The sequence below is a fragment of the Porites lutea genome, chromosome 7 (assembly GCF_958299795.1).
Source record: "Porites lutea chromosome 7, jaPorLute2.1, whole genome shotgun sequence".
Lineage (NCBI taxonomy): Eukaryota > Metazoa > Cnidaria > Anthozoa > Scleractinia > Poritidae > Porites > Porites lutea.
In genome coordinates this window covers 10,804,625-10,876,713 of record NC_133207.1, presented here as the reverse complement: position 1 = coordinate 10,876,713, position 72,089 = coordinate 10,804,625, and the positions used below count along the sequence as shown (strand labels likewise).

The 72,089-nt window shown below is 38.9% G+C and overlaps 2 protein-coding genes across 2 annotated transcripts in view; one reads left to right on the top strand and one right to left on the bottom strand.

The window, feature by feature from the left end:
• Positions 1-26,255, bottom strand: part of LOC140943012 (alpha-actinin-1-like) — a 28,358-nt gene extending 2,103 nt beyond the window's left edge. The window contains exons 1-26 of the mRNA XM_073392042.1: positions 26,058-26,255; positions 25,657-25,891; positions 25,465-25,551; positions 25,287-25,374; positions 25,081-25,159; positions 23,581-23,662; positions 19,783-19,868; positions 18,623-18,715; positions 18,034-18,108; positions 17,692-17,847; positions 16,547-16,623; positions 14,750-14,879; positions 14,340-14,431; positions 13,657-13,702; positions 12,003-12,065; positions 11,863-11,925; positions 11,013-11,090; positions 10,078-10,215; positions 8,777-8,861; positions 8,176-8,291; positions 7,766-7,849; positions 4,964-5,017; positions 4,807-4,875; positions 3,998-4,075; positions 3,169-3,249; positions 251-409 (exon numbers count right to left, since the gene is read on the bottom strand). Of these exons, the coding sequence (XP_073248143.1) occupies positions 251-409; positions 3,169-3,249; positions 3,998-4,075; positions 4,807-4,875; positions 4,964-5,017; positions 7,766-7,849; positions 8,176-8,291; positions 8,777-8,861; positions 10,078-10,215; positions 11,013-11,090; positions 11,863-11,925; positions 12,003-12,065; positions 13,657-13,702; positions 14,340-14,431; positions 14,750-14,879; positions 16,547-16,623; positions 17,692-17,847; positions 18,034-18,108; positions 18,623-18,715; positions 19,783-19,868; positions 23,581-23,662; positions 25,081-25,159; positions 25,287-25,374; positions 25,465-25,551; positions 25,657-25,891; positions 26,058-26,153 (2,490 nt within the window). The 5' untranslated portion in view covers positions 26,154-26,255. The remainder of the gene's footprint in view (positions 1-250; positions 410-3,168; positions 3,250-3,997; positions 4,076-4,806; positions 4,876-4,963; positions 5,018-7,765; positions 7,850-8,175; positions 8,292-8,776; positions 8,862-10,077; positions 10,216-11,012; positions 11,091-11,862; positions 11,926-12,002; positions 12,066-13,656; positions 13,703-14,339; positions 14,432-14,749; positions 14,880-16,546; positions 16,624-17,691; positions 17,848-18,033; positions 18,109-18,622; positions 18,716-19,782; positions 19,869-23,580; positions 23,663-25,080; positions 25,160-25,286; positions 25,375-25,464; positions 25,552-25,656; positions 25,892-26,057) is intronic.
• Positions 26,256-30,506: 4,251 nt separating this feature from the next.
• Positions 30,507-70,987, top strand: LOC140942873 (DNA polymerase alpha subunit B-like). The gene is made up of 18 exons (XM_073391888.1): positions 30,507-30,632; positions 30,892-31,022; positions 31,432-31,526; positions 34,510-34,564; positions 36,259-36,374; positions 36,995-37,197; positions 40,619-40,707; positions 40,868-41,023; positions 41,149-41,211; positions 42,002-42,068; positions 51,554-51,672; positions 51,885-51,923; positions 52,569-52,642; positions 64,253-64,367; positions 66,017-66,123; positions 66,736-66,795; positions 69,470-69,596; positions 70,665-70,987. The coding sequence occupies exons 1-18, from the start codon at positions 30,515-30,517 to the stop codon at positions 70,821-70,823; spliced, it is 1,893 nt and encodes a 630-aa protein (XP_073247989.1). The 5' UTR covers positions 30,507-30,514; the 3' UTR covers positions 70,824-70,987.
• Positions 70,988-72,089: the final 1,102 nt, after the last annotated feature.

Genomic DNA, 72,089 nt, shown 5'->3' with positions numbered 1-72,089 from the left:
TTATGGAAATTTTGAACTTCACACTGACTCCTGTCCGCGCAAGTACTAAAATTGCTCATAACTACATATAATTATGAGAATCTTTCGACAATCTTCAGCCAATCAAAATTACGGCCCGGTTTTGAGGTAATGACGTCACTGGAAGGCATTGACGCCTAGGGCTTTCAGACGTCTCACAAGAGAGCAAGCGACTCGGGAGTCACACAGCTGAAATTCAAGCTAGTTCGCATTTTCGAGTCAGTGGTATTACCTTGTCCCCAGCAAGGATCTTGAAGGACTCCATCACTTGATCAGCGGTATCAGTGTCGGCAGTTTCTCGGGTCATAAAATCAACAAATGCTTGAAAAGTCACAGTTCCTGTATTGTTTGGATCCACAATAGTCATAAGACGCTGAAACTCTTCCTCTCCCTACGATGGAAAGACAAATTTTTAAATGCCTGACATATTTCTTTTTTAGATCTTTGTACCACTTCCTGATTACGAACAAAATTAGCAACTCAAAACGTAAGTATCAAAAAGCAAGAGTTTTTTTTGTGATTATCTTTTCCCCTTCGATTCATTGTCGAAGTATTTTAATGTTAACTTTGTACTTACTATCTGTAATGGTCACGTAATTTTTCATTAAAATAAGATAAAAATACGTAAATAAAAATAATAAAAAAGAAATTTTTACAGAAAAAGAAAGAAAATTAAATAAAGAAACAAACACTAAAACACACATGTGCCGCGCACAATCAGCTAAAGCGCAGCAGAGTAAAATTATACAAAATTTATTCAATTTTTGTTTTCAACCGCTCTTGACGTTAATAATTCATGTCTTTCAAACGCAAAAGAGAGTAATGAAAGAGCACTAGATGTCCACACTTGTTGCGAAAATGTGATAGGCACGTAGGTTAAGCGACTCCAAAATATGGATGACTCATTGCAAGTCGCATCGACAAGAGAGTCAGTGACTAACTTCATTTTCCTCAAGAGGGCATTTACCAGTATCTTATTCTGTTATCGATCTTGTTTCGTTTAGCATTCCAGATCGAGTATCCAGTCAAGCGAGTGACAAAATAATAAGACCCGTTGATATGGACCTCTTTTTTGAATCAAGGATTTGACAATTACTGTAATTTTCGTCCATGAGAATACTTTGATTATTACAAATAACCTGACTCTTTGCATGGAGCTCTCTTTTCTCTAGAAGGGTGCGGTAGAATTCAGGGCGGTTTTCCCAACAAATAAATAATAATAATAATGAACTTTATTAAAGTCTCATGTCTTATAGCTCAGGCACAGTGCCTTACTAATTGGGGAGACTAAAACGACTTCTACTAAAAGAAAAAAAAATCACCGAACTAGAACATGACAACATCAAGGTCCCGTCCACACAAATCTGGATATTTTTGAAACCGCATACCTTTTTTTTAATACGAATCGACATTCAGTCCACACGAGGCCAGTGAATCCTCTCGCAGAACCGCATCTTTTTAAAACCTCTCCCCAGAGTGGATTTTCTTGGATCCGACGGGTTTGGCGAATTCGTGTAGACGACTGAAACCGGATATTTTTTAAAACCTACGTCATAAACTCAGGTCCAGGCTTAAATGGGAACTTGCAAATTTTAAACAGCGAATCAATACCTTCCGTTTACTTGGCTACTGCTCTTTGAACAGTTCCAGTTTATCGGAATATTTGCATTGAAGCGATTGCCAGTCGAGGACGTTTTCCATTGGCTACGATGTCTTGTAGTCGCTGGTTTTAGCTTTTTAGTAAGGGTTCCGCTTTATCGCCGCTCCAGACGAATGAATTGGCCTTTGCCTAGTTATTTCCCCTTCACTTTCTTGCTTGAGACGTGTGAAATGTTGGCTAAAAGCCGGCTAGAACGAGGAACGATATAAGGCCAGTGAGATCACATCGCAAACCGATTTGCGCATGCCTGATGGGTAGTAGTTATTAAATGTAAAGCGCAGTACCGTATTCGTGTGGATGCTTTGATACACAACACTGAGTTCGTGTTGACGCAAATATCAAATATGCGGTTTCAGCCTACCCTGATACGTGTGGATGCGGCCTAAATTAATGCTAGGGTAACTGACTGTCGTTTAAAACAAGCTTTTCCATATTAACTTCACAGTATTGTTCAAGGAAAAATAAACAAGCTTAAATTCTGAAGGAAATCAAAGGCTGTCTATGGCTAAGTTGTCGGTTAATAATTAATTATTTTTAAAATTAATAAATTAAGCTTATAATTAACTTGCAATTTAAGTCTGCCAAAAAATGAAAACATGTATTTAAAAAAGCGAAACAAAACAAAACAAAACGACAAAAAAAGAAAGGATTTCGTCCGGTAGGGGTCGACCCCAGACCTTAGGCGTGTAAAGACGACGCGATATCTATTGCGCCACAACAGCTAACTATACACCTTTACGTTAAATTAATCATATCTAACATTTTTTGCCCATGAAATTCTGCCGGTGGACGCTGTTTGAAGCTAGCAGGGCTTAATTTATGAAGAATTGAAAGATATATTCGACGAAAACAAGCATGGTTTTGACGGTGAAAGCCGTACTTTAACTCATTTCATCGCATTTGAAGAACATATGGCTGACAAATGCCATGCAATTCTCGGCGTTTACATGAGGAGAATCAATTATGATTTAGCAACAGTAAACATTGCCGTTTTTATTGAACAACACTAAAAACCATGCGATTGGGAGTCTTGTCGTGAGGAAAGTTAAACAATTGTGACACTTAAGGAAGAATCATGAGCTTAGACCAGCTTGGGAGTCGAAGAGCAATTGCTGATCTATTCGTCATGTTTATCGCCGGAGTCAAAAAGCTTCAAAAGTTCGTAAACGTCTTAGTCTATTCTGTCTCAAAGTTGGCTATAGTGCTAATTTGAAACATTCAAAGTCCACATGAAGACAACTTATCGCCCCATGGAAGGGTACAAAATCATAACATCAAAAGCTCTGGGCATAATGCACGCTCAGCACTTCTTGATCGCGGAACAGGAACGATCGATCTAAGACAATTGTCGTTTCGATATCGGGCGCTTTCGTGCGGAGCCGACTAATTACGAACGGTGTCTACACTTGAGTGACGCATTTGCATATCGCAGTGCCCACAATAACTTGTTCCTTACCACAAGTTAAAAATAATAATAAACATTGCCAAACCTTGTCTCCTTCCTTTAGATTGTATCCTAAACTGACCAAGCACTGTTTAAACTCGCCAGGCTCCAGACGCGAATTTTCATCCTGAAAAAAATACATTTATACATTTTTGTTGTTTGTTGCTGTTGTTGTTATTGTTTCTTACAGTTTGTGTATCACACATACACACAAAAAAAAACAATCAATTTAGCAGTGTCCGCACTGGCAAAACCTGGGGTCCAGCATCGCACCACAGAATCCTCACCCGTTTAAATATTTCATGTGTGTGGTATTTTCGTTTTCTTTCGATTTAATTGCCGAGCGCGAAGTCCCATCCCCACCCCTCTACGCTAATACATAACGAACCCATCTCGGAAACATGCCTGCGTTCTACCAATCCCAGAGTTCTCGGCAATCCGAGGGCCGATTATGATCCTTTGCGGTTTTCTGCCAAAATTTGGCAGCGTGGTGTGAAATCTCGCAGTTTGAAGGGATTGCCTGCAGGAAGCGCTTTTTACCCCTCCCTCCTCTCCTGGTGGCGGTGACCACATCATTTAGCCTCGCTGCACATCTTTCCCAAGGCCGTCGCGGATTGCTCCCATAACTTAGATTGCCTTGATGCGACCAAGGTAATCGAGTGAGACTAAATTACTAGCGGTCAATAAATTCCCGCAGTTGTTACCGCCATACACGCCCTCGATGATCTCTCAAGTGAAGACAGGTCTGTGAGCAGGCCATATAAAGACTAACCTGAGTTGCAGAAGCTTAAGAGAGAGAGAGAACGGGGCAGGCCGGCGACCATTACTTTCAAGCCTCTGCTACGCAGGCTATACAAAAATCCGTACTTACATACCTTGTCAAAAAAGTTAAAGGAGGTTCGAAATTCCTTCATTTGTTCTTCAGAGATGCCTTTTGAATCTCTTGTTAGGATCTGTAAAATAATCAAACGGTTTATAGGTGCATAACCGTAAACTGTAAAGAGGAGCTCTCCTCGAATAAGCATTCCACGTCTCTGCAAATTTACTTTCTGGGTTCAACAAATTTTAAGCCAATTGTTCTCAACGAAGCAAACTTTCTGAGGAACTGTCTGCTTTTCGCAGATATCCAGGTATCTTTTACTTTACCTTCTTCGACCAAGGTTTACCACTACAAAATGGGCAGGCACGCAAACAATTTTGCGACTTCTGAGCAACCTTTCATTTCAACCGAATTGTTACATACGCCCCTCTCTTCATTAACCTTTTATTTAAAAACACCAAGTGTCTCTCGTCCATAAAAACAAAAACAGAGGTGACATACGTGACTATCTGGCCGCAATTAAGGAAAACTCTTCTTACATAAATACACATATTACGGTAACTGTGTGTCTTAAAACTGTCGGCAGATATCAAAATTGTAGACTCAATACAGTACAAAACTTTCCAAAAACGTGGAGGTAGCAAAGTGTGGAGCCTTGTTTATGTTCCTGATCCCGTGGCCGCCATTTTGCTGGATTTAATCACTGAAGAGGAATAGTGAGGGTAGAAAATGGTACCCTTGGGGTGGGCGTAGGGGCATCAACTTCTCGAAGCCTCACAGAATTCAACATGGAGGTTATCAAAACGCCTGCAATGCAGCCGGGCTGACAAACATATCAAATCCTTATAGTTTTTTTTTTTTTACCTGATTTTCGATTTCATTGATGTTTCTAGCGATAGCAGTTAGTAGTTGCTCCCACTTCACCCGAAGAGCCTGAAAGATAAATCAAGTAAAATCAGTTTTCAGGTCCCAAAATTCTATTTAACTCTCCAAAGACAAAACAAATAATAGTTTTACTCACTTCCATTGTGTATTCTGTGTGGCGATTTTCGAAGATTAAAGCTTCTTGAACATCCTGAAAATAAAACGCGCCGTAAATAGTTAGCTTAACAATTCATTCATTCAATGATTACTGTGTTCACTTCAGTGACATGTCTGCTTTTTCACTACAGTAGCAGAGGTCGAAATTAACAGTTGTCCGGTTGTCCTAGACAACCAAAACAAATTATCTATGGGGCAATCAATTTGTGCTGAGATGCCCCTAGGACAACGCAATGTGCTAAGCCAGCACTGGTCCCTATAGTAGAATAAATATCGCAGCAGCTTTTTGCCTTGGAAGAGTTCATGATACCTACACGTATAATTTAGTTAAAAGTAAAACTAACGCGGAAAAAAAGAGGTTTTCTCCTGGCTTCCCGAACTTAACGTTTAGCCTGAAAGAAGCTGTTGTGCATTAAACAGCAGCTGATGTATGCAAACGTAGTCCATAACGTACTGTAGTGAAGTATGCTTTGTGTTTCCACCATGTGTGTTTTTTGTGTAGCTGTCAAATATGAGCCAACTTCATCTGTTACTTCAATTTGGAATCCACAAAGAGAGATTATACTTCTACAGACTTTATTTAGAGGTGCAAGAATTAGAAAGCTCAAAAAAATGCTCGTTATTTGATGTTTTAAGAGTCGTGGAGCACTTCCCGACCCTGGCTACAATTAAACGCGAAAGAAAATGCTATGTTTTGAAGTTACTGCAGACGGTTTTTTCGAAAGATAAATCTACATTTGGGAGCAAAACAGGTAACGATAATTTTCGCCTTGACGGGATCAAAAAACACGAAACAAGTGAGGCGCATTAAGACAGCCAAATTGACTCATTAGCTCCGTCGGTATTCCGTTTTCTTGTAACAAAAAAAAACTAAATCAAATTGTTGATAATTTGAGCTACCTCAGTATATTACCTGTTTGGATTTACTGCGCTAAGAACTTGAATTGGACAACTGAAATATTTCATGGGCAACCAAACCAAGTCTTGTGGAGACACAAAAGTTAATTTCAAACCTAACAGGGGCAACCAACGGCAATTTTCGGAAAATATCTGTTCGGAAGACGATTTGAGATCTAGAATTCTCGGAACATTTGGTGTAAAATTTCTTGCTTGCCTGCCTCTCCTAGGATTTCCGAACATTTAAAAAATGGTATAATTGCCCATTTTTAACGGATTTTTACCCTTAAAAGGTCACCTAGAATTTTCGGGAGCCTTTTTTCTGGCTGAAATTTTCGAAAAGGTAAGTTTGAACTGGTTTTGATACAAACCTCCCTGTTTTCTTACTGAAAAATTGCAGTTAGCATAAGAAGAACATGATTTACATAAGAAAAGTCAACTTCACTAAGATGGGCTACCTGTATTTTGGTTACTTTTTTTTTTCGGCGTTCAAATTAAAGCTATGCGTATGATCTTTCATCTGAAAAATAATTGCTGAGAAGTAGTGAATGATGACATTTTTTTACAATTTAACCGCAAGTTAAGGTTTTAAGATGTTTTCTCGAAAGGCAGTTTTCGGCCTTCAATTTGAAAAGGGGTTAGTTCAGTCAACATCTGAGACACAAAAACGTGTCACCGATTCTTTTTTATCGCTTCTGTCAAGAGTTTGCTCTGCAGAACACGTTAGTTTTTTAGTCCTACAGTTGACTTACGATAATTCGAACCCTCGCTAACTAACCTCGTGCTAATTCGAACCAAAATCGATTTCTCCTGGATTTTCGTCATACATTTACTGTAACTTTACCCTCGGTAACTCGAATCTCCCGCTAACTCGAAGTAATTTTTGTTTTCCCTCAGATCATTTCTATATAATTTTACCCTCGATAACTCGAACCATGTTATGAGCCCTTAAAAAGTCGGGAAAAAAAACACTCTATGACGTCCGAAACATTGAATTTTGAATCTCCCATTGACGTGTTGTAGGCATATAGTTTACTAGTATACGCTGATGTTGTTTGTCACAAATCTAACGTGAAACAGCTTTACTTCTCAAAACAGTAAAACGCATGCTCTATTTAGGCTATGTTTTATTACGTTATGTTCTGATTTATAATCTAGAAGTATCTTTCAATTTTCACTTAACATTTCTACAATTAAATGTGATTAAAATGTTCACTGTGCAGTAAAAACTGTTTTTTTCCTTACTTCCGGCTATTTTCTTCGAGCTCCCGATAACTCGAACATGGTTCGAGTTATGGGGAGTCGACTGTAGCTGCAAAATATTCTGTAAGTTTCCAGTTGAAATCTAATAATTAAGAACCTCGAAGCATTTTTCAGTAACGCTCTGAGTCCAGAAACACGAGAAAAAGTCAAATTGGAGAAAAAATATTATTAATATTGTAATAATAATATTATTAATAAATAACCGCTTTCAATTTTAGCGGTTAAGGGCGTACTTAGGTGTAAAGAAAATGTTGATACAGGATACTCGAACGTGAGACAACCCCGAAGGTATCCGCTAACCTTAACACACTCAGCCGCGGAAACTTTGGCGCAAAACGCTACTTGAAGCTGATGGAGCTGTTTTCCATTCAGCATTTGACGAAAATGAAGCAAAACTACCCAAAACGTTACTACAAGTTGCCAATTGTCTAAGTTTCGCTGCCAGGTGATGAACTATTACGTGTTTAATAAAGAAAAGAACTAAATCGAACAAACTGCCTCAATTAATTCTGCTGGTTCGTGGGAGTTTGATAATCACATCCACTCAAAAGTTCCTGCTCGAATAAATTGACGAAGCGAGCCACACGCGTAATTATATTGGGGAAGAAAAGAGACAACGTACCTGATGAACTAACTCCAGCTCATCTATTTGAGGTTTGTATTGTGCAACGTTTTGTTCAAGTTCTTGTACAGCATTCAGTTGACTCTATAAACAAAAGACAAAGATACGTCTGCAACGTATATACACTTACAACGGAATACAACTCACATGAAGATGACTACCGCACAGGTTGTCGAAACAACAGTCACTGTCAACGACAACAGTTCTATTCAAGACTACTTTCACCCAGACGATGATACAATCTACTTATAAGCCGACTAATTGTTGTCAAGGGTTGGCGCCACAATATTGTTACTGCATCAGAGCTCCACAAGACTTACAATAATGCCACTTGGTCACCCCAAGAGAGTTGGATCAGAGGAAGAGGTTCATTTTTACAATAGGCAGTGAGTATTGAAGAAACTATTTACCTCCAGAGGTCCTTGCATGTTCAGAGCGATAGAGCGTAATCTTTCTTCGTTAGCTGAAATCCATGGTCCCACTTCATTAGCCTTCTTAGCAAACTCCACTCTCAGTCTTTCATTTCCTTATGTTAGTTATGGTAAAAACTGATTCATTTTGTCGAATATTTGGCGTCGTATCACAAACGTAGAGAAAGGAGAAATGATCCCAGCCCACTGCAAACAACAAGTCACGATCGGGTGCTTCACCCAAACAAAGCAAGGCCGCATAAATAGGTTCAAGTACGACTAGTAACACAATGATGACAGCATCTTGTGTTATGCTAAATGGTGATATTTGGCAAATTAAACTGCTTCATAAACAAAACAGAATCGTTGCCATAACTTGATTATTTTCAAACGTACAGATTTACAATCAAATACGGTTTACTTGCGACCATTACCAAACTTTAAGTTATTGTAGCCTAAGTAAGAGGCTTTTTTAAAGGACAGGAAAGGGAACGCCTTCAAAAGGGTATGCCTCAGGTTAGAGTTGCTAAGGAGAAATTATCGTTAACGAATGAGAACTCAGAAGAACTGTGTTTTTGTCCCCAGAAGTTGGAAAGGATACGTTCCTGTCGGTCCTTTTCATTCGCGAGAAGTTCGTCTCTCTTTGGAACCAACTCTAAAACTTCACTCCAAGCTAGGGAGATTTCCTGTGAATAAAACAGAAAACACGTTGGTTCCTTTGTCCTAAGTCCCCACACGTATCCGGATTCACTCTAGTACCCAGGACTCCTCTGGGAATATTGGAAACAGAGCATGCGTTGAGGTTGCCATCTTGAACACAGTATTGACAGTAAAGAGCTATAGGTTCGATCTTGTTACGTCACCAGATAAAAAATATCCGGATTTAGCAGCCACACTATTCCGGATTCATAGCGTATTCCAAAATTTCCACTCTGGAGAGCGGATTCAAAAAGTTGCGGATTCGTCTGCTGCCGGATTAACCGGATACGTGTCAACGGAAGCCTTATCCGGATACGTGTCGACGGGGCCTTGTAAAGCAGTTTATCACCTCAAATACGATAGCAACAGTGCCTGATGCGTTAAGACTGCAAAATTTTATTATGGCAACAATATTTCTCTTTAAGAATTATAAATTTGTAAGAAAAACACGTTACAGTTTATATTACGTCGTAAGCCCCAGAGAAAAATACCCTTGCTAGCCATATAGCCTTGAACTCATAGATTTTCTTTCTTGGAGGGTGGTTCACGTTGGTTAATTCTCACGTTGGTTAATTCTCATTGATCTGATTCTGTCATTCATTGATCTTTACATTATCAAGAATTACTAAATGTATACAAATTCCCGCCACAAAATTTCCAAAATGCAAAATCCAAATACTTCATTAGCTGCACAATGAAACTTACAAAGGCATGTGAGAACATTGATTTGGTTCAATGAATCTTAGAAGAATGAAGCCAATTTAGTTACATTGCAAGCAATTTGGCTGTACAGTTGACAGTGCAATGTCAAATCCTTTACGCAAGATTGTGTTTCGCATTATGTTCTGTAGATGCTGGAATACACTTTAGCAGTTGTGAATAAAAATTGAAGCGTTGTTAGTTGCGGTCTGCCAACCAGTGTGTCAAGGGACTTTCCAGACAGCGATAAGTTGGCAGCAACCTCTGCAGTGGCAGGGTTTTGAGAATACGTGATGCCTTTTCTGGGACCAATTTATTGGCTTCTGTTTGTTACAAAAAAAGTCATTTGAGGGTTACCAAGACTAGGAAACTTGCTGATTTTAATTTCAGTTTGCAGGATGCAACAAACTGCTAATTGGCATCACATATTCATAAAGATAACAAATTTTAAAGAATAATTAGGAAATATCTAAATAATGTTTAATGAATGTTTAAACAACAAACCTCTATAGTCACACTGGTGTAAGGGTTTTCTTGATCAGATATCTGCTTCGTTTGGTTTCTTAAGTCAACGATCGACCGAAACTCTGATTCGGCAGCTGGCATATTTGCCTTGAACTGCTGGTGAGCATCTTGTAATTCCTTTATAAATACAATCAAATATTATTACTGTATCTAAGAGACATAGGTTACAACTATCCACCACCAACAATACAAAGCAAAGCAGAAGGAATATCACTTCAAACAAGAAACGACAAATCTGATCTTCAAAGAAAGCTACAATATTTTCGAGTTTGGTGAAAGGGGAAACACCCCTTTATGAGAAAAAAAATATATAAAATTATATACGTATAGCTTTACATAAGGTCGATCTGATTAGCGCCCAGATAAATTTATACGACCTAAACAATTAAATCTACAGATGTAACGTAGATTGGATATTGATTCGCTATGTTCGTGTTTATTCACTGTGTGTTTTTGTTGATAACATGTATTTTCTAATTTTCGGTTACGTTGAATTAATCGCATAATAAAAAAAATGCACTTTATAATATTAGCATGGCTATGTATTTAGCACGAAAGTACTAACAGGGGATACTACTTTTACATCTCCTACTGGAGACGGGACCGCCATTTTACATGGTCATCTGAGCCACGCGAAGGTCTAGCCACTTGCAGTGCAAAGGGAGTACCTTCATTTCTCAGTTATTTTAAGACCCTGAGTATTGGACGGCCCCCGGGAAATGAACCCGTGACCTCCCGCTCTGCAGTCACATGTTCTACTGACTGAGCCATCACTAGTGCGGTTTTCAACATTTGTAATTTAGTTTTCAAGGCTCTAGGTAGATGTTACCATAAATAAATAAAAACAAATTAAGAAAGTATGACATTTCAAAAAGTAATAAAAATGACAAAGAGATAACTGTGCCACTTCATACCACTATCTCCTCCACAGTGTGTACACTGAACATGTCCATCAAATCCTCACGAGCGCCTTCGAGCCAGTTGTTAAATGGCTTCAAAGGGAACAAAAAAACATACGAGACTGGTCAGTACAGCATTGGACTCACAATTTGAGTCTGGCACTGAATGCTGTTTCGATTTGCTGAAGTCTCAAGTCCTGAGGTTCAACTACTCAGTTATGCTAAACCATGCAAATTTCTGACAAAATGTCCAGCCCTTCAGTTAAGATTTCTAATCTTGTTATTGCACAGTTCAAAATTTACTTTGACTGCAACTGCCGCACTAGGCAACTTCAATTCCACTTTTGATTCTCATCCCAAAACATTCATTGCCATATGGTAGATAGCAATTGGCCATCAAAATACATGAAAAGCACTTAGTGGAAGAGTATTAATAGCATGTGCTCATTGGTTTGTGGAACCCTTGTGAAAGGAACATTGTCTGTCAGCATGTTCATTTCCTTCCGTCAAAGCACGCGTTTGGTGCGAAACGGTATAAAAACATTGATAATAACACTCATTTTTATCCAGGAGACTCTCTCACCAGGGTGATTTTCAGAGAGGTCCTGAAAAAAATATATATAAAGACAAAAAACAAGTGTGAAACGATAAAAAGCCACAAAAAATTTCCTCTACTAAAAACCTAAATGATCACGGGGAACTATTCAAAAGATTAAAAAAATTAGCTTTTTTAAAAAGTCACAGTGCCATTTGGTTTTCTTAAAAAGATGTAAAACTGTTCATCAACCTTTCCACAACTTGATATTACCCAATGCAATGCAATGCAAGCAAATCAAATGAGACAAAAAATGTCAAAATGTCATACCGCTGCTTTTTTGGCAAACTCTAGGTACAGATTGTCCAATGCTTCAAGTAACTTCTGACGTTCCTGCAGTTAACAAAGAAAGTCAAGTGTTGGACAACAACACACACTCAGCCAACATTTAAATTAATATTCTCGCAAACCTCAATCTTTTGTTGACGCTCTTCTGTAAGGGTTCCAAGATCTTTCCACTCATCACATATTGTCTAAAAAAACACAGGTACTTTAAAAACTGAGCTTAAGTGCAACTAACCAAAATTGAAAATAAGTTGTTTAATGAAAGTCACTTCAGGAACAAACACACAGGGCCGGGTTGTTCAAAGCTGGGTTAAGATAATCCAGGGTTAGTACAAAATTTGAATTCAGAAGTGAGACCTTACAAAGCAAATTCTGCTTAACTACCGTTGTCCAAACTTTGATGGACAAAGGTTAGTGCTAGTCGACCTTGAAACAACTGGACCCAGGGCTCAAAATGAAAGCTGGCCAGTCATTTTGACCGGTCAAGTGCATGGCTTTAAAATTAATAACGGCCAAACTAAATTTATTCACATTAATTCTGTAAATTACAAAAACAGTTAAATCATACAAAAATAGGGGAGGGGTAGGTGGGCAGTTTCCCAGAACCGTAATGATCCCAGTCATAAATTGAGATGTTCATGTTCACAGCTTTGTGAATGCCAATAAGCTGGTTACTAAAATAAAATGGAAAACAATACAATATCGCATCAATTATCGTCTGCTATCAACAAGCAATTATTACAGCATCAATTGTGGAGTGGCCTGGACAGGAGTAACAACACACGAGCAATAGTTTATAAAACAGAAAAAAAGAAGAAAGAAAGAAAGTTCTGTGTTTGTTGCATGTTTTATCATCTGCAATAAAATGCATTTTTTTAATGCTTTGAATATCAGGTGAATAACGTACCCTGTATTTTTGAATTTTCCTTATTTTGCAATGCAACAAGTATTTTGAGCATATGAAGCAATATTTTTGTCTTTAAAATTGGTTATTACTTTCAAATAAATATTTTCAAAGCTTTTCAATATTTTGACCTGTCAGAACCAGGCTAGCATGACCGACCTAAAATTTGCTTGGCCGCACAACATGACCGGCCACTGTCCAAAAATCGTTTTAGCCCTGAAATGATAATTTTTGTAACAAAATTTTATAAAAACTTCAAATACGCCATGTTTCTTTCAACTCGCATCTTATTCCTGGGCATATCTACACATAATTTAAAGAAAGACAAAGGGTCAACTTCCCCTGGGACCTCTATTAGAAAAACAAAACATACAATTCACAAACTGAAGCACCTGTTAAGAGCTCAAAAAATGCCAGAAAGATGTGCTCCACCAAGACACAACAACATTGATGACAATAGGAAAGGGGTAAGAATGCATAAAATAATGCTATCCATACTAGAGGTAATCATTGATCACGGATCCACGTTCGTCACTTACAGAAAATTAGGATTAGGATTAGGATGCATTCTCACAAACTCGATAGGCCTATCAATTTCTGAAAGGACCCTGTACTAAAGGACAAACCAAAAAAATTCAATACATTAAAATTCAGACTTGGCACTGAGGCCAAAAGAAGTGTATTACTCATTGCTGAGCCTCAAGATGACTCATTTCCCTCAGGGCTCAGTGCCAAGTCTGAATTTTAATACATCAAAATTGGTCTTTTAATACTGATTATTTTGTTTACCGCAATACTTTCCAAAGTTACCAGATTATCAAAGGGACTTTCTCACACCAAGCGCTTCATTTATTTATGACTCAAGAGATTCTTACCTGACATCTTGAATTTACAGAGGCAACATCGCTGTAACCCAGTGCACTAAAAACAAAAATATAATGATTACATGTAATGGCCTCGATGAGGGTACCAAATCATTCCAATTGCTTTCAAATACCTTTACATACATGTAAATACACTGTTTACAGGTAGCCATTACAACACCTGAAGGAGCATCATGAGGCTAACCCTATGTTAAGATCTCTCCTCACAGATATTGTCCACCAGCCCAGGAAAGGTTAGCCACACTACCGGGATCTACGCCCCCTACTCTTTCCGAACAGTGGTGTGGGTTCTGTTACATCCCATAAGAACCAGAAAAATGAAAGTGCTGTGGGCTAGGACCTATGTTTTTTTGTTCTTATCCACGAAGACTAGAAGGTCTGTTTGGAGGATGTCATTACAAAGGCAGCACTTTCTTCTCAGTTAATTAAAGACCCTGATCATTGGCATGTAAGTATTTATTCTGTTTGACATATAAACACAATCCTAATACAGACCAAAATGAGATTGTATGGGACTACCAATAGTGTTCAGGAGCCGAACACATATCACAGGAAACACACCAAAAAAAGTGCCATAACATTATTATTTTCAATCCCAGCTGTGTAGGGGTGAAGGTATGAGCTTTCTTGAAGGTTAACAACTAGAAGTGCTTTATCATGATGGTAATGCTTACTTAAGCTCTTGAGCAATTGCAACAATTTGCTCAACCCTGTCCTGATGAGCTGCTAGATCACTTTCAAATGCCTCATGTTTCTTCTTCAAGGCCTAAAACATAACATGAACACAAGCCTTAGCATTTTAATTAAACTCTCCCTTAATTAGTAAATTAATTTTGTCTATTAAATCAGTAGTTCCTTGCTTGCAATGCATTAACACCCCTTCAACTGCAAATTGTAGAATCTGTGGACATGGCAGATGTGGGTAGAAGTTCTTACTGCAGTAACTATTACAAACAGTGCCTACTGAAATGTGTTAGCTGAAAAACATAGACATAGATATGGATATAGCCTTCTCTAAATATTATTAATTTACTGTTGCTTCTTTTTGAAGTCACATTACTTAGTGCTAAGACTGATTATCTACCAGCACTTCAGCCAAAGTAGCCTTCTCCTGATCATCTGTTTTTAAAGTATCAACTTTTCCAGAGGTCCATGCTTCATGAATATTACATTTGTGTTTGAACTTCTCTGCTAAATGATCCAGTCGTTCCATGCTGTTGAAAAGGGAAAAACCAAAGAACTCAGGGCACATAACTGAGAATTGCTCCAGTGTTATGAAGTCATTGATCACATGAGGTTTGGTCAAAATCATAAATTAAGGCCACCATCCCAAAAAGACAAAATCAATTTCAAAAGAAAATAACACATACACACTTCTCCCCTTACGTTTATTCCAAAAGGGGCCATGGAGGTTGTTGGTTGTTTGCTTACCAATAAGAAGTATAGCATACAATCAATAACATGTCTCATAACAGTGTTCTTCCTTAATTAACGCAGCAGGTATGGGACCATTCACAGCCAGTAAGGCAAAAAAATCTGCGTCAGAGGTGCACCTTTTTTTTCGAGGGGGGTGGGGATAGGGGATAATGAAAAGAGGTTAGTTAGTCATATGCTCCATGGAAATTGAGAAACAGATTGCCTTTGATAATAATAACTTAGCCTCCTTTAGGAAGGAATGGGCTACTTTCAAACAATGTCCCACAGAAAATAATTTGATTTACACAGTTTATTAAAGTGCAAGTGACAAACGGGTAGATGGGAAATGGAGGAACATAAGGCAGGCAGTCTTCTCTTAACTGTTAATATATAAACTATAGTATTTTTGTGGACTTTGTCTTTCTTTTTATTTTTATTTCACTTTTTGCCCTTCTCTAAACAATAACCGTTACCTGTTTCAAGCTAAGGTAAAATCTAGTAAACGATAATTAGAATTTATTGTAATGTATTGTAAATGTAATGTATTGTAATATTATTGTTTGTGTGTCTGGAATAAAAAAATGAAAAATAAACAAATGAAAAAAAAGAGGGACACAGCCCCACCCCCACTGAGAAATTTAGGAGCTGAGTTCTTTGAAATGTCATTCTCTCATTTTACGACCTATTTTATGCAAATCGGCCATTGTTATCTTAAGACAACTATTAAATTATTTCACCCCGTCTCCAATGTTCTCTTTCCAAAATGCATGACCCATAAAAAGAAAAGCTGTGTATACTTCAGTACTTTTCCAGACATATTTATTCATTTTCCTTCTGAGAATCCGCTCAGATCACAACTACCTTTTTTTTAAATTCTACTTTATTTAATGTTAGTAAACCTTCAAGCGTTTGCAAGAGGAAAGAAGTGTTGCTTCAGGTGGTAAATTTTACCAGTTACCACCTGATAAGGAGAACAAGTTGCTCATAAACAAATCATACATTGTTGCCTCTGGATGAGTTCAAGACACTGCAAAAACACACCCAAAAATGATAAAAAAAGGCTTGCTTCTTACAAAAAAGGGCAACACTGTCCACATTTCAAAAAATTATATTATAAGTTTTAGTAAAAAAAGTTGTCCCTATATCTGCCCCCCCCCCCCCCCCCCCATGCCATTTGATGAAAATAAAGATGTTTACAGAAATAATTCTGCTATTTTTAAGGGTATTTTCTGATGTAGCTTGGAGGTTACAATAAAAAATGTAATAATTATTACCTGACACAACTAAGCACACCTTATGTGTTCAAATTGAGATTCAAAATTCCTTCATTGTAACAACATATTTTATTCTTTACTTTTTCATAAATTCTGCAAATATATACATGTTTGGCCGCAAACTCTGGGAGGACAATGAAAGCGCAACTCTCTCAACAGTTTTGTTAAAGATTATAATGTTATGGTCTTACCGTCTCATTTCTGTTAACAACCAGTCTTCATAATCTTTTTCTGCTGATTCCAAATTCCCCCAAGCTCTGTTTATGTCCTAGATTAGAAGGTAACCAAAGACAAAGCAAGCAATGGTTTATAATGATGAATTCTTAGTGGGGTAGTCTGGTGCACTTTCTTAGACAGTACAGCAGGGTCTTAGCAAAATCTGTCCACGTTACTGGGAAGCGTCCTTGGTGCTGAGATGAAGGTTCATCTAAAACCCCTGTGGTAATCACCTGAATGTAAATTTCTGAGGTATTTGGAACAATGTTTGTTTGATACTTTGATTCATTAACACATCCACATGTAATTTTCTGTAACAGAAGCGGACTTTTCAATTCAACTTGCCCACCATGAATCTATTACCAAGTGAAACAAAAGCTGTATAGCCTGATCTCAGCTTAGTGGCGGACGAGCCGCCGGTAAATACAAGTAATTGCATAGTCTATAAACCCATGCCATGTCGGTTTAGTTAAACCAGGTTTTAAAATTGTTTGCTTTCTATCTCTCATATTTTTGAGTAATTATTTTTAGCACTAAAGTGATTTTAATATAATATGTTTCCAAGCATGCTACATCACTTGCCATCTGAAGCTTCAATAAACTTTAAAGTAAGCTTTTTCAAGATTCACCTTTGAGTCTCAATGACCTTGGATTATTGAACATGGATTGAATGACAGACTGAATGACCATAATTTAAGACTTTATGCAGTTGCCACATTTAGCATTGTTGGGTATTACTGTTTTCATTGGGAGCTTATCTAAGCAATCTTCCTTCTAAATATAATAGTGGAATTCAATCTGAGTCTTGTTGACTGTGTTGTTCAATTTAATTTCCACATTCATAATTCCATTGCGATTTCTTCTGTTTATACTGGAACTAAAAGGGCTATCTTAGTCATACACACATTTTATTATCCACTTATTGTAAAGGGAGTTCTTAGCATCAACTGCATCTTTAAGCGAAACTCCAATGTTTGCCCACATTTCTTACCAACAGTACTGGTATTCCTGAACACACCAACAACAAACCTCAGGTACATGAAAAAATTTCTGCCAACATTACATGTAATTGAACTTGCCTTAGGTGGTCTAGTTACCAATGGAAAAGAACACAACTAACACTTATCATTTTCCCTTCTGTAGGGAGGTATGCAGGTCGGTTTCCTAACCGCAACTTGGTCTGCAAGGTGTTGAAGTTGGTCTCCAGCATTCCCTTCTCTTCTACACGAGGAGGCTTTTCACTTCTCCGGTATACTCGAAGATCATCTAACTTTTTCTAAACAACAAAAGCCATCTTTAATAATTCAAAATTAAAATACACTTTGTCATGCGCATGTCCATTGTACAGCACGAAAAAGACATGCTGTAATCAACAGATTTATGTTTTGGAATCAACATAAATCCTTCAAGAAGCCAGACCTGAAGTGTGATGAGATGTTATACACATCTGAATGAACTGTACCTGCATGTCATTTAATGTACCATCACTGTTTCTGTTCTGTAGCCATGGCATAGTCTTGTTGATCCAATCAAGAAGCTACAAAAAATAATTTCACAGAAGCACTATGAGTCAATCTCACAACTGAGAAAAAACTGTAGTTGCCCCATGGAGCTCATCAATGTGGGTAAGATAATTGCTGGAAAAAATTAAAATCACACTGGCTACAAGGCAAAATATGTCACAACTTTGCTGGGGTTGTGGTGCAAATTTCTCCAGGAAGTTAGTACAAGACTCTAGGTTGTACATATTCTTACTTATTTTGTTCAAAACAAGGGCAATTGATATGCATTATATTTAACTCATGACACGGTGAAGCATGTGCAGGAAGCCTTTGCTGTGAAAAACACAGATCTGTCATGTTCTTGATGTAAAGCTCCCTACTGTGGCACCTGACTCAATCTGTTATTTCACTCTCCTGATCACTATAATGCTACATGTATGGGCTGCTACAGTTTCAATGTATATTATCTGTATATGGGTAATTCTTAGTAAGACACTGGCTGAGGACTTGTGTATTAAAGGGAATCAAGTGCTTAATAAGTGTACATACATCACTGGCCATATTTTCGTAGTCCTCCATCATCTTTTCATTGCCTCTATTGATATTAAGCACTTTCCCAATTCGTTTGGCTGCTGTGTCAGCCTATTAAAAAACACAGAGTTGTTATAACAGTCGTCACAAGATAATGATATTGAACAGACACAGACACAGACACTTTATTTTACGTGGTGAATATATTGTATGTTTAGCCATATGGCTGGCTAACAGATATCCCACAGGGAAATTAAGGCAGAAACTAAAACAAAAAATTATGTTAAAAGTTTGAATTACTAATTGCTAAGATTATGAATTAACTATGATAAAATTTAAACACCTTAACCTGAAGTTATGATTTAATGACAAAAGTTACAAAAATTCTGAAATCTAAAACTTCAAAATAATATTCAAACTAAAAGCTGCAAGGGGTTTCTATTAGGGTGTCATCCTTGAAAAGAAATTCCAACAAGCCTTCAAAATGAGTTTTGGAAAATGATAAAATAAGATAACTGAGTTCTAACTAAGCTCAAGTTACGAAGAACACTGAAAAAAAGACCTTTTAGAGGATTCTTTCTCTCACCTTGGCTGTTATAATTCAATTTTCAGTATGTGCACATTTAAGTGGTTGTAAAAAATTTTCCAATGTGTTTTTTGCTCTGATAGTTAATTTGTGTTAATATGTAGTTTACACATTTTGATGGATACATTGTATTTTTTCTAGAAAACTCACTTGTGTACACTTGATACAGATGGAAAATATGAGTTATAGACACTTCATTAGTGAGATTAACTCCAGCATCTTCTCAAAGATTACATGAATATTATTATAGAAGTACAAACAAGCTACAAGCATTTTAATGAAATAATATTGTCAGTTTTGAATAAAACTGCAGTTGTGTTTGTTCAAAAAAAAGATATCAGGTATTTTCTTAGGGTGTGCAAAAACTGTAGTAAGCCAACCTAAAGAAATGTTTTTGAATGAAAATAAATTTCCACACACAATTGAGCATCTTGCAGTTACCCAGACATTTGCTCACTATGTATTAATGGTTCCCAGAAGTTCTACCCTGTAAAATAGCCTTTCAACAATGAACTAGAGTGCTATAGAAAACATGGCATAAAAGACACTCAGATAAGTGATCATCAAGTTTGTTGTATTATTTGGTAATTACCTTTTGTGAGCTTGTAAATGCATGGTAGTAAGAAGAGACATATGTCATAACAGCTCTTTCATCAGGTTTTTCTTGATTAACCATATCTAAAACAGTTTGTCAATAACTTTCATATTATTTCCATTCACTGCTGCAACTGCCATATCTATAAAAACTGAAAACCTTATTGATGCAGTAAGTTCTATTTGTTTAGGTTTTCAGTGTACGTAGGTCTGTACAGACTCTGGACGCGGGAAAGGGATAATCTGTAAGGGAGTCTGCAGTGTGCACACAATATAAATATGTTTTGACAAAAATTAGCTGGTTTAGACTGGAGGTAACCAGTTTTCTAGATGGACACTACCATGTTCAAATGTCTCAGTATTTGCTAGCCGTACAATAAACTTGTTCTGGCTAAACTTCCTTAAATGCCTTGTATGTTTCATAACAAAATCTGGGAAAGCCAGGCTACCATCATCGTGAATTGCTTTGTGGAATATGGTTAACCCGCAAGATTGCTCTTCATTCCTTCAGTGGTATCCAGGTCAATCATATATTTTTTTTAAATGTGGGTCCCAAACTGGGTGGCCGTATTCCACACGAGGCCGAACAAGGACTTTGTAAATGTAGGTTACTTCTTTTACTCTCTTGGCACAACTGCTCAGGTTTGCCAGAGAAATCTGAGTATCAGTTCCATTCGCTTAACTTGCTATTTATATGATGGCTCCAGTCAAGGCTTTTAGACAGTTCTAGATGGGCTAGTGGGTGACCAAATCGAACAGTTTTCCATTTGGGATGTAGTTAAACTCGGATATTGCTTCCACAACACTCTTAGGATGTGACACTTACTGGACTTAAATTTTATATGCCATTTCTGGGCCCATTCTTGAAGTGCTCTTAGATCTGACTGCAGGTTGTTGGCATCATTATAAGACTCAATAAAATAAAGTATCATCAGCAAACAGTGCATGCTTGAGGTACAATGTTTGCTAGGTAGTTGATGCATAAGAGAAAAGCAAGGCGGCCAAGGACTGTCCCCTCGGGGACCCCAGAAAGAACTTGCACTTCCAGGGAGTTGTCCCCATCAATAGCAACTGACTGGCTTTGACACATAAGCCATTGTCTTAGCCAGGCCTCCTTTAATTTGTAGCAAGAGATTCCATCAGGTCCATTAGCTTTTTGCAGTCCACCTTCTGAAGTTTTGTTATCCCTGCCAGGCTAGGGTTACAGGCTAGTAGCTTCAGGGGTGATGTTTTGCAGATCTTCTTTGGTAAAAACAGATTAGTAAATTTGTTTTCCCCTGACTGTTGGACAGGACATCATTGTTGAACTCCAAGGGAGCAACACCAATGTTGTCATGACTTTAGATCTTATATAGGTCCAAAATCGCTTGGTCGTCGTAGGTTTACAAGTATCATGGTCCTTGTTATCGGTCATCAGGGGTTCCAAAAAGTACTTCTCATATGCACAAGTCAACCTTTTAACAGTTGTTTTGCATAGACCTTTAAACTTCTTCCAATCAGCTTCAGTTGGCCATTAGGTTTGAGTGACAGTTTCTGTTTCTTTGGGCAGTCTTACAGCCGTCAGAAGTCCTCACAGGGATTGGTTCACAACCGGTTAGGAAAACAATAAACAAACAAAGTTAACAATGGAACCTAGCCACAGAAAAAAAACAGCTGCAACCCATATTAGAGGTTCTGAAGAGCTACCAGACTACTGGCTTCTTGCATTATTATATGCTTGATTCAGCTATTCATCCATGGTACATTCCAGCTCGATCCCAATTTCTTAAGAGGATAAAGCTTTTTCATCACTTGATTGTCAGTGAGATAATTGTCTAGACCTTGTAGTTTCAAGTCATTTCTATCCAATTCTACATCATCCTTTTTATACAGCAAAACTTTCCTCACTTGTTTTCTGTTAATGGACGGTTTCAGAGCAATATCCACAAGAACTGCATTGTGATCATTCATACCCTAAACCACCTGGACATTCTGTACTAGGTTTGGGTTAGTTGTGAGTACTAAATCAAGAATGTTTCCTTTGTGTGTAGCTTGTTTCATGTGCTGAAACATAGAGTGGTCATTTTTAATATCAAGCAGCTTGGTGTTTACTTCCGTACCATGGGCAGGGCTTGGTTTTAGAAAGTAGCCACCTTCTTTGTCCCAGAGCACATCTGGCAAATTGAAATTGCTAGTTAGTACTACATTTAGGAGAGATTTCACTGTGAGCCTGGAAAAAGTTTGATCCAGACACTCCAAGGGTTCGAAAGCACCATTTGGTCTCCATAAATGGATCAAATGAAGTAGGGGTTTATTTCCAATAACAAGTACTTTCATCGGTTGCTATCAACTTGTTGGAAACTGCTGTTAATACACTCCCACCATTTAAGTAAAGGCCTTTTCGAAAAATTGTGTAATGTCCACCAAGGATTTTCAATGAGAAAATTATCAATATGAATCCCATTAACATTTATTAACAATATCTGAGCTGCAAATCTAGCTGCTTCGAATAACTCCCCAAGTTTCAACAATTTAACGAGATCATTTATACTGTGGAGTTACACTGCCATGTCGCTCCATTCCTTTGTGATTGAGTTGGGGTAGAGCCCTTTCAACCTATTCATGAAGTTGGCAGTTTTCTATGAGGAGTTGGTGAAACGCAAGGCTGGAGAAACTAGGAAACACCAGGGCAAGGATTAGGCAAAACAGCACCACACAGAAGCAAAAGGTTGAGGAAGACAGCACCACATTGACACAAAAATTCCAAGATGGGAAACTGCTTTGTGAGTCTCTTCTGTCAGCAAACTGCTAGTTTTGGGAGAACCTTCATGGTGCTTCGAGGTTTACCATCATGACAGCACACAAACCACTTTTGTCAATGTTCAGCAAACCTGCAACAAACAGGGCTGGACCTTGGCAGTAGGCAGCTACCCAAATGCTACAAGGCTGTGCTCTAACTGCACCCAGTCGCCTGAGGTAACTAAAATTTAGCTTTGGGCAAGTGAAAAGAAATTGCTGGTCGCCAGGCTGGGCACTCTCACTTCAAGCACAGTGTTCAGTTTAGTAGGAAGAAAAATTTTTCATAACGGTGTTGGCTGGTTGAGTCAGAGTTTACTAAACCCTACAGAAAATGTCTTTTGTACAAAAAAAAGGCGTGCATCGATGTTTAAAGATTGTTCTGCATGATTTCACTTGTAACATAATCCATCAGTTTGAACGTGACAAGCGGGACGCATTTTGATTTGTATCACATCTCAGAACAGTTTTAAAATGTTTCCTTTCAGATAGAATGGTTTATTAAGTATGGTTTTTAGGAGAAGCTGTTAATACTTCTCTGACAGGCGCAGAGTGCGACTGGCAATGCAGGGCAATTTATTTCTGTATAAAATGGAAGTTGCTGTATTCAAGTATGCAAATTTAATACTTTTATGGGTTTTGGCTGCTGTGTCTGCTTAGCTAAAACGTAACTTATGATTGTTTTCTTTCCTGTACATAAGATAACTAAAATTAATATAAAAAAGAAAAGATAAAATCGTTTCCATTGTTGTTTTAGAAACAGGGCATTCCCACGCTGTCTTGGCATCTTAAGTATTAAAAACAATAAAATTTGGCTGCATGCTAGGCTGAAATTAAGGGGCAAACAAAAAAACACGGAAAGAAGAGCTGGTTTACGCTTCGACCAAATCCACAGAAAGCTCAATTATTCTAAAAGATTTACTGATAATATGTTATGCTAATATATGTTAATATATGTTGTGACAAAGACGGCTAAGTAAATAATCAGATCACCATGTAGAACTCTATTCTGCAAACTGACCTTCAGCGTCAAGCATTTTAGGAATGTCCAAATGTTGCTCAGCCACGTCAAAGGCATAATTCAGGTTTTCCAAAGGATTCTCCTGTTGAAAACAAGCAATGATAGTTGGTGAGTGCCTTCTACACTGAATAAACTTGTCAAGAAAAAAGAAAAGCAAAAAATTGCTAGCGCTCCTGCTACACTGCAAAGTTTGGGGTGTGGAAAATAAACCACATTAGCAGCACAATTTATAGACACCATTCTTCCTGCAATATCACTAGAAATGTGAATCCTCTCAGATGTGCTTATGATTGAAATACTCATAGTATACACGAGACTATAGAATTAACTGGGAGACTCTTGCTGTATGTTAAAAAAAGAAGAAAGCTATGTGTGCTCAAGTCCCTCCATGGGCTTGCCTCTTCTTAGATCTCTTTACACCTTGCCACACTAAGTATAATTTACAAAACCCTGATTTCAAGCTTTCTCTTCCAAAAACACATACAGATTACTGCAATCAAAGTTTTTCTTATAGAAGTGTCAAGATTTGGAAAAAAACACAAAGAATAACCTAGCTCAGTCACTTTATTTATTCATTTCATTTATTTTCTTAGCTTCACCTATTACATGGTAAAGAGAGAAAAAGATAAAAAAAGAATGATAATCAATAAATACTGAAACAAAGAATAATGCTTAATTGACAGGGATACCACAACAGCAGTCAATTCAAAAGGGAAATATACTGGTTAGCTTGCTAATTTTCAGTTTCCTTTACAGCAATCATGTAAAACCAGTTAGGTATGTGTAGTCTTTTCAACCTTTTTACTTTGCTTTTAGCTTTTTAAATTGATAATTTGCCTCGTTTAAATAAACCAGATTATGTGTGTATTTTTCCTATACTACTTACTGTTTTCAGTTTTGAAGACGACACTTTTAAGAGAAATTTATTTTTATAATTTAAACATAATAAGCAAAAACCCTTCAGTCACTTTACATGATATTTTGCATAAGTGGAAAAACGGGAGGACTTTCTGTTATGAAAAAAATGCAGAATGTTCGACCTGAATGATTAAAAGCAACTTACAATGGTACAACTGTGTATAAAAAATAAAAGCACAGGTCTAACCTCTGTAGTTCATTAACAATACAAATTTAAAGTCTCCTTTCAAGGGCAGTATCATAATTGAATATTGAAGACAATAGTGAAATGCGAGTAATCCCAAATGCAACCAAATTCAAAACGCACAAGCTCAAGTAAGTTTCTATCAGTTCAAACAACAAGAACTAAGCTTAAGTTCGTTGTTTAAGGTTGAAAATTAAGTGAATCTCAGTTAAAGTGCTGATAAGAATCTGCCACAAACGTTTTTTAATAATAGCAACATAATGATCAAAAAATAAATTCTAATCACGCCTGACAAGACATGACACGCATACAATGTGTGACACACCCAATGAAGTGCTATGTCCACAAACACAAAACAACTACGCGGGGAGTAGGGACGACATCGTCTACAACTTTACCTTGCTTAGCGAATTATAATCGATAAGGTCCGGACGATGACGATGAATAAGAGCACAAAACGCCAAGCCATCTTTAAAGCTGCAATAAAATCAGCAACAACATCATGTTTGTGCATTCTAATGACCTCTGAAATAGACTAACGTTCGTGTTAACATAGCCAGGAAATAAAGGCAACTTACGTTATTTTTTTATAATTTGAATTTACCTCCTGTGAAAATTTTGCACGTTGACATTTTTGTATGGAGCTGTTTTACGCTGACACCAAAGGAGCAATCCATCCTTTGCAAACGACTCTAAATAACGCGGAAAATGAAACACATTTCACTTAAAATACGCATACATTTCCTTGCTTTTGAAAAAGCGTCCTTATACCAAAAAATTACCTTCTACAGCTATGTCTTGAATTGCAAACCGCAAAATTATCGTCCATATCATTCCTAGAGTCATTTTAAGGTTACCATCCACAATTTCTATGGGAGAAATATATAAGTTTAGAGATGCTCAAAAATATTAAAATCAAGACATGACGAACATAGCCTATTGAAGTTTGTCTGAGCAACACCCCCAAAACATACCTTCCGCTCCAACGGACACAAGTTTTACGCCTTTGGAGGCCACAAAATCTAGTGCTTTATTAACGTTGGAAATCTTATGAAACCGCAAATGCCCTCTTTCAGGTTTGGGGAGTCTTTCTCCCGATATTACTTCCAATAGCGCCATGAGTTTCAGGCCGTCCCTGAAGTCTTCCTCCATTTGCTCAATCTGCACTTTTATCCTCCTCAAATGAGAATTACACCAAGCTGTAAAGGTCTGCGGATACAATAGTAGGCAAAATATTGCTGTTAACGCATTTAGCTCGTTGCAATAATAAAGGATTCCGTGATAAGAGGGAAATCAATCATGCAGTAATTCTGCTTCATTTTGTAGATAACACCAATACACTACACTAGTCACGATTCGGTTTCCTAGGGATTACCTTGCGCTGTTGTCTTTCCCATGCTGGATCAAGTAACCCTCTGTCTTCTTCAGTGGCATAATAATAGCCATAATACTCTTGATCGTCAGCAGCCATCAGAAACCAATGTACAACAGAAACTCCTTAGAAAGATAGAACCTCCCGACCTCAAGAACGGTCGAACGCGATCAACGCGATCTGCGCGGCGGCAGCGACGATGACGACGACTTTCTTTGCAGCGGTCATTGTGAAAAGCATGCGTAGTAACCAACCCGGAACCAACCCCGGCGAACCCCGGCGAACCTAACCTGGGGCCCGTTTCTCGAAAGTCCCGATAATTAACGGGCCGGAAAGCTGTCTTCGTTTACGTTAAAGATTGATGTCTCAATAGTTTTGCATCTAACATGATAAAACTATCACTTAATGGCACAAAATGAAGTAGTTTGTTAGCCAGGATGCGCGCTCTTTTTCTTTGCATTTCGATTTGAATGTTTGATTTCCGGCCCGAAAAGTTAGCGGGACTTTCCAGAAACCAACGCCTTGCCCGAACCTCGGTCCCAGATCTCTTGTTGCGGGTGTCCGAACGACTGTGCTGTCCTATCTACTAGCCCAGTTCGATTAGCTCCGGGGGATTAGCTGTACCCATGAACTTTGAAAAATTCGACTCCTAAAGAGTTAGACCAAACAGAAACATACCGTTAAGTTCTGAAACTACGATCCTCTTAACTTTTGGATTGAACACCCTTCTGCTATCGCTACTCTCGGAGGCTCGCTACTTTAGGATCGTTACTTTCGGATGGCTAAAACGTGTATTCCACCTGGGCACTTCAAAAACTAAAATCACAAAAAATGTAATGGGAAAACAAAAAAAGAGACTTCGAGACCTATCAGAATTTAAGCGGGTTAAATTTAGCGAAGACGTTTACAGCTTTCTTCAGGGTAAACGTAAAGCGTGTGTCTGGAGTTAAAAGTGTACCCAAGTCTGTAGTGTGGTTTTGCCAAATACCCGCTAGTAGAAGTTAAAAGTTGCACTGAAGTACAGTACATATTTTGCAAATTATCATATAACAGACCTCTTTACCCGGGCCTCTTTCTTGAGTCAGTTAGGGGTAGTTGTGGAAATAGGACTCAAGGAAGTCCTCCAAAGTCATTTGTTATTTGGGTCCTTTTTGGCCAGGTTACAGTCAAACAGAAACAATTTTCTTGCCTTCATAAAGAGTTGAAATAAGAACGCTCTTACAGCAGCGTCACTCTCGCTTACTTCAAGATTAGATCGAGAAATGAGGAGCCGATTAATTCTACACGAAACGGCTTTTACTCGCTGGAGGTTTTTTACTTCCCACTTTATCGACGTCAATACTTTTTATTTGTTTCTGAATTGATTTAATCGCGTGTTAGCGACGACAACGAAAATTCACGGGCCTCAATTCCAGAGAAATTACATCATTGCAAGCGATAAAAAAAGTGACTTACATGGCTAGTATTTCAATCGTCGCCGAAAATAAACCGGATGCTCATCACACGACTACTTGTATACAATGGAAGTTTACAACACCTGACAATCGCAGTTTTGCTAATTAAGATTCTTTTTTTTTTTTTTCGACCACTCAGCACATATGTCCAGCGCTGGCCACCAGATCCCTACTTTGCTTTTTCATCCTTAGTTCCACACTTCTCAGTGGAGTGGAAATGTGAAAAAGTCTGACAAACTAGGGATAATGTAACACTTTCCCCCTCGGCACGAAACCTCTGTCATTCTTTACTTAGTTCTGCAGTTCTCAGAGGTGTAGAAGTGTGGAAAAGTCTGAAAGTCAGGATAATGTCACACTTTTCCCCTGGTCACGAAACCTCTGTCATTCTTTTACTTAGTTCTACACTTCTCAAAGGTGTGGAAGTGTGGAAAAGTCTGGCCTTAACGAGCAAGCCAGGAAGTTCAGTCTAAAATCTGTAAAGCCTCGCCAAAATCAGAGGCAAAACAGAAAATTATTTTATATCGACCCAGCTGCAGCTAGATCTGGAACTACCCCTGTTGCTTGTCGGTGAAAGCCAGCTGAACGGTAAGTACTCTTAGCTTGAATTCTAAGATACCGGGTGGCATGAAGTTTTTGTAAGAGATTTATCCTGCGGATCACAAAATAAAACTCCCGTAGAAACTTATTATGTTTGCGGGAACTAATTTTTTCCATAGAAAAATCCGATCTTCTTGTTGGGGAGCCGAATATTTGCTGTTTTCAGAGGGTCGTGTGCTTGAGTGAAACAACAAGCAGACACGGTTTGTTAAACACGTTGCCCATAAACGTCAATTCCCTGTAATAATTCGCTGTTTTTCTCTGAAGTTACGGTATACATTGCCCACACTTTCTAAAACTCCCTTTTTAACTTGGTTGCTCGCTGAGAGGTTGACTGGTAGCAAGTCCAGACATTACCATGCCTAGCCCCTGTATGGCGTATCCGAGACAAAACTTGCTTGGACCACATGACCTGAAACGCACTTAGCCGCGCAGAATAATGAGGACTCCGGACTAGGGACAAGGCAACGGGTCCTTCCCTATCGTAAATATAACTGAACCCTTGAATTTTTTTATTTTTTTTTGTTATACCTGGATGTCGCGCCCTCGCCGCGAGTTAGGCGTTCGCATGTCTGCTTTTGCTTTTCCACGAAGATTTTTTTTAAAGTAACCGTTGACATTCCTATGGGTAAAATAATATCAGAGTTGGAATACTTAAAATTGATCTTTCAATGTTAAAATTTTTCAAAAGAATAATTTATTTCATCCCGAGATGATCCTAAGACCTTTATTTTGCTTAAAGATACAAAAAATACAGGTTTATTAATATTTAACGCTTTGAAACAAAAGAAGTTAATTTTTAACTTTTTAGTTAGCCGTAACTGAAATAAATTAACTGATAGCCTAACCTCCCACGCAGGCGTTTTTAGGGGAGCTCGTTTTTCATCGTTTGTGGGTAGGGATGAAAAACGAACTCCCCTAAAAACGCCTGCGTGGGAGGCTATGATAGCCGTAAAAGAGCCCAAATTTTAGCCGATAACCGTAAAAGCCACCACCCCATTGAGACCCTCTCAGAGGTGTTCACTTGTTCCAAAGTAATCTGCGCTTTCAAGCGATAGAATTCGTGGACTGACACGTTTAAGGCCGACCCAAATTATTAAGAGCGGCTGAACTACTGATTCAGACGTCGTTCTTAATTGCAGCTAAACTAAGTTCAAAACGCGAAAAATGCTCATTTCGGTCAAACTGCTTACAAAATACGTTATAATAATTTATGCATTAGGTTCGGTACATGAAAAGTTCGGTCAACCTCGTCCCCAGGGCGCTTTTCCCTTGCTTTGGAGCCAGGGAAAAGCGCCCTGGGGACGAGGTTGAAGTTCGGTGTCTGAATCAAAGCGGTTGCAAAGTCGCTGAAAAGGCGAAATTCCCGGCCGGGCCAGGCGAAAAGAACGGCCGAGCCGTTCCTAATTGATTCAGATGCCGAACTTTTCTCGTACTAACTCAATGTAATAGGACAGGTTCGGCCCATAAGTTCGGCGTTTGAACCTGGCCTTAATTAGTCCCAGTTTCCACGGTCTCCTATAGGACCGTCTAGGACAATGACTCCCCTTTAGTGGGTCCTTAAGTTGACTCGACCCAGTTATTGGTGAGGGTACCATCCTACTTTGAAGCTCTCTGGTATCCCCACCTTTACTTTGATCGTGAGTCCAACATATAGCATTGATAACATATAGATCAATCTACAATATAGCATAAAATGTTTGGCGATCGGAGTAAATGTCACTTGGTTAAAGTGCCACGCCTCTGTTGGGTCTGAGTCGAAATTCTGCTGTTGCCGGCATTTTTTCGTGAAAATCTCTCACCTACATATAGTGCGCATTAGTGCCTTGCGTTGAACAGAGTTTTACCAAAATCGTAAACACCCAATACGAGAAATTCAGTGGTTTGCAAATTAAGGTAATAATTTATGTGAAAATGATAAGCAAACTTTACACGATTATATCTAATAAACTATGAGATTTGTCCCTTTATTTTTGGGATCTTTATAACAGATGTCACAGATGGATCCTTGCAAGTCAGCAAAATGCTTTAAGGCCTTGTAAATGCGCGTGATTTCGATTGATGCAAACATATAGAAATTATAGGCATAGAAATTTAACTCTCGATTTATGAGATCAGGGAGACTGGGCGAGTCGGTGAACCAGGAGAGAATATGCGGTATGCCCCTGTGGGGAGAAGGGGGGGGGGGCGAGAGCTGCTATCGAGGGTGCCGAGACCTAAACTTTACTATACCTGGCTGAATAATCAAGCAGAATGCTCTTTAACCGAGGGACAAGGTCTGCGGATATGACGTGTCATTGCCGCGGTTATGCTGAGATTTGTAGGAAGCGCATGCTAGCGTGTTTTTGTCTTCCCTCGCGCGCGCGACTCACGCGCTTCCACTCTAATGGGTTTCTGGGATAGCTGACGATGAAACATTTGGCGCCAAAGTGTTGCAGGGCGAGAAAGATGGTGACGGACGAAGAAATCGAGCAAGAATTTGAGGAGTTTTCTGTTACTATAGACGACCTGTCCATCCTCGATAAATGTACGTACTTCAGCTTATGACATAAGGATATATTTTGGCTAGATGCAATTTAATTTCGCTTTGGCGTCCTCTTGGTCCCCTGCTAACAGAATCGCTATGTACGCAAAATTTTCGTCGACTTCAGGGAGACCGCTTGTGCATGTACATCTCGGGTCCAATCTCTTAATCTCTGATCATTTCTAGTCGGAAGAGATAATGAGGTCGTTTTTCTGAGTTTAAATCCACTAAGTTATTCACTGGTTAGTTTGTGTATGTTTAGTGAAAGAAATCTGCATTTGCTGCCGTCTAAGTGCATCTGAACTGGTTGAAGAATGGATCGCTCACGTGACATCTGAAGATCGTATAAATCAAGAGCCAACACTGACAACTCTGGGGGAATTTCAGCGAAAGGTTAGTGCTAACGTGTTACTTTTTAGTCAGAGATGGATAAAAAATTAGGTTACGTGTTAGATATATATATATATATATATATATATTCAGGATATACTCGGCGACTGGTCTAGAAACGAGAAACGTTCAACTTTAAAAAGATGAACATCTCTGTGCTCACTCTACAAATGGGCCTTAAATGGGGCTCTTGTGCCTAACACCAATTACCAGCAAGTTAAAGTGCATCTGTAAGTCAATTGTTTTAATTAAAAGAATTTGTTGGTTTTAATAATAATAATAATATTTAATAATTTATTTATTCACTTTTATAGCGCAAGTTCAACTCAACTTGTTATTTGTGAACTTTATTTGAGCTGACCACAGGGGAGTTTTGAACTTATTGTCAGCTTTTGTTGTTTACTTGTTGCAGTATCTCTCCAAAGACCGGAAACGTCAAAAGCAGTTAAACATCAATCATGAAGACACCAAGCATTCAATGTTTGATAAAACCAACATTGATGAATTGTATCCTTTTTTATGATCTCCTTCATTTTGCAGCATGTCTATGTTTGTAAAGAAATCTGTTTAAATGTTTTGCACAGCACAACTCTACTGGGCATCATTTTTCCATGATGGCAGCAGTAGCCATAGAGGTCACAGAATAGACTGTTTTCGAAGTTTTAAAGACTTTTTGCAGACAAAATTATAAATAAAATGTACAGTAAGGACAGGGTGTTAATAGTGGTAAAAGTTTAACATGTGACAGACATGTGAGTTGTAAGGAACAATACTTCATGGAAAGTAGATGTTAGCTTCAGTTGTTGACATTTTCACATGTATCAAGTGAGCAATTCTCGGCTTGGAAAAAAAACTTCATCTAACTGGTCTTAACAGTAAATGTGTGCAGGGTAAATGACAGGAATGACCTTAAACTGCTTGTGCAGAACCTTATCCCTTTTGTCCAGTAGGACATAACTGATATCACATGTATAGCTTAGCAAGATATGAAGTTTTGAACTGACTGAAATACAGTAAAACTCCACGACTAAGAACCTGGATTTTTCCATTATAGCCTAAACAGGTTTTTACATAAATGTTAGTTAGCACTAGTTTAGCACAATGAAACCGAGCTTGATAATTAGCTCATAAAGCATTTTCTTTTCAGTTTTATTTTTGCGATTCTGTTTGTCCATATATATATGTATTCTGCAGTAAAGTCATAATAGTGTTTTACAAACAGGCATATTGCCAGCAGGAAGGTTTCACTATTTTGTGGCTTACCTAGCTATAGTTGTCCAATTGTATTGCTATTAACAAGATGCAAACCGCTTGTTCAGCACGATATATAAACACCAGCACACACCGTTTCTACACGTTAGTACAGTTCCAGTAGACATGTTGAACACTAGTCAAATTCACAGGACACCGCTTTTTAGAGTTCTCCCCTCGTTGGAGTGGGTAAATCTTTTCCTTTTGTTGTTTTTGTAGGATGTTCCTTTGTTTCCCTTCAATGCCATTGTGTTCACAAAACATCCAGCAACTGTAATATTACTTTCCTGTTGTAGATTTCATTGTGTCCTAGTTTTGATGTTTTGTCGTTGTTGGAGTGGGCACTCGCTCTTCTTAGCCATTGTTATTCCTTTAGCTTAGTAATCTGCTTTGTTTTGCCACATTCTCGTGCAAGATCATAGATCACAACCTTTCAGTTTTTCTTGTTTTGCTTTTGTTATATGTTTTTGTCTCTTGTTTGTTATCATGACTCTTAACATGAGTCACGTGCTATTTGTGACGAGTGTTCTTCTTTCCTGACTCAGCATGGTTCTTAGCATGATTGTTTACTTTTTGCGTTATAATATAGTTTTATTCTTCTAGTTGTATTGTTAAGCAGTGTTAGTAATTTTTAGCGTCATCATTTCCTTTTAGCGCTATTGCTCTTTTCTTTTCCTTTTTTGCTGTCCTTTTTCCTTGTGTTTTTATTGTATTTCTTGTTCATTAATTGGGCATTAAATTTTTGATTGCTTGTATGTGTTTTAGTTCTCTTTGTTTCACCATTCACTACCTCCCCTACTCACCTGGCTTGGTCATACAAGGCTCATTAATTTTGGTTCTTATAGGTTCTCATTTTCTAAGGGGAAAAATACAATATAGCTAAGCTTAACCGTCATATAAAATCTGCATACCAAATTAGAAGTTAAGTAAAACTTTCCATAGAATGAAAAACTGTATTAAATAATAATAATAATAATAATAATAATAAAATAATAATATTATTTTAACTTGTTATTGTACATCTATAACAATTCTATCTGATTTAAACATGGGCATTTACATTGCAGTCAGAGTGATAAGGCAACTTTGTCTCCCTGAATGTTGACTTATCTTACTTGCCCAATTGTACAGAATTTTTCATAATTTTAGAAAATAAGAACCTGTTTCAAATTTAAGGCTAAAAAGGGTCTTATATAGAGGGGGCTTAAATAGCAAATTTTAGCCCAACAGGTTCTTAAAATCGAAGTTCTTAGTCATGGAGTTTTACTGTAGTAAGGGAATATAGGAAGGACATGTTGCTCAATACACATACATTGTATTAGTTGATTCACTAACAAAGCAGTTAACACCTCAGTCAACTGTTAGTTGATATCTATTGGTTAGATGTTGGGAAAGTAGCAACTGAGTGATCTGTCAGTGAAGTGAGAATCTAACATTGACCATCAGCCAGTGGTCTTGTAGCAGCCAACTGTTTGCCGCATATCAGTTATTACTACAATCCAACTAGTGGTCTGTTATCAATTATTTGCTGTGTTCTGATTGATTGAGCCACTACTAGGCCGTATGTTATAGCCCACTAGTAGAGAAAAGCGCCGGCTTTGAAAACCAAAACAGTGGCAGCTGAATTGCGTTTTGCTAGCTAAAGTTGTTTTGTCTCAATATTCTTTACCAACTAGTTGGATTTTACTAAAACAATTATTTCTCTCGCTCTCAGTTGGCCTCTGAGTCGACAGCCCATTCGGCCTTTGGCCTCATGAGTTATTGACTCATAAGCAAGCCCATTTGGGCTCGAGGAATATTATTGTTAAATACACAGCAGATACTCAATAGACACTTAATTGGTCACCACTTGACCAACATTTTCAGGACCATAATATATGAACAAAAAGGTGTTGACCACTATGTCGTTGTAGGGCAAAGATCCAATATTGAGCAAGTGTCAGTGATATTGCTGATAATCTTTGGCAAAGTAATGACCGAACATGCACTGACTGTTGACTGATAGTTGATACACAGCCCACTCTTGACTGCCACTTGATGGAGGCCTTGAATGACAAACTGGGGTGTCAACTGTCATTTGTGGACACCCCATACAAGACACAAGAAAAGAAGAAAGTCAGATAAATGCTTGAAATTAGACTTCTTACAATTATTCATACACAGATTTTAAAGTTCAATCCTGACACTAGAAGTAAAAAGTGTAAAGATTTTAGTTACCCTTGACTGACTCATCATGTAGTATAAACGAAGAATATGAAGATTTGATTGAATGTTACCAAACTCCTGGCAACAAGGTATGTCTTGAGTTTTTTTTTTTACTATGATTACATTCTATAAATGTGAGTTAATATAGTAGATTCAAGGCTGCTGCCTAAGACAGTTTTTTGGGAGCTCTTTGAGCTCCTACTGTGTAAAATAAAAACTTAGGAGCCCGAACCACATTTCTAGGACCCATTAATTGGTAAATTTAAATAAGTAAGCAGATGCTCAAAACTCAATTCGTTTGAGTTTAGAATTTCCAGAAAAGTGCTTGTTTGTTTACTTTTATCAGGGGAATTTTTTTGCCTATGGTCAACAAACACTCATTTCATGTTTTCATTTCAGAAGCACAAAATGACCAGGGATTTCTGTCATTTGTGCATTGGAAGTAGGCATAGAGGCTATTGCCATAAGAATAATAAGTTTTAGGCCCCTGTGTGGGCTCCTTGTTTAAAATTTTAGTCACCCTGAGCAAATCATAAGAGCCTCTGGCGGCCAGGTGCCTGTTAGGCAGCAGCCTTGAAATTTGAACAAAGAGGAAATAAGTTAGCTTTATTCTAAAGATCAAGGAAGCCAGTAGGAAATGTCTGTAAATAAGAATCTAAATATATATCCACTGGTACAATATGAACCTCAATAGCTCTTCCCACGATACAAATATGGTCGGTTATTTAAACAAAGTCTAACTTAACCCGCGGTTTCAGCAATCTTTAGACCTCCAAATCTCTTCCTTAGTAAGTTATTTAAGAAAACAAATGCTTTCTAGTCTAAGCCATATCCTTTCATGAAAATGTTCACGATAAATTGTTTTTATACATAAAAGTGTCAGGTAAACTGAAAAGGACTTAGAATGCGGTTTTGTTAAACACTGGCTAAACTCCGTTTAAATAACTGGCCCATTGCAACTTTGCACGTGCAGCACACTTAATTTTTTCATACATTTGTCTGCCTTTGTTTGCATGACTACAACGTGAAACTTCCAGAAATTTCCTATAGTTACACGTTTTATGGAGGAAATGTCACACATGTTCTAGTTCACATTTTCATCTCTTTTTCTCGTCAAGCTTCACTGGCCTGTCACCTACTTTCTCTTTTTCTCTGTCTTTCTCTTTCTCTATATTCCAAATTTGTGGACATGGCAATTAATCTAAGCTGAATACTTTAGACAACATGGATGCAGAAACATCTTCTGCTTTCTGTTTTCGTCTTTATTAACTCTTAAGTTGTCTCTGTTTCACAAGACTTGGGTGGCTATGCGATTTCTGGCCAAAATAACCTTGAAATGCATTTGGGTTGCCATACCTGTTGATTGAGTTATTTCAAAATTTCTCTTCCGAGTAGATTACCACATTTTCTTAGGTATGGGGCTATACGCTTGCACACGTGGAGCTCTGCTATTAATCATCATCATCATAAAATTTGCCATAATATTAATTTTATATCAATAAAATAACAGTAGGGACTTATGGTTAAGAGATGTAGGCATGATCATGAGTTATTCTTAAAATTTCTGATGAGTAGTATTACTTGTTTGTGTAAAACTTTTTATAAAACTCCATCCTACAGGCAACTTTAGTTGCTATTTTGCCATCAAAACCCATGAACTCATTAAATGCACATCAAGCCATTCAGAAATGGTAACTGCTGGCATGGTCAGGCAATCTGTTTAAACAATGCTGACATGTGATATACAAAGGTGGTAATAATAATATTATTGTCTTCCTCAAAGGGTTCTATTAAAAGGCCACATACAACTCCAGAAACAGCCATTAATAAAAGACATACATCTGTCACAAGAAGTCCAGGTCAATCTGCATTTTCTCCAGCTAGCTTTTCTCCTGCTAGGTATGTTGCCCTGATCTTGTTTACTACAGCTCATGATGACTTATAACATGTTGACTGACATATTCAGGTTCACTGTTGCTTGGTTACAAGGTGAACAGTTGATAAGTAGCACAGGCAGAAAAGGTTGAATGTCTGACCACTGGTTACTTTGTTAGGGAGACAATTAACTAGAAAGGTTACTGAGTACATATTACATTAACTTGTAATAATGACTGTCCTCTAGCACAATACAAACCTACAGGCTAAAAATGATAGTCTAATGGTAGTGTATGTGTCAGGAAATCTTATCTGACCACAGGTAGGATTGTCGGACAATTAAAGGGAATTGCAAATCAGAAAACTGTATTTTGAACTGAGTTAAGTAACAAAAATACCCTAAAACAGGGAAAGAGTTGAAAATTTTAAAAAATGACTGCTAAACCTTAGGTCATGGAAAAAGTACAAACCCTGTGTTAAGCTTGTAGAAATTAGCTTTGAATCCCTGTTAAATCTATTTCCTTTTTTTTTCTTGTGAAGTAGCTAGTGGTCATTCTCATGGTAGCTGGAGGAAGTGCCTGGCCTCCTGCCCTTAGTGACAGCCCTGCAAACATTAAATGTCATTGTTTTTTTTGTTATTGCAGTGCTACTCCATCTGTGAAGTATGGGTCTCGTGCCAACTCAGGAGAAGTTGTATCTTCCTTCAATCAGACTGGTACTGATTTAAAGCAAATTATTCACCAGCATGTCCCTATACCTTACATGTCAGTACAGCATTCTGACCAAAAAACAGCTTTGCTTAATGTTTACAAATATATGTTCCAAAAACAGACCGACAAGGCTGCTGGTGAGTTATAATATCACTGCTTATTAATGTATTATTATTAATAACAATTTTTTCATTACTTTCTCTTTTGCCCTAACATTGTCAAGAGTGTAAATGCTCCTTATTTCATCAATAATTTGACTCAAATCTGGAACATGAATTTTCTTAACTCTTAACTTGTGGAAATTGCCAGTTATGTGAGCATCCCTGAGAGGCCTCTAACAGCCAATGTGTACAGCATCTTGTCAAAAATCTTTCATATTAGGGGCAAATGTGCAACCTCAGCCAAACTATTAATGGCTGTACATTGCAGTGAGGCCAAAAATTAGAGCAAGATCATCAACTGAAAATAATGAAGCTGCCTTTTGTAAGATCAGCAGTGTGCTGTTAATTCATGTGATCTGTGTAATACAGATTACATTTGTGTGAGCTACACAGCTTATTATCAACAATGAAGCATTGCTGAGCAAAAAGTATGGACCAAATAAGGACCCTCATATCATGTCTGACAGAACATTATAAGAACGAAGTTTAGCGCAGTGTAAATGTTTACTATGTATCTATTTGCAAGTACCTATTTAGACTGTTGAAAACCCTATGCTTTTTAATGTTAAGCTTGTCTTGTTTGTAATACTATTGTCTTTGTTTACTATTGTTTACAACTAGTTATAGTTGTCACTAAATCTGCCCCTGACCTTTTAAAATCCGAATGAAGACTCCTTGTGGTTGTCCATGTATTTGCCATGAACCTAATTGAAATGCAGTTTTCGTATTAGAGTTTCTGAGTGTAATTCGTTTGTTCTCTTTTGTGTTTTCTCAATTTTTACACTTTGTTTCCTGGGTTAATGAAAATCCTCATACATGACATGCCTAGGATGGACAGTTGTTTTTTATACATCTCATAATGAGTTCAACCAACACTGCAAATGTAATAGAACGTGTGTTAAACAGCAAAACCATCTTTAATTATCTATTTGTAACTAAATTTCCTATAACTAATATGTCGAACGGATGCTTTGGCTTCGAGTGTAACATTCTTGAACGCAACGTCGAACGCAACTGATATAAATGATTTCGCAATAAACTAACCCTACAAAAACATGGACCACTGTTTCAAGTTTCTCACCTTTGAGATATTTCCCAGTTCATTTTTTCTGGCATGTCCTTGTATCAAATAAAATAATCCGGATTTCGCAATAAACTAAGCCCTAAAAACACATGGACCACTGTTTGTTAAACCCTGAATACCTTAATATGGAACAAAACCCGGTTATTTTACGTTAGCACCTTTCTTGTCTTTGACTGGGTTTTGAGAAATTTAAGCTATTCCTGATGTGGTTTGAATCGAGTTTGTCGATCCACGTTGACAAAACCAGTTCAAAGTTCTGTCGATCCACTCTGATTTGTGTCTGACAAATCAAGTTCTTTAACACCAAACAATTGCAGTACTGCTGAATAACTTTTTAACTCTATAGAAATATGTATCTCGCAATAACCTTCGCAAAACTCGGTTTGGTAACGGCACTCAAGTTAAGCCCTGGCGGTCGGGGTTACGAACTGGACGGGTGACCAACCGCAAATATCGTGTTAAAGGTCCATACGTTGTTCTTTCTTTTCTTCTTCTTCTTTTTTGCTTATTATGTAGTGTTATTGTTAACAGTGTATTGAAAAGCAGATTTAGCATTATTTTGCCGCCCGCATTTAGAAAAAGACAAAAACAAAGAACAAATATGGCCCGGTGCAGTTCGCCTGAAAATTATTATTATTCGGGCCGTAATACGGAGCTGAAACTTTGCAGACTTTGATCTATATATCTGCGGGGAAACCCGGCAAACTAAGAAATCTGGGTTTTCGACAGTGTAAAACGATCATAATTCCTTTGATTCCAATCTCCTGTTCCTCTGTCTGTTGTTGTCGGCGTTGCCTTCGCTGTGCTCATCGATGTTCCTTCTACTCCGCGGTTTCTTGTTGACGTCTTCTACTTCGTTGTTCACGCTGAATTTGAAGTTGGAGTTCTCGCTCTAGAGGAGGTTCTGTGGAAAATCTTCCTGGGCGAGGATTTGGAGCCACTTGTTGTGCTTGTGTGCGACACAATTCGGCGAATGCGACTCGTTGACAAACCCAGTTTCGCGCGGTTGCTGAGCCAGGCGCACATGCTGAAAATTAACCGGGACCACCGTGCGCGCCTAGTTTCATCAAATCGGGAAAGTTTCGCATACTAACAGTAAGACGATACAATACTTCTTCTTTACTCGGGGGACATGAGGGTGCCTCCTCGGGTTCCGGCCTCTGGGCCGGAATCCTGCGGGGGCAATAAAATTATGAGTTCTGTTGTTACTGTTCTGAGGTCAGAGTTACCTTTACATAATTTTAGAATAGAAAAATTGCAACATTAAATGCACTCCAATTCTATCTTTCCCTGAAGTTCACGAAGTATGGCTCATGATTTTTCGCGAAATTAAGTGAGAATTAGGTAATTCTTCAGTTGCTTGTGATGAAAATGGCATGAAATCACCAGACTCTAGAGTTCATTGCTAGACTTAATAAGAAAAGAGTTAATGACCTTCCATGGGGTAACTATGGATATTTTCTGGAACCACAAATTTGTGATTTCTAAAATGAGGAATATTAATGCCAGTTTTATTAATTTTGGCATTTCATGCATCTTTGCAAATATGTCATAAATATATGCACTCTCCTAAGGGCTTTTCCGCTGGTAAGGGGACTTTTGCCAGACGGCTTGTCGTGCGGTACACATTTTAATGAAGTCATAAGTTTTGAACGCCCCCTAATTGTGGGCGAAAAAAGGAGCCCACAATCCTGATCTCCAGGTTGTTATTATACATGCATCACATGTATGTAGCCAGCATTTGTTGGACTTCCACTAAAAACGAGTGGAATGCACAGAACACAATTTAATCACGCGCGTTTTGACCTTCTACCCGTCATAATCTGATCATGCATGTTTTGACCATCTGTCATGTAAAACCTACGCAAAGCACAGCATTAGAGCAAAAGCGTTTTGACCTTTGATCGTTGTCTCCAGCACTCAGTAACCTTTGATTATTACTACTTTAAAAATAAATTTGAGATTAACTTCCACATTGGGGACTACTTCCCCCTTCCGTTTATAAATAGTGTGTAACTTCTCAAATGTGCCACAGAATTTTTGTGTGAGCAAGGGTGGTGAATTATCTTCCTTATTGGGAATACTGGTAAGAAAAGTTAACCATTTGCAAACAAAGGCAGCACTTAATCCTCAGTTATTTAAAGACCCAGTGATTGTTGTACAGCCATCATTTGGACTTGCAGTCTCCCATTTGTGGACCATGGTTTATACAATTGAGCCAACAAGGCAGCCATTTAAAAAAATTCTCAATGAATTCGCTTGAACCTTTTGACTATTATTCCTGACTCATTTTTCAATTGTACTATTTTGTAGTGCTAAGTGACCTCATTGATGATATGGCAGAAAAACTGCATGAAAGCTTAGGAGTGGAGGAGTTTTCAAGCTTATGTGTGCCCTCTCAGGTTAGAATAAAAGCCTAGATAATATTTTACCAATATTTCACGTGCTTCACTGAATGCTGAGGTTTTCAAAGGTCTCATTAATTTAAACATAATGTTGAAGATTTTTTGTCAGTTACTATGTTTGATCGTCTTTTCTACATTTCTATTATTTGCCATGAAGGAAGAAGTGTCAGTCATTGGCCGGATTTGCTGTGATTCTAATGGAAAATTGAATGCACAGTCAGTGTTGTTGGAAGGTTCACAAGACCTATCGTCAGGTGTTAGGGTCAAGTTAGATCTTTCTGAAATTCGACAATTTGCACTCTTTCCTGGCCAGGTAAAAAGCAGATTATCTTGTGTTTAAATGGACCTCAATTGACCAGCCATTTTAACCATTTCCTGATTTCTCATTATTTTAAAAACATCACCCAATCAATACTCTGTTAACAATCTCTATTTTAGGTTGTTGCTGTTGAAGGGCTTAACAGCACCGGTCAAAAACTAGTGGTCAAGAAAATTTGCACAGTAAGTGGATGACTGTAGATAATTATGTACTTAGCCTGTTCCAACCGTTCAGAGAGTGGAAAATGGTTTGAGATGGAGATTGGAGGAAAAAGAGACAGAACAGAGGGAAAGAGGAGGGAATGCCTGTGGGATTTGTTATTAAAAGGCTTATTCTGCTCAATTTGTCAACTTGTAATCCTACCATAGGTTTTGGCTTTTTTTCTCGTTTTCTGGTCTTGAGAAGTTGTCAATTAAGCATGCAGTGGTTGACAGTTTGCTCTTTCCAGGATACGTAAATATTTTTTTGTTCCTGGACAGAACTGTAAGCGGGAGCTTGTTTGAAAGCCAACAACTGGTAAGATTGCAAAGGCCTATTTTCTGTTGACAAGATTCTGCCTCAAAACAATTTTTTTATGTTTGCAAATAATGTTCCACGTATACCATCCAGGATATTAGTTGTTGTGCATCACTTCAGCCTTTGTACAAGAAAAACTAGTGTATGATCTTATTGCTGTCACATCACATTTCCAGTCAAGGTTATGGATGTTCATGTTTTGTCAAAATTGTTAAATTAAGCCAGTCATAGGGTACATCAGAATGTGGTACAAAATGTAAAAAAAATTATCAAAGGTGTACTTTTGGCCTTCCCTCTCTGTTTTCCTTCTCTGTTTTGCTTTCCATCCCCAGTATTAGAAATGAAACATGCTACCATGCACTCAACAAATCCTTTAGGACATTTTTATTCTTTTTGTTGTTATTTTTGCATATTAGTGTTGCAGCTCCCATGTAATGATAACTTTCCTTTTGTCAGGGAATTCAGCTTCCTTTTTGCTCCTCAGTTGATGCTGGTGATTCCAAGTTTGAGGAAAAAACATCAGGTAGTGTTGGCTCTGTAAAACCTGGGTTGTGTAGGATTTTAAAAAAAGGTTGCAGTATTTCAGTAAATGAGAATTAATTTATAAGTACAACAACATTTAACTGTAAATTATTTATTTTTAATAATAATATGATTAGAATCACCACCAGGGAAGTCTTCTTTTGCCAGTTTTGAAAATCACTGGTATTGTTGCAAACAGGAGTTGATTTTGAGGCCAAAGTGTCAACTGCTTGATTATCTCTAGACCTGGCCAGTTTCAGGCATTCAACACACCCAGAGACTTGCACACACTCAAGTGCTAATCGTATTCATTGTTTATTGCTAAATCAAGATGCTTTTATACATGTTGGTAACTAAATCATACGTGGGTAAATATGGAAGGGAATGCATGTGGTTTCCTTTCTAGTAAACACCCTTATTCGATTGAAAGCTGTTGTTGTTACACCTAAATTACTTTCATAAATCCTGAGCAGCTGTTTGAATAGTCATCTCATCCTACACAAAAATCCTACTAGTGAAAAGGGTCTAGCTTTTACACTATTCTCATTGGAAAACACATAATTATAACTATTTGGTTTATGCGATAGACATTTTTGCACTCTTTCCTACTCAGTAGGGATCATTTTTCCAGTTCCTATCAAGCAAGTATTAAACTGATCTATTTGTTCACTAAAAATTAACGAGTCATGTTTCATTACACAAAGTGTAAAAATTAAAATTAAGTGTAACGTTTTCTTTACCTTTACTACACTATCCCCCCCTAAGAAAAGGGGAAATGTCCACATGCCATGCAACAGAAGGCAAACTTCTGGATTTAAAGCAAAATTGAAATCACCCGGTGTATAAGCGCTATAACAAAATATTTACTCTGATTGCAGCTAAATCAAGAAAATTAATCAAAGTTCATTCAAAAATTAAGAAAGAAAGTCTCTCATCCAAGCAGGAGCGTGAACTTCTCTTCTCGGTCTGTGTAGGACAGGAAGAGTTACTATTTCAGTTACTGGTTCTGGAGCTGGCACCTCTGCCTCTGTGGAATCCTCTTCCTCAGCTCTTGCTAAAGTCTTGTTGCTGTCAGCTGCGGTCTCTTCTGCATACATGAGATCAGTCTCATCCAGAACATAGTGACGGGGAAGATGAGGTCTCTGCAGTGGTGAACTGGAAGGCTGGCCAGTAGGCTAATCAGGTTGCTGGTCTCTCGGGTTGTGGCTCGCCACACAGCTTTAGTCAAATATTGAAATGCACTACTCGCCATTTTCTTCGATTGTCTTCTTCTTCTATCGGATAGGTTACATCACTAATTTCTTTACTACCACATATGGACCATGCCATCATGGGGAATGCAACTTCTTTGTCTGTCCAGACTTGATTACAGGAACATGAAGGTACACAAGATCTCCAACCTTTTTCTTGTCTCCAGCAACGGGACAATCGTAGTAGTCTTTCTGTTTTCTCTGGGCAGTCTTCATGTTTCTGTAGCTTTCTCTTGGGCTTCTTCCAGGGTGGATCTAAGGTTCCTCAAGTACTCAAGTGCTGCTTCCAGCTGATGAGGCTTACAACCATACATAACATCGATGGGTAATCGTACCTTGTGTCCAATCAAAAGGTAATGCAGTGTATATTGGGTAGAGAAATAAACACTGGACTGGTACGCATCATAACCATTGTTAGGTGATCATCCCAGTCTTACTGGTGCTCCGCGACATATTTTGCCAGCATGTCTTGTCTTGTACAGTTCATACGCCCAACTATGGGTGGTATGGCATTGTTCTAGTTTTGTCAGTATTGAAGACATTACACGTTTCTGTTGTGATTCCAGTCAAATAAACAATCACAAGGAAGTTGGAATCTTGACATTTAATAGAGCGAAGACTCATCACCTCCGAACAACTTACAAGCGAAGCGAATATCTAAAAAACACGAGGTTAGACTAACATGATTGGCTAACTTGAGTCACATGACAAAATGACATTACACCTTTCCTTCTTTTTGGTTTTTGTAAGAAAAAGTGGAACTATAGAAAAAAGAGTGAAACAATGAATGGTCAGAATAAAATGTTCACATAAATGTCCACTGAAATGTTCAGAAAATATACGATAAATGTTCAGCATAAACTTAGCAGAAAAAAAAAACAAACATAAAAGTTCCAGGTCTGAACATAGTATTTCAAGTGGCCAGGTGGGAAAATAGAGTGTCCGCTGCATGTGACTGCATTGCTCTTTTGACACTCAGCTAATGTGGCTGGACAGGTAGCTGGTGGTCCTGGCTCTGGTTGCTTTCAGGACAGTGCTGCTGGGTGTCCTGCACTGTTCGCTCCTGATATGGTTTTTGTGCTGGCTTTGGTTGGTGGAATTGGACTTGGAATTTCAACATCTGCATCTTTAGGCATGAACGGTTCCTTAGACTGTTGAAGATGTGACTATCTGGGGTTTCAGGAGTTTCTTTGAGGTCGGCAGCAGTATTTTGGTGCACTTGCCAAACATTCGCTGTGCTGGTGAACTCTTCATACCTTCAGTTGGGGTGTTTCGCCAGTCAAGCATGGCAAGGTGAAAATCTAAGTTTGTACTAAAAACTATGTTTGAATAATCATCCCATCCTACACAAAACTCTATCAGTGAAAAGGTTGTAGCTTTTGCAAAGATTCTGGGTTGTATCTTACAAACTGTGTGCCTTTACTTTATTTTGAGCGGCAATATGGCTGAATGGAAAAAGTAACATTAGCTTCGCAAAGCATCATGGCCAAAACTGCCATAGAATCGTTACATCCCTCCTTTCCTATAAGCTTGACAAACTGGATGATAGTCTAGACGTGCATTAACCTAATTCAGTGTCTTCAAGGTACATGATCTAAGTCAATGTCAGTTTTTTTCCTCTTACAATAACTAACCACAACAAGACTACTATGACCGTTTCAAAGTGTTCCTAAGAATCACAGCTTGGCTTAACTCAGTTTCTACTGATCCAGTCTCTCCGGGGGGTTTAATCAGCCTGCCACTGCAAGTTGGGTAGGTGTCTGCAATGTGATGGTTTCATTCCTCAGAGGGTTTAGAGGGATCTTTGGATGATGACTGCTCTTTCCAGTCAGGTTCTACTGCTCTGTTTTCCTGATGTGCTTCTCGTATGTGGGCTCTGTTGTGCCTTAGCTCTCTGCCAGTTGCAGTCGTTGCAGCACATGAGTGGGGAGTTCCAACTAGTCTTTCCTTTACCTCAGCCGATTTCCATTTCAGCAATGGTGGATCTTGAATGGTGATCCTTTGCCCTGGGGCAAGTTCTGGGGGTGGCTTTGCTGATCCATCGTAGAAGTGTTTCTGCAGTTGCTGTCTTTTGATCAGCCTGGAGATAACTTCTTCACTTGATGAGTCCCTTGAAATCTTCCTTAAGAGGTTGTCTTGGATTGGGTACCCCAATAGCACCTCAAAAGGTGAGGGGAATTTGTGGTCAACAGGGGTACCTCTGAGACAAAGAAGCGACATGTCAGGGTCTGATTTGGTCATTTTCAACTTTAGGAGGGCTGACTTCACTGACTTGCCTTGGCTTTGGATAAACCCATTGCTATGAGAGTAGAGGGGGGAGCTTGTAATGTGCTTAAAACTGAGGTCCCGAGCAAACTCTTGAAAGGCTTGGCTGTTGAAATGCGGTCCGTTGTCAGTTCTTACTACTTCGGGGGTGCATTGCTAGCTGAAAAGCTGCCTCATTATTTTGTCTACTGTGCTGCTCTTGCTTTGCCCACTCAGTATGTTCCTGACAAAGGGGTTCTTTGAGTAATGATCAGCAACTACGAGATATTTGGAGCCATCAAGAGCAAAGAGATCAGTGCCAATGGTACAAGCCTCTCCAGTAGACTGAGGTTTTAGTTGTTAGCTTAGTTCTCTCTATTCCTTGGTGTGGCGTGTTTAGTTTCGTCAAAATCTCTTTCTGCTCTTTCTCTTTCTTTCAGCGTCGCCCATTTTTGCACGCTTGCCTACTCAATAGGAATCATATTTTCGGTTCCTATCAAGGTAGCAATTTATCGATCTATTTGCATGAAAAGATTAACAAGTCGTGTTTCATTGCACAAAGTGTCACTTCTTCTTAAACTTTAACAGTGTCAATGTTTTTTTGTACAATAATACTGTAATTGATAGTGAAAATGTATAAATTTCCTTAACAAAAAGTAGAAACCAGTACTATGCTTGATTTGAATAAAAGCAGTTTCTTGCATTTGGAATAGTACCTACTGAAATGCATTAACTGAAAATTTGAAGGTCCCATAACTATTTGCACACTCATAAGGGATGCTGCTTTGTGGGAGCAGTACAACTGTATGTGATTTTTTTTTTCTTATGATCTTTTGGCAAATCCTTGCAAAGTTGGGCACCTGACTTTTAAACAAAACTTTCTGTAGTTTGTCCTAGAATAGTCAATGTGTATGTTTGATGCCAAACGCGCTTAATGGTTGTTGTGACCAATCTAGTTGGTAAATAACAAAGGATTGCAATGGATTGAACTGTAAATGATTAGCTTTATTCCGCCTTCACAACTTGTGGTCCTTAACCACTACAGTCAGGCATTCCATGCATTAATGAGGGGGAATCTGGGTCCTAATACACCACATCCCTCCCCATTTAGATAGAAAACAGTAACATATAGCAGAAGTACAAACGAAATAATATATGGTCCAGTAGACATAAACGTAGACTATCAACAATGTCTCTGAGATTTCAGTGTCTCTAGAGTTTAAGTACAATAGTCTTTGAGATAGCTTGGTGCCACTCTGTGTCTCTGGGACCCCCTAAGTGGAACTCCAGGCTCAACAAGATTTGATTCCGGTATCACCACACTCTGCTGCAGGGTCAGTTTATCCTGCTTGTGGGGCTCTCCAGTCATCACCACTTCCGGTATACTTGGTGTATCATGTGTATCATCATTCTCTAGCAGTTTCTTTACATCAGATGTTTTGCTTGACTTTTGGGCTCCTCCTGGAGATTGCACAATCAAGCTGTTCCTATACTTGTTTACCACAGTGTACGGACTTGGTTCAAAACAGGTTGTGAGCTTGTTCTTCCTCTCTTGTTGCACTAGTACTTGGTCTCCAGGAAGTACCTTTGAGTAACTCGAATTTCTCTGCATGTCAGCGTACGCTTTGCTCTTACCCTTCTGTTCATTGTCCCTATCACGCACTTCTTGTTCGACATGTACATCGCTCAGCTCAGGAAGTTTGGTGCTTATTTTCAGTCCGAAGAGCAACTGGGCAGGGCTTACACCAGTTGTGAGTGAGGTAGGCTTCTGTACGCTGCAAGATAAACATTCAGGTCTTCCTTCCAGTCCTTCTTTTCAGCATGTGCGATTTGCAGCCTTTTCAGAAGTGAACTATTTTGGTGCTCAACTTCCGCTCAACTTCTCCATTTGCCTGGGGTTATTTTGCAGTAACTCTGTGGTGTCTGATTCCTTGCTACTCCATGTACCCTTTAAACTCTGTTGATACAAAATGTGGTGCATTGTCAGATGTCAGGCTTGCAGGTAGACCATTTCTTACAAATATCTCTTCTAGACTCCAGATGACGTTAGAGGCAACTGTGGATCTCATAATGGCTATCTCGTAGTCCACAACGAGCAGAATGGACTCACCGGTAGGGAGTGGTCTGAGCAAATCAATTGCCAAATCTCTCCATGGTCCAGTTGGCAATGCTGTACTCCTTATAGGCTCTGGTGGGCTGGGACGGCTGACTAACTGCCATCCATAGCCGGTTTTGCAGTGTGTTTCAGCATCCTTTTCCATCCCGGGCCACCGCACTTTACTGCACAACTTCTGTTTGGTTCCAACCATGTCCAGATGACCTTCGCTAGTGAGGGACAACACCCTGGGTCTGAGTTTCTTCGGGATAACGATTCTTGTCCCTCTTAGTATCAACTGTCCAAAGCTGCACAGTTCACTACTACGTGGGAGGTATTTCTTGTAAGCTAGGTGATCCCACGGTTTTCCGTTTAAGCATTCCTTGACTGCACAGAGTTCTTCATCAATTGCTGAGGCTTGTTCCACTTCTCGAGTAGTCATAGCACAGGGGGTCGCATTTATAGCTGCAAATCTGACATATTCTTCAGCTTCAGCTTCAGTGACTGCTACTGGTTTTGAGATTTCCCACTAGCCTTGAGAGGAGGTCAGCAATGTTGCTCGGCCCAGGCTCATACTTGACCTTGAATTTGTATGGCTGCATTTGTAACACCCATCTTTCAATGCGTGTGCAGGGTTTGACCTTGGGCTGTAAATAACTTCCAGTGGCTTGTGATCTGTAATGAGATCAAATGGCATGCCCTACACATAGGGATGGAACTTTTCACAGGCCCATATGAGCGCCAGCACCTCTTTCTCTGTCTGCGAATATCTTCTCTCTGTATCTGTCAGACTACGACTTCCATAGCAGACGACTCTTGGTCCATTCTTCTGCTTTTGGGTCAGTACTGCTCCCAGTCCAACTGGGGTGGCATTGGCAATCACTTGGGTTGGGGTATCCTTGTCGAAGTACCCCAAAGTCTCAGCAGGAGCCAACTGCTCTTTTAGCTCCTGAAAGGCCTTCTTCTGTTCACCTCCAAACACGAAGGGAGTTCCTGACTTTGTCAGGTGACGTAAAGGCTCAGAGACCATTGCCAGGTCAGTTATGAAGCAGCCACAGTAGTTTACAACCCCAAGAAAACTTCAGGTTTCTGATACTGTCCGAGGTTCTCGCGCCTCTTTCACGGCTTTAACTTTTTGTCCTGTACAGCTGAGTCCGTTCGCAGACAATACCATGCCAAAGAATGTGAGCTTATCCATCATAAACTGGCACTTTTCTGCATTGATAGTCACTCCACGTTCCTTTAATCTCACAATGACTTTCTCCAACTGCAAATCGTGCTCTTCCTGGTGTTTACAATGTACGATAATGCCATCTGAAATGTTCTCTTGCCCTTCTATACCTGCAAGTGCTGTCTGGATCTCATACTGATACTGTTCGGAAGCAGAGTTAACACCAAACAATAGTCTCTTGTATCTGAACAGAGCGCAGTGGGTAGCAAACGTTGTAATCTCTTGGGGTTCTGGGGAAACTTTGAGCTGGTGGTATCCCCACTTAAGGTCAAGTTTGGAGAATACCTTACTGCCACTTATGCTGTGAGTAATCTCATCAACATTAGGGATTGGTTGTCTGGCTCTCCATACTTCCTCGTTAGCCATTTGCATGTCAATGCACAGACGGATGTCACCCCCAGACTTTGGGACAACAACAACTGGGTTAACCCATGGTGTGAGCCCTAGTGCAGGTTCAGTAATGTCTAGTTCAATGATTTCTTTAATCTTTTCTTCCAACTTTGATCTCATGCTGAACAGAGTCCTCCACATCGGCTTTGCTACTGGCTTCACTTTGAGGTAGATGTGGAGTTGTACTTCTTGGTCTTTCAACTTTCCAATGCCACTGAAAACATTTGGGTAGTTCTGTTGCAGGATCCCACCAATGGTCTTTGGGTCTGCACTTACTGCAGCAATGCCTATCCCTATCTTCAGTACGCCTAGACTAGTTGCAGTGTCCCTCCCTAGAAGGGGGTCTCCCTCACCATTGATCACACAAACATTAGCACTAGCAGTGTTGCTTCCTGCAGAGACTTCACAGGAGAATGTTCCTATCTAATCCAGTGGTGTCTTAGATGCATAGGCATAGAGTTTCCTACTCGAGCGAGCTGATTCACCCTTCACTTTGTTTTTCTTAGTGCTTGCTCCAGAATCTGTGATCATGTTCAGCTTACAACCTCCAACTGTCACTTCAATTTTCTCCTCATTCCTGTCTCCTACCGCAAATGCATATAATGGTTGCTCTTCTTTGTCGTGGGAACCAACCATATTTGCAGCACCTCCCTCGGGGTTCCTGTGGCCTTTTGTTTGCTTTTGCCTTGCTTCACCTTTCTGCTTTGTCTTGCACTGCTCTTGAAAATATCCTTCCAGCCCACATCGATGACAGAAATGACCTCTTGCTGGACAGTTGGAATCACAACCAAAATGTCCGGTTCTACCACATTGGTAACAAGGGGCGCTTTCCATTTAGGAAAAAAAAACCCGGAAATTTCGGTGGTAGGAAAAGTGGAATTTCCGATTGGTAAAAAGTTGTTCCATTTTGTCGTAAACCCCGGTACGTGGCGGTGCCCGACCGTGGACCTGGAACTGGTACAAACGTAAATGGAACACGACATTCCGTTTGGAAATTCCAACCGGGAAAACGGGACCACCTTTTTAGTTTTTCCACTTTTTCTGGGAATTTTCCAGTGGGACGAACCGATGAAACGGGTTCCATTTACCGCCGAACCGGAAATTCCGGAAATTTTGACTAAAATGGAAAGCGCCCAAGTTTTCTCGTGCTTGGTGTTGTTGGTACCTTGTGACTGATTTTTGCCATGGCCTCTCTTTGTTCCCTCTATGCAGTTTACACTAGCTGAAATCTCCCCTTTTCCTTCTATGGTCATTGCAGCAAGCTGTGTGTCAACTTTGTTGCAGTTCTTGGCTACTTCAAGCACTCTAGTTTTCGCTTTATGTAAGTGCTGGTGCACTTGCAGAGGATTTCATCCCAAATTTGGTTATCTGTGTCTTCGCCATAGTCACAATATTTCGATGCTCGTCTGTGTCTGGTTGCAAACTGTTGGATTGTTTGTGTCTAGCATACGTAGTGTCGACTTTGGGAGCAAAGTATGCATTCAGTGCATGTACCGCTCTCCAGTAATCCTTCACATCTCCCATGTTCGGGAGGTTAAGGAAGATATCTTGAACATTGGGTCCCATGATATGGAGCATTAGTGCACGTCTCCTATGCCTGTTGTTCACGTTGTCTTCATTAAGAATTAAGTCTTTGCCATCTGCAAATAGTTCGAATGCTGTCAACCACCGCTTTCATCGCAAAGCAAGCGTGTTTTCGTCCCTATGACAATCGAATGTTGTAATATGGTTTCATTCATTATCATCCATGTTTTTCATGAACTTTTCATCTCACTGACTTCTTGAGGTCTTTTTTTACCGTCGTCGCCAATGTTGTGACCAATCTAGTCGGTAAATAACAAAGGATTGCAATGGATTGAACCTTGAATGATTAGCTTTATTCTGCCTTCACAACTCGTGGTCCTTATCAACCACTACAGTCAGGCATTCCATGCATTACTGAGGGGAATCTGGGTCCTAAAACACTACAATGGTGATGTTTTTTTTAATGTGAAATAATGATTAAAATTAAATTATTTTCACATATAAAACTGAAATGCTACCAACAACATGAAATTTGGAAGGTTCAAAGTTTTTAAAGCTCTTTGCAGTTTTCCTTGCATCTGCAAGTTTCTCTACTATGCGAAATAAACTTTAGCTAGCCATTCATGAAAAAATGTCTAGCAAATGAATATGCAAAGGTATTGTATGAGTTCTGTAATTGTAAATGACTTTATTTGTTTGTTATATGGTTTGTTTTTATTTTTTCTTAAAGCATTTGTATGTTGACTTTTCAGAACCTTTCTTAATGATGGTAGCTGCTGGACCTTTTACAACTTCAGACAGTCTTTGTTATGAACCCCTTGCAGACCTCATGAAAACAGTTCAAAATGATAAACCAGATCTGCTTATTTTGGTATGATTTTTGCTTATAATTTACACCTCGATCTCCCTTAAGATTTGAAATATTATTTTGTTCTTCAGTTCATGAAAGAAATTCCTCAGTGGGCACTTAAGACCTTTCCACACTAGATTTCTGATGACCCATTAAATGTACTATTGAATACTGGTAATGTATGCTAATGTTTGTTTGAGTGATTTTTTGTTTGTTTGTTTGTTTTTTCTCAGCTGGGACCCTTTGTCGATGCCAGACATGATCAAGTTATAGTAAGTAGATATTTCTTCTCGATTAACTTCAATAATAATGTTTTACAAGCAGGCCTCCAATCACCTAACGGTGGTTTTCAGGAGGGTCCTCTAAATAAAGGTAAAAAATACATTAAAATAAAAGTAAAGAATGGCGAAAAACTAATACTACAACTAGGGTTTAAGTTAAAATACTAATTAAGGTCAATTGTTTTATAAAAACGTTTTCAGTTCATGTTTAAAAATCGTGTAAAACTAACATAAAAATACGAACTATGGTTCAATAAAAGCTGTTTTAGTTTGTAATTAAAAGTCGTTTTTGGCATTACTCTCTTGAGCTCACTCGGTAGTGAGGCCCAATCATTAATTGCATTTTGATATGTTTTGTTCCGTTCACCATTTTGAGTATCATAACCATGTTGTTGGCTCGTTTTAGAATTAAATACATCGAAATGTTCGGGGATCTTTCCCTTCAATGCATCTTGCACAAGATCACGTTGAGGACTTTTTTCTGTAAGTTAAATTATTATTGTTACCACAGTTGACTTTCACTGTCACACCAGCAAAAGAGTATGTCGTTTAATAGATTAAGTAAAGAGTCTTGTTTGTATTGCCTGTGAGTGTTTTGCTGGAGTCATCCATATAAGTTTCTTTCATCTGCATTAGAACGGTGATCTTGAGGAGCCATATGAAGAGTTATTCGAAAGACAAGTGCAACAGATTGTGAAAGCTACAGAGGGGTATGTTTTTTATTTATATATAATTTTTCAAATCAACTAATTTTAGAAACAGATTTCACTATAAAAATTAATATTAAAAAAAAGGACATTTTGACCCGTTTGATGGTCATTTTCAGGTTCAGAAGTAAAAAATTAGCATGTGCTTATATGCAATTGTGAAAAGGCTAATGAGATACTGACTAAAAACAATACGAGGAAATTACAGTGTGAATGATGAAAGAAACGCTAAGGCGATGAAAACGATAAAAAGATATTTAAAAGTGAAATAATTGAATAAATAGCTTCGCGCGGATTGAGTCATTCTGTTCAGTTTTGGTTTGAGTTTAGAAATAAAAAGCATTTCAAAAATCAAACAGTCGAGTTTGCTCTGACACTTTTTTAACTCGTAGATTACACGTAGCGTAAGGAACAAGTTATTGTGTGGACTGTGATATGCAAATGTATCACTCAGGTGTAGACACTTTCGTAATTAGTCGGCTGGCACGAAAAGCCCCGATATGAAAACAACAATTGTCATAAATCGATCGTTCCTGGACGTTCCTGTGATAAAGAAGTGCTGAGTGTGCATTGTGCCCAGAGCCTTTGATGTTATGATTTTGTAGCTTTCATAGGATGGTAAGTTGTCTTCATGTGGACTTCAGTGGCAACGAAAATGCCGTCTTTTCGCCGAAATTCAAGTCTGCGGCAAATTTTTTCAGCCCCAACCCAAGAGGGAAACCTCCTTTTCCTCTCTAAGAGATCAGCTCGAAAAAAGCTTCATAATTTCCTGATCAAATTGAACCATTTGTGCCGGACTGCGAGGCATGTCTGACTTTTGTCCAGTGTCTGTGACCGCTGTTGTGCTTACCAACTAATTTGCACTGACAATTAGCACTTACACAGCGGGTGCAAGGGCTCACTTCTTCAATGTGCAGGGCCTAATAAATGTGTCATTTTATGAAGAGAAGGCACAGTTAAAAGCTTCACCAGAAGGAAAAGAAAGGAATGACAAAACAATGAAAGATAAGTATGAAATAAAGAGGCAGCGCATCTTTCAGGCCCACTGGAAAGAAGTGTATCCTTGGGTTAAGCATGATTCCATCAAAGATTTAATGTTTTGCAAGGTATGTGAAGTGCAACAAAAGAATTTGATTTCAGTCAGTCTTGTTTTAGGTCAAGCTTGCACAAGTTTTAATAATCAAAGGCACCATCACAAAGTATAGACTACATTTCAGTACTGTAAAATACTGTAGACTAACGTACGGCTAACCTCTACCATACGAAACCTCTGGTTAAACTCTTAATACAAAGTTGTTTATGAATTATGGAACTTACCATCAGGCGTTATATATAACCTTTCAAGTAGAGCTATAATTGTTTTCACAATTGAGTGTAACATGTTACGAGGATTTGTCTAAACCAGTTTGTTGTTATAGCTGCTCACAATTGACATTTTCATTCAGGTATGCCGTGTTTATCCAAACATTTGTGATAAATCCAGTACCATGACATATCTAGCGACCACGGAAAGTGCTTGAACAAATGGAAAGTTGACAAAGAAAATGCAGACAAACCCCTTGCAACAATGATGAAGACGATATCTGCAAAGCTGGATGAAGAAAGCAAATCAAGAATGGAAGGATTGTTCAATACTGCTCATTATGTAGCAAAGGAAGGTCTCGCATTAAAAAAATTGACGGGTTTGTGTGATCTACAAAAGAGGAATGGTCTAGATGTAGGAAATAATTATCGCAATGAAATGAAATGTAAAGAGTTTGTATCCAGCATTGCTGCAATTGAACAGGAAAGGTATGCAAAGGAAATCAGGGATGCCAGGTCTTCGTGTGTTTTAGCAGACAGTGCCACAGACAAGAGTGTCACAGAGCATTTGACTGTTTTTGTACGTTATACTGATTCAAATGGGAGACTATCGACACAGTTTTCTGACCTTGTCTGCCTTCAGTCTGCCGATCCTAGTGGTATAACAAATGCTATTAATAAAGGACTTGAAGCTGTACAGGTTGATGAAAGTGTGTTGAGTTGAAAGTTAGTAGTCTGCAATTTTGATGGGCCAAGGATGGTGTGAGTAAGAAGCTGGAGGATACATACCCACTATGTATCATATCTGTGTAGCTCACAAACTGGAACTGGCTGTACTTGATGCTGTGAAGAGGTGCCCTTACATTTGAGGATACAGTTAAAGAGGTATACAAGTTTTATTATTATTCTCCAAAACAACGCAGAGAGGTTAATGAGATTGCCAATATAATCGATGAAGATGCGGTCTATTACAGCGGTCTGCAGAATGTCACTACTATTATGCACCTGCAGCATAAAACTGAATCCACTGGTGAAGATGGGGCACGTGCCAAAGGAATTCTGAAACAATTACTGTCCGAGAGGTTTGGCAAACACTGGTACCTCTTGTTGGATGTGATGGAGATTTTGTCAGAGCTTAGTAAATCATTCCAACACGATAAACTTTGCATAACAGACATAGTTGCAAAACTAGAGACGATTGTGACCATGTAAGAAGAGTTGAAGCTCCAAAGGGGAGGTCATTACAGAACGTTTATGGAGAGTTATTCTGAGGAAACAGCAGTCTTGATCTGTGGCAAGGACAAAGGACACCAACTAAAACTGACACATGCAGGCAACATGCTTGATCAACAGTTTGACACTTTTTTTACGGAAGTCATGACTTATTTGAAGGCAAGGTTTGGAAATCTTCAGGAGCAACCCTGCAGTTTGTTCAGAATATTCGAACCACGAGAGATGCCTCAGACCCTCGCAGCCTATGGGCATAATGAAATTCGTTCCCTTGTTCAGTACTTTGGGTACCTCCTTACTGCGAAAGAGAAGGAAAGCATCCTTGATCAGTGGCCGATGCTGCGTACCAGACATCAGCAGACAAAGGGCAAACAATCCAGTTGATGTATTTGCAAACCTTCTAGTGTCAAAACCTGATGACGTGAAAGACTGCCTCGTACTTGTAGAGCTTATGATGACATTGTCACCATCCACAGCCAGGTGTGCAAGGAGGTTCTCGGCGATGAACCAGCTTAAGAGTAATGTACGTACACGAATCTCACAAGGAAGCCTGGTAGTTTTAATGAGGGTTCGTTCCTCTGATGTTTCCACCAAGAAATACTATTGTGGTCCTGCCATTTCCCACTGGATTTTGGATGCAAAGGCGAAGAGACATACTGTAAAAAGTGATTAAACTCGTGGTTGTAGAACGTTTACTGCGCATATTGCCATATCTTAAGCACAGTACTGTTGTAAATCGACTTTGCTGAGATTCTCACATGCACATCACCTCTAGCTTTGTATGACCATTCTATTAGCATCAAGTAGCCTTTTGTAATCTTGCAGTATTGTTGTAAATCGAGTTGGCAGAGATTCTTACATACACATCAGTTGTAGCTTTGTAAGAGCGTTCTATTAGCGTCAAGTAGCCTGTTTTACCTTGCCATGATTTCACAAGGTAATGAGAGTATTTGAACTGGTTGTAAATACAGCATGAACTTCTATTTAGCATGGACATTTTCACAAGAGGTTAACCAGTAATATGTAGTTTTTAGCATTGTGTTCAAAGAGAAACGTTTGTCTATTATTTGGACCTTCATTCCATTAGCTTCACTGAAATTCCTTATTTCATCATTGTGAGTTGACTTTCAAGACAAAAGCATTTATAATCAAAAGGTGAACACTGAATTATTGTACTAGTGTGTCAAGAGTATCTTACCAGGTCTACTTATAGTTCACACTTTTACGGTTATTTATTGCTTTTGTTGAAAAACTAAAGCTGATGACAACGAATAAATAAAGCCAGTAATTTATGAACTTACAGTGTAATTAAGAAGGGAATAACTATTTTTTTTATTATTCTGCTCGCCAAAAATTTTTTCTGGGCTACTGAAAATGTCCTTCAGGCTAGTAAATAAAAAACTGACTTTCCTTACACCCTGACCAAAGTGCACCAAGTTCCACCAAACTGCTCCAAAAAGTACCAAGCTGCACCAAACTGAACCAAGTTCCACCAATCTGAACCAAAAGGAACCAAGTTGCATAAAACCGTACCAATCTGCACCAAACTCCATCAAGTTGCTCAAAACTGCACCAAGTTCCATCAAACTGCACCAGAGGGCACCAACTTGAACCAGTCTGCACCAAGCTGCACCAAAGTGCATTAATCTGAACCAAAATCCACCAATCTCCACCAAGTTCCACTAAACCGCACCAAAGGGCACCCAAGTTGTACCAACCTGCCTCAAGTTCCACCAAACTGCACCAAGTTGCACTAAACTGCACCAAGTTACACCAAACTGCACCAAGTTGCACCAACTGCACCAAGTTCCACCAATCTGCACCAAATTGCATCAACCTGCACCAAGTTGCTCCAAACTGCACCAAGTAGTACCAAGCTCAACCAAACTGTACCAGAGGGCACCACGTTGCCCAAAATCACCAAGTTTCAGCAAATTGCATGAAACCACACCAATCTGCACCAAACTCCACTAAGTTGTACCAAACTGCACCAATCTGCACCAAGTCCCACTTAACCGTACCAATCTGCACCAACTTGCACCAAATTGCATCAAACCGCACCAATCTGCACCAAGTTGCTCCAAACTGCACCACGTTACACCAAACTGCACCAAGTTGTACCAAGTTCCACCAAACTGTACCAGAGGGCACCATGTTGCACCAGTCTGCACCAAAAAGCACCAAACTGCACCAAGCTGCATGAAGTTTCACCAAACTACACCAAATTGTATGAAACCGCACCAATCTCCACCAAACTCCACTAATCTGCCCCAAACTCCACCAATCTGCACCAAGTTCCACTAAACCGCACCAATCTGCACCAGAGGGCACCCAAGTTGTACCAATCTGCACCAAGGTGCACTAAGTTGCACCAGTCTGCACCAAGTTCCACTAAACTGCACCTAACGGCACTCAAGTTGTACCAAACTGTACCAATCTGCACCAAAAAGCACCAAGTTGCAACAATGTGCACCAAACTCCACCAAATTGCGCCAGACTCTACCAATCTGCACCAAGTTCCACTAAACCGCACCAATCTGCACGAAAGAGCACCCAAGTTGTACCAATCTGCACCAAGTTGCACTAAAGTGCACCAAACACCACCGATCTCCACCAAGTTCCACCAAACTGCACCAAAAGCACCAAGTTGCAACAATCCGCACCAAGTTCCACTAAACTGCACCAAAACGCGCAAGAACTGCACCAAAGGGCACCAAGTTGCACCAAACTGTACCCGAGGGCACCAAGTTGCACCAATCTGCACAAAAAGTACCAAGTTTCACCAAATTGCATGAAACCACACCAATCTGCACCAAACTGCACCAATCCACAACAAGTTCCACTAAACTGCACCAAATTGCATCAAACCACACCATTCTGCACCAAACTCCACCAAGTTGCTCCAAACTGCACCAAGTTACACCAAACTGCACCAAGTAGTACCAAGTTCCACAAATCTGTACCAGAGGGCACCACGTTGCACCAGTCTGCACCAAATTTTCATGAAACCGCACCAATCTGCACCAAGTTCCACTAAACCGCACCAAAGGGCCCCGAAATTGTACCAACCTGCACCAAGTTCCACCAAACTGCACCAGAGGACACCAAGTTGCACCAATCTGCACCAAAGTGCAGTAATCGGCACCAAATTACGCCAATCTGTACCAAGTTCCACTAAACCGCACCAAGCTGCGTCAAAGGGCACCCAGGTTGCACCAATCTCACCAAGGTGCACCAAACTGCAACATGTTAACAAGTTCCACCAAACTGCACCAGTCTGCACCACGTTCCACTAAACTGCACCAAAGGGCACCCACGTTGTATCAATCTGCACCAAACTGCACCAAAAAGCACCAAGTTGCAACAATGTGCACCAAATTGCACTAAGTTGCACCAAGTTTCACTAATCTACACCAAATTGCACCAGACTCCCAATCTGCACCAAGTTCCACTAAACCAATCTGCACAAAGTTCCACCAAACTGCACCAGTCTGCACCAAAAAGCACCACGTTGCAACAATCTGCACCAAAAAGCACCAATCTGCCCCAAAGGGCACCAAGTTGCACCAAAGTACACCAATCTGCACCAAACTCCACCAAGATGCTCCAATCTGCACCAAGTTCCACCAAACTGCACCAAAAAGCACCAAGTTGCACCAACCTGCACAAGGTTGCGCCAATCTGCACCAAATTGCATCAAACTGCACCAAATTCCATTAAGTTGCTCCAAACTGCACCAAGTAGTACCAAGTTCCATCAAACTGTACCAGAGGGCACCACGTTGCACAAATCTGCACAAAAAGCACCAAGTTTCACCAAATTGCATGAAACCGCACCAATCTGCACCAAACTCCACTAAGTTGCACCAAACTGTACCAATCTACACCAAGTTCCACTAACCTGCACCAATATACACCAAACTGCAGCAAGTTGTATCAAACCGCACCTGTCTGCACCAAACGCCACCAAGTTGCTCCAAACTGCACCAAGTTACACCAAACTACACCAAGCAGTACCAAGTTCCACCAATCTGTACCGGAGGGCACCACGTTGCACCAATCTGCACCAGAGAGTGCCAAGTTGCACCAATCTGCACGAAAAAGCACCAAGTCGCACCAAACTGCACAAAATTCCATCAAACCTCACCAATCTGCACGAAACCTCACCAAGTTGCTCCAAACTGCACCAAGTTGTACCAAGTTCCACCATTCTGCACCAGAGGGCACCAAGTTGCACCAATCAGCACCAGAGGGCACCAAGTTACACCAATCTGTACCAAAAAGCACCAAGTTGCACCAATCGGCACCAAATTGTATTAAACTGCACCAAACTCCGCCAAGTTGCTCCAAACTGCACCAAGTTACACCAAGTTGTACCAAGTTCCACCAATCTGCACAAGAGGGCACCAAGTTGCACCAATCAGCACCAGAGGGCACCAAGTTGCACGAAATTGCATCAAACTGCACCAATCTGCACTAAACCTCGCCAAGTTGCTCCAAACTGCACCAAGTTGCACCAAACTGCACCAAGTTGTACCAAGTTTCACCAAACTGCACCAGAGGGCACCAAGTTGCACCAATCTGCACATAAGGCAGCAAGTTGCACCAATTTGCACTAAACTGCACCAAGTTCCACCAAACTCCCCAAGTTGCTCCAAACTGCACCAATCTGCACGAAGTTTCACCAAAGTGTACCAAGTTCTACCAATTTGCACCAGACGGCACCAAGTTGCACCAAATTGCATTAACCGCACCAATCTGCACCAAACCTCACCAAGTTGCTCCAAACTGCACCAAGGTGCACCAATCTGCACCGAGTTGCACCAAACTACACCAAGTTGCATCAAAGTGCACCAAACTCCACCAAGTCACATGAAACTGCACCATTCCTCACCAAATTACACTAAGTTGCAACAAACTGGACCAATTTGCACTAAGTTGCAACAAACTGCAACAAACTGCACCAGTCTTCACCAAGTTGCACAAATCTGCACGAAGTTTCACCAAACTGCACCAAGTTTTACCAAACTGCGCCACACTGCTCCAAAGTGCACCAGTCTGCACCAAAGTGGACCAATGTGCAGCTAACCAAATCAATCTGCACCAAACTACACCTATGTGTAGCAAACTGGACCAATATGCACCAAATTACATCAAGTTGCATTAAACTGCATCAATCTGCACAAAGTTGCAACAGACTACACCAAAGGGCAGCGAACTGCGCTAAGTTTTACCAGACTACACCAATCTGCACCTAGTTGCCCTGAGCTGCACCAAACTACACCATCATCCAGCAAACTGCACCATTCTGCACCAAATTACACTAAGTTGCACCAAACTGCACCAATCCGCACCAAAGGGCACCAAAATGCATTAAGTTGCACCAAACTGCACCAATCTGCAGTAAGTTCCAGCAAACTACAATAATCTACACCAAAGGGCACCAAGTTGTATCAAACTGCACCAATGTGCACCAAGTTCCACCAAACTGCAGCAAAGGGCACTGAGTTACACCAAACTGCACCAATTTGCACTAAGTTGCAGCAAGCTACACCAATCTCCACCAAAGTGTACCAAACTACACCAATCTGAACCACATTGCACCAATGTGCACCCAACTACACCAATCTATACCAAACTACACTAACATGCTGCAAACTGCACCAAATTACAAAGTTACGATAATCTGGACAAAGTTGCACCAGACTCTACAAAAAGGCAGCAAACTCCACCAGGTTGCACCAAACTACACCAATCTGCAACCAAGTTGCCCCAAGCTGCACCAGTGTGCACCAAACCGCATGAATCTGCACCAAGTTGCACCAATCTGCAACAAGTTGTTGTTGTTGCCAATGATGATATACTTATTATTGGGTACTTGTCCTCTGACCACGCATTTCAAGTTTATTGCAAAGTGCAACAGCTTATTTTAGTACAAAATACTAATAATAACTAACAATAATATTTATCGAGGGAGCCCACTCGCCTTAGCGGTTTTCAGTAGGGCCCTACAAATCCTAGATGACAAAATGACAACAAAAAATCACCTACTTTAAAAATAAAAGCTAACAAAAGAGATAAAAATTGATATCTACATATAATATAGTTAAAAAATTAAATAGGGCATTATTTACAAAGTTTTAAGCTTTGCCTTAAAGAACGACAATGATTTGCTGTTTTCAATGTCATTGTCTAGGTTTTTCCAGTCCTTAGAGGCTTGAAAAATGAAAGTTTGCTTGCCCCAATTGGTGTGCACATGAGGAAGGTGTAAATCATTGCTTCTGCGAGTTTGATAAGAATGAAGACTACTACTACGCCAGATGTCAGATTTAAAATCAATTTCCCCGGACAGATATTTTTGCATCATAACACAGGGTGGAAGTGTCGTCTCTTTGAGAGGGTCTTTAGGTCCAATCAATGTGGTGTCTCGGTTGATGAACTTCTTGGTGGTAAATTAAGCAGAACCTTGGCTGCCTTGTTTTGAAGAACTTGCAGCTGACCCATAAGCGTTTCTTTATTTTTGTCACCCCACACTGTCTCCATAGTCAAACGGTGGGATGATTAAGCAATTGTATAGTATTAGCTTAGCATGTAAAGGCAAAAGATGTCGTATTTTCTTTATCATTCCAATCCTTTGATTGGTCTTTGTACTGATAGTATCAATGTGCTCGGACCAGGACATTGTTTGGTTTATTATAACTCCCAAGTACTTACACGAGTCAGACCTTTCAGTAGCAGTCGAGTTTACTTTGAGAAACGTCATTAACCAGTTTAAGCTTCCGTGAGCTGCCAAAAATTACGAAATTGCATTTAGAAATACTTAGGGTCAACAGATTACTCCAAAACCAATTGGAAGCTGTAGCCAAATCAGAATTTAACTTGCTTTCTAGGTCAACAGATCAGTTGATGAGTAATAAATTACACTGTCATCAGCATAAAGAATAATTTCACTGGCAAGCTGACACAATGGTAAATCATTCACATAGATAAGAAAAAGAGGCAGTCCTAGTATACTTCCTGATGAGACCCCAACAGACGTCCGTTGTTTTCTGTTTGTGAGGTATGACTGGAACCAATTAACAGTGTCATCTAAGAGTCTGACCAATTTAAGCTTATAAAGTAAAAGGTTGTGGTCAACTGTGTCGATCACTTTCAAGAGAATCAGCCAAGAAAACAGCCCCTGTAAGACGACCAGAGTCTATCTTCAGAAGTACGTTATCTGTAAAGTGTGTCAAGGCTGTGTTAGTTGATAGCTTAGGTCGAAAACCAAATTGCTTGGAGGTAAGTGAGACAAGTGTTATAACAAAGTACAACAGAGCAATATGTATTGTTAGCACGGCCATATGTTCGCGAGATATGTTAGCATTTTCCAGCCTTTAAAAAAAGTTATTGATATGCTAAATATTGCCATTTTTTCAGAAAGTTGGCATTTTATTCGGCCTTTGTGTGTTAATATGCTTAATACAGCCTTGTTCTATGTATGTTGGTATTTTATTTAGTTTAGTACGGCTTGCTAGTTCGCTGACAACCATGTTCTTGTATGTTAGTACTTTCTTCCACCCACATTAGTATGGCCATGTTCTATGTATGTTGGTATTTTATTTGGTCTTAGTATGGCCATGTTCTATGTATATGTTGTACTTTGGGGGGGTATTAGTACGTTAGTTCAAATGGTACCACCATGTTCTATTTATGTTGGTATTTTATTCAGTCATAGTATGTGGGTATGCTTAGTACAGCTATGTTCTACTTATGTTGGTATTTTATTTGGTCTTAGTACGTTGGTACGAGTAGTACAGCCATGTTCTATATGGTGTATGTTGGTATTTTATTCCGCCCTAGTCACGTTAGTACATTTTGTATGGCTATGTTCTATGTATAATGGTATTTTATTCCGCCTTAGTCACGTTAGTACAGTCAGTATGGCGGTGTTCTATGTTCAGTGTTCTATTTGGTTTTAGCACGTTAATACGCGTAGTACAACCATGTTCTACGTTTGTTGCCATTTTATTCCACCTTATAAATACCTAATATGCCAGTTATGCATATGGCCAAGATTTCTGCGTATTGCAAACAAATCAGCTCGGAATCCAGCTCTTCAATAAACGTGCATTATGTCCTTTCTGGTTTTTAATAGTAAATAACAATTATGTTCATGTCAGCAAGCCCTGTTAGTTTGTCAGCCTAAAAATGCGTCCATCTCACAGTCGTAATTGAATACAATTAGCTAAAGGCTAAGTACGTTGTTTAGGCCTACTAAAAAAAATAAAGAAAATTCATTCCTAAACTTCGCATGGTATAATTTTTTCCATGTAAATATTTTAGAGTTTTTATTTAGTATCTCATTAGCCTTTTCACAATTGTATATATACACAAGCTGATTTTTTACATGTGAACTTGAAAAAAAATGACCGTCAAACATTAAAAGCTTTTTTCTTTTTTAACGTGAATTTTTATATTTTATATTTTATATTATATTTTTAATCCAACATCTATATAATACCTAAAAAAATATGGTTCATTAATAAATAATAATTATATTATTGATTAAATAAGGACTTTGACATTCCCCGTGGTATAACCCAATCCTTGATTGTTAAGAATTCGACAAGTGTGTATTTCCTCCATAGTTTCCTAAATGAAAGATTTTAGAACAACAACAGCAACAGTTTATTCAGTTGGAATATGATTTACAATGTTATGTTACCCTCAATTAGCTGAGCTATTCGTGGTGGGTAACAACTATATCAAGTACGATAGTAAAAGAAAACTATAAATTTAAGGAAGGAGAACACTCCAACTGAATTAGGAGTTGAGCTAGAAGAATTTTAGAGGAAGCTTAGCTTTTAAATATCCTGACTAGAGGAGAAGTTTCTGCAAAACTTGTGTGTTGCATTTAAAGATACGCAGTTTTGCTGCTGAATTTCTTACGAAAATTTCTTATAGTTTTTCGGCTGAGGTGTTTGAATACCTTTTTTGGCTCAGAGGATGTGGATTTTTACAACTTAATTTCAGTAGCCCTTTTTCTGGGGGGTGGGGGAGTTTAGATTTTGCCACAATTTTTTATCTCTTATCCCCTCAGACTCACGACATCAGTTGTATTTGTGCCATCCCATCGAGACGTGCATCACCACTTTGTTTATCCTCAACCCCCATTTGAGAGCAGAATGTCCAAAGCAGAAGGTGGTGTTTCTGAGGTAAGAATGATATGTTTTCCGAAGATTAAGTTGTGCTTTAGGTGTAGTTTCCCTAATTATTTTTATGTTCTAGTCATCACCAGTAGGTGGATAAGAACAGTATGTGATTTTGTCAGTTCCTATTGTCAGAACATTAAGTTAATATGCAAATCTAACAAACCTGTAAATTACAATAATAATAATAATAATAATAATGAGTCTTTATTTCACCAAAAGATAAAACTACATATCTTATGTTACAATAAGAGAAGATAAAAACTATGATAAAAATATCTACGTTATATGTATATATTAAAAAAGTGTATCATTACAATAAAATAAATGGAGCTTAAAAATCAACCTATTTACAAAGGTGTTCATAAAACGCTCTGTATTAATTTTTGGACGTACGCAGCCTTTTTTCCTAAGATTATGTACATACGTCTTCTGGACAGGAATGATATCTTTTAGTGGGTGGCAATCCGTTGATATTAATTTCTTTAAAATGTTTTGGTCTTGTTTACTTAAAAGATTCTTGATAAAAACTGGAAATGAAATAAAACGGCGTTTATGGCATCGGTCTAAAAAATTTTGTATAACCGTAAGATCAGATTCCGATGCCCCATAGACTGAAAGCACATAGCTAAAATTAGGTAAAACAATAGATGAAGGTGATAAAGGTGATCTATCTCTGCCTTAGAGTAGTGTTTCTTTCTTAGTGTTCGTAGGATGTGTAAACACATTTTTTGCTTTGACAAGCTTGGTTCTTACATGCTCATTGAATTTCCCGTCACTCTGTAGAGTTACTCCTAGTAAAACGAAGCTGTTACATTGAGGAATATTGTTAATTGGAGAGTAGAGTACATTGTGATTTTTCTTTCTAACAACCAACTCTTTACTAGGGTTGCAGACCATTTTATTGTCTTTGCACCAGGTTAAGAACTGTCCTACTAAGTCGGCAGACTGGTCACGGTTCCTAGTAATAGGCGAAACTATAGTGGAATCATCGGCGTATTTAAAAAGAACAGGGCAACCATTAAAGAAAATCTCCAAGTCATTCAAAAATATATTAAAAAGATACGGTCCGCTTACACTACCTTGTGTGGTTCCTCTATTGACAGATTTCCAGTGTCCTAGAAAATTATAGCTGACAACACGTTGTTGTCTTACATAGAGGAAACTCTGATACCAATTGATAATGTACGGATTTAGGGGTAGCTGTTTCAGTTTGGCAGACAAAATAGTATGGTTCACGAAATCGAAGGCCTTACTGAAGTCCATGGTAAAAATTCGCACTGCGCTACAGCCACTACTGTCTAAATACTTGTATGTCTGGTGCTGGATAGCGAGCAAAGCATTTGTGCAATTATTTGCCTGTCTATATGCAAATTGGGTGTGGCTCAGATTGTTCTCAATGACTGACTGCATGTGCTTGCGTACGATACACAACCTTCTCAAACAACCGCGCAATAACGGGAGTAACATTGATACCACGGTAGTCTGAGTCCTCTAAAGGCATGTCCACTTTGGGGAGAGGATTAACATTTGCCCTCTTCCAAGAGTCCGGCCATGTATGAGTAGAAAGCGACAAATTCCAAACATGAGTAACGACAGCTGTTAATTGAAAGTTTTGTTAATCCAACCTTTATGTTTTTATCTTTATATGCAAGCGGATCCATTTTGTGTCAGATCCTTGCACCCTTGTCGTGAACAATGTGACAATAGGCCTTACATCAATGGATGTATTGTTACACCTCGGTAGTGAAGAAACTGTTTGGTAAGAATGTTGTTTTATGTACAGCTAGCTGTTAAAGATAATAATGATGATGGTGATGGGAACAATACTTGCACTTATAGCAACTGGTTAATCACAGTACAGTAGTCAATTCTTCTGATGAGGAGCCATGATCGATAGACCACTAAAACGTTTTACCATTACAAGAGTGCAATATGTAGTCAATTCCCTCTTGTTTTTAAGCCCTACCTGTATCAGCCATGCACCTCTGCACATACAAGCATTTTATTGGCATTATTAACTTAGCTGCAGAGAAAAACTGCAGATAGATAGTACATAGACAGTCCATTTTTGTGATGAATAAAGAAGCATACCATATCAGATGTAATATTTAGCAGTGTTGCACAAGTACAGATCATCTTTCCATTGTATTCAGGAGGTCATGGGTTCAATTAAGTCCCATCAGGGACTCATGAGCTTTTGTTGTTGCCTCATGGCATGGCCAATATTACATCTCTGTCTCAGTCCACTATGTTTATGTTGGTTATTTATGACACTTGAATTGGTAAAAATTATTTGTTTTTAAAAAGCACAGGCATCAATAACATTGAAATAAAAAAAGAGCTTGCCCTGCCAAACATTTGTATCTTTTAGTCCTCCTGGATCACCTGACAGACTTGGTCGTCTGGTAAAACATATTCTTCACCAGCACAGGTATATTCTTACAAAATGCCTCTTTTGTTAAGTTTAATAATTATTATTTGTAAAGAAGTAGGTGGACTTACCCACAAGTGGACTTTTTTGAACATCAAAGTCACAGAAAAGAGCAACAAATATACAAGAGAGAATAAAGGATAAGATAGTATTAAACCCAAATAGCATTATTCCTAAGATAGAACAATCTCGTAAGTTATTTCTAATAACAAAATGGCGAGAAACTAACATTAAAGGTGATTCCCTGGTTTTGCACTGCGCGTCTCTTACTGCGCATAACAGGATGGCCTCCGTAAAAAAGAGCATGTGAGGTAACATTATTAAAATGAAGTTGACCGAAGAGAAATGCTATTGCAATTTATGCTAGTGGGTTGTTTCTTGCCGAGGTGAGACTCAGTGTGGTGGGAATGTGCATAACGTAAGCAGTACACGTGTTGCTGAGTTCGACTTCCTCACGGAGAACCTCGATAGTGGATGTTTACTTTGTGCTTATTCACTTTGATTTTCATTTAAACGCTTTCTTTATCACATTGTGTCCTAAATGTGATATCTCGATGTAAATTCTGTAAAAACGGATTTTTTAATACTTTCTTCCCCCTTTCGCAAACATCCTCTTTTGAAACTCGCCCCAGTCCTCTCTCAAAAATCAAGGAAAATGCATTTGGTGCGCACTTTCTGCAGCTCTACCGCAAAAACGAGTACGGTGACCCCCATTTTTTAATTCATGATTTTAATAAGGACAGTGCTTCCTTTCAGTGAGAAAAAAATTGGCACAAATCTGTGTTCAGTTTTTCGGCAATTTTACTAAATTGTACAGATTGACCTATCATGTGTTGAATAGCGCGTTTCCAATTTAATTCTACTTTGGAGCGTAAAGTAAAAACAAGGGCATTAAAAGGCATTTTTCTGGTACGTAAGTGGATAAAAACAATACATCAAAGTCAAATTCTGTGCGATACCACAGGCATCATTGAAAAAATCTTTCCTTTTTGTCTAGTTTTGGGCTGCGGGCGGTTTTGTCAAAGGGTCCAAAATAGCCGTATTTGTCAGCATTGTGATGTCAAAACGAGCACGGTGACCCCCACTTTTTATTACCTTTTTATCATCTTCTTGACTCGTTAGATCAGTGTACCAAGTTTCATCTACAATCTGTTAGATTCTTTTACTAGGGAATCACCTTAAATGCTTTTTGTCCTTTACTCCCTTATATAGGCTATTTAAGTATGTGCAGTGCCAAAGGGTTGGTTTTTTAGCCATTTTGGTCTGAAATAGTTTGTGCACTCTAGTCTTGAATTAGGTATGCTTTTTAGAAGAAGCTACTTCTTCATCATTTGGCGATAGGACCATTTCCCTTTTAATGTTTATGCCAACCGTGTACGTGCCTTAACAGCTTGTCAAGCGCTTCAGTCACACGACGGGTTCCAGGTCTGAAATAGGGTAGGGAAAATCACAGATTTTGGTCTGAAATAGAGTAAGGGTTTCACAAGGCGTGCTGCACACCCCCACCCAATTTTTCTGGAAGTACCCCCCGCGGTTTTTCGTTGTATTTTATACACAGATGGGGGGTCATTGTGCCAGGCATTCCTTGTGGAGACCGTGGAAACTGGGACTAAGAATCGTTGTGTGATTGAAGCCACGCATGTTTAGGAAAGATTAAATTTATAGCTTTTCCAAAACGTGTCGGCCCACGAATTGTATCGCTTCAAAGTGTTGATTACTTTGGAACAAGTGAACACTACTGACTAGTTGAAAAAAAAAAAGAATATTTTAGAAAAACTGCGATGATCAGGTGTTGTAAATTTTCATTGTATGCAAATGGGTCTTGTGATGAGAATGTGGTTTATTTTCGGCGATGATTGAAATGACGTGCCATGTAAATCACTTTTTTCATCTCTGGCAATGATGTAGTTTCTCTGGAATCGAGGCCCTTGAATTTTTTTTGTAAAATTCCGAAAATAAGCCCCGGGGCATATATTTTTCAAAGGCCCTTTTTGAGGGACTTGTTTTTGGAGGGGCTTATCTATGGAGGGAAATTTGCGTTTCCAAATCGATTGAGTTAGCCTTATAGTTGGAAGGAAATTTACCATTTTTGCTTTGTTTTACTTTGTATTTGAGGGCAATTTCCCAAGTACAAGCCCCCGGGGGGCTTATATTTGGAGGGGCGATTTAACGGAGGGTTTTTTGCATTACCGGTTTAGGGGGCTTATCTTTGGAGGGGCTTATTTTTGGAATTTTACAGTATATCTGGTCGACGCTAACACGCGTATTAAGTCAATTCAGAAACAAGTAAAAAGTTTCAATGTCGATAAAGTAGGAGGTAAAAAAACTTTAGCGAGTAAATCCTGTTTCGTGTAGAATTGATCGCCTCCTCACTTCTCTATCTAATCTCCAAGCAAGCCAGACTGAATGCTGCTGTAAGCGCATTCTTGTTTCATTAATAAAATGCATGCCAACTTCCATGCCATATCATGCCTTAATGACATTGTGATTATAATTCACACCAATTGTGGGTATTAAGATCTCTGATCTTGAGCATCCCATGAGACCAAAACAGTTGGCCGTGGCAGTCATTCGTAAAAAAAAGTCAAAACGCCCTTACTATACTACTCCTATCCTCATACGTTAATCTAAAATGATTTTTGTTTAAGGAGTCTTTTCTAACTGTGCTCAACAGCTACTACCCACTTCATCCCCCAGCAGAAGATGTTAATATAGACTACGAGCAATTTGAAAAGTATGCACTGCTTCCTTACAATCCTGATATTCTTATCCTGCCTTCAGATCTCCGATATTTTGCCAAGGTACATTGTGTAGTATATAGTGTTATTTTAATGATGCAATTTAACTCACAGTGTGTCCATGGCTGTGATGCACAATTAGCGAATTTTACTAGCTCCAATTTGACTCAGCCAATTCCTTATCGTCTTTTAGTTTATTTTGCTGACCAGTGAAGGCTTATGTTCCAACTTCTATTTCTATCCCCAATTAATTTGCTTATGTATCAATATTTCTCCAAATGATTGGTATTGTTTGACACAGAGATGATGTCATGCTACTGAATACTGCTCTTCCTGCTCTCTCCTATCACTCTGCATATTGCCATCAATAATTTAAAAGTTAAGTACAGCTGTGATTTATAAGAACAGCAAATGGGTTTGAGAAAGTAATGACTGATACTCAACCATCAGAAGGCAAGTGACCCAAAGTGGCCTAGTCACAACAACGTCAAACAAGGCTCTATTTGTTGATGGAGGTGGAAGCTATTTTACCACCTTGCACATGGTTTATTCTATCTTAAACATTTTGAGATTGGAGCAATTTTACCATTTTTGGAGCTCCATCTCAGTTTCAGACTTTCACAAGCTAAAGCAGCAACACATTCATATAAAATGCGGCCATGCATTACTATTATTAAAGACGTTTCTAGCCATTTCAGGACACCTTTCAAATTTTCCCAGCAGAGCATGCCTCTGGACTCCACTAGTATGTCTGCAGATTTGGATTATCCCCCCTCCCTCCAGCTCCACCCTGTTCTGTCGGTCCCTTGTAATAAACCGATGAGCTCCAAAAAGGCAATTTAACCACTTTGTCTGTGTATGCCTTTCAGTTACAAGCACTAATCTTGCCAAGTCTTGTTCACATTAGTCAGTATAGTTTGTTTATACTTTTTTTGACTGATCACAGTCTATTTTAAGGCAAATGTGTTAATTGTACACACTTTTGCAATTTGTTATGAAAAATAGTATCTGCAGAGAATCTGATTTCATATATTTTCAACAGACTGGTTACCACTCTTCATGTCTGGATATACCACTTCCCTACTACTGTACATTTGTTCATCAAAGTTCTTTGTTTTTTTGTGACCGCAGGAAACCCTAGGTTGCTTGTGTATTAACCCAGGCAGACTGACTAAAGGCCTCGTCGGTGGTACTTATGCTAAAGTATGGGTCAAGCCTTCGCCAATCCATGAGGACAAGTTGTCATCACATATCTTGACAAGCTCCCTGGCTCAAGTGATAAGAATATAAATACATATTTCAACTTGCAAGGACATTGCATGAGTAAGGTCAATATCAAGCTTGGTGACTTAAAATGTCTTTCAAGTACGATGTTGTTAGTACACACTAAGTGGTTCTGATTTTAGGACCAGTATGATGCTGATTATTAAAAGCTTTTGATAATGTTTTCTGTACTCTGTCACTGATTTTCTGTTGTTACCTATAAGTAATAGGGGTAATACTGAAGTTACTCCTTTCAGATGACTTATGGCTGTCACAGTTTACCACAATAACAAAAGCGAAACATAATAAACATGTCCTGGGAAAACTGTGCTTTTAAACAGCAATTGTCACAGCCATGTTTCGTAGTGGGAAACCACTTGTCTCCCTTCCAACCGATATTCTTTTCAAGTCTTCAACCTGGTAAAAATTTGGAATAAATTTTGCTTCTTCTGTCCTAAAATGACTTCTTTGACCTGTCTCCCGTTGGCGTTTGAGGTAGTCTTCCATGCAGCCATTTTTGTTTTGTCACACATTGCTCCTCCCCATTGCGTGACAAGACAAAAAATGCTGCTTGAGATTTTTGGGGCGTGAAACCTCCCATGCCTGAGTATCAAGTACATGAATCATTATGAACAAAGTTCTCAGTCACCCCAACTGTATTTAGTAAAGATGCCTTTTTTATATTCAGTGTTTATTTTGACATCAGATTTGTCATGCCGGTCACTGCTCTTTGTTCCTTTATAAATAACTGAGATGAGAAGTTGCCCGTTAAGCTAAAACTTGTGATTAGGGCTAGGATAGCTTTTATGCAGACTTTCTTGTCTGCAGAGCAGCTAATATACAGCTCCACATCAGCCTTTCGCTGCCATTTTATGTAACTTAACCTGCTTTATCAAATAAATGTATGTATGTAACTGTTTTTTGGTTGTTCTCGATACACCTTTTTGTTCATAGCAGATATTCCTCAGAAAGCAGTTGTTATTCATTGATTGATGTTTCTGCATCATTTTGGTCAGTAATTTGGATAATTAGTCTCCACATAGCTGTGCACTCTTGCAAAATTAGCTTGAGTTATTTACTCCAAAAACTGCTAAGCTGCCGCACCACTATCTTTTATGATTTGCAATTAAACCACCCTTGTAGTCAGTCACTGATGTCAATGATGGAATAATATTAACAGACATCTTCTAAATTTGGTTAGCCACGAACAGAAATATTTTAAATGAATGTTAATGACACGAAATGGTCTTGACTACATTTCTCCTCTACTCTTTCCTCGTGGCTTTTCCTTTT

Coding starts and splice junctions, on each gene's coding strand:
- LOC140942873 (XM_073391888.1), top strand. CDS start 30,515: ATGAAACATTTGGCGCCAAAGTGTTGCAGGGCGAGAAAGATGGTGACG. Junction 34,565..36,258: donor ACCAAACTCCTGGCAACAAG/GTATGTCTTGAG, acceptor TCTTCCTCAAAG/GGTTCTATTAAAAGGCCACA. Junction 51,673..51,884: donor AACCAGATCTGCTTATTTTG/GTATGATTTTTG, acceptor GTTTTTTCTCAG/CTGGGACCCTTTGTCGATGC.